This window comes from Pongo abelii, chromosome 15 (assembly GCF_028885655.2).
Source record: "Pongo abelii isolate AG06213 chromosome 15, NHGRI_mPonAbe1-v2.0_pri, whole genome shotgun sequence".
Classification (NCBI taxonomy): Eukaryota; Metazoa; Chordata; class Mammalia; order Primates; family Hominidae; genus Pongo; species Pongo abelii.
The window spans coordinates 42,525,186-42,597,274 of NC_072000.2; positions in this window are offsets into that span (position 1 = coordinate 42,525,186).

A 72,089-nucleotide genomic window follows, 5' to 3' on the forward strand; every position below is an offset into this window, starting at 1 on the left:
ACAGGCATGAACCAGGACACCCAGCCTATTTTAACCATTTTAAGTATACGTTTCAGTTGCATTAAGTACATTCACATTGTTGTGCAATCAATATCACCATCCAACCACAAAACAATTTTCATCTTGGCAATCTCAAACTCTGTACCCAATAAACAATATCTCCCCATTCCTCCCTCCCCTTAACTCCTGACACCCACCATTCTACTCTCTGTCTCTATGAATTTGACTACTCTAAGTACCTCATATGTGTGGAATCATATAGTATTTGTCCTTTTCTGTCTGACTTACTTTGTTTAGCATAATGTCCTCATGGTTTATTCATGTTATAGAATGTGTCAGAATTTTCATCCTTTTTAAGGCTGAATAATATTTCACTATATTTGTATACAACATTCCATTTATTCATTTATCCATCATGGACACTTAAGTTGCTTCCACTTTTTGGACTACTGTGAATAATGCTGCTAAAAACATGAGTTTACGTATATCTATTCAAAATCTGCTTTCACTTATTTGGGGTATATACCCAGAAGTGGAATTGCTAGATCATATGGTAATTCTATTTTTTATTTTTGAGGAACTGCCATATTGTTTTCCACAGCAGCTACACTACTTTACATGCCTACCAGCAGGCACAAGGTTTGCAATTTCTCTACACCCTCACCAATACTTGTTTTCTGTTTCTTTTTCTTTAATAATAGCTATCCTAATGGGTGTGAAGTGAAATTGCATTATGGCTTTGATTCATATTGCCCTAATGATTTCCTAGTGATGTTAAGTATCTTTTCATGTGCCCATTGGCCACTCATATATCTTCTTTGGAGAAATGTCCATTCAAGTCCATAAAGCAACCTTGTACTTTATTCTTTGTTAACTCTACAAATGATACCATATTAATGTTTTTAAAAATTGATGTTTTCAGCAATCACCACATCTATCTAGCAGCATAAAACAGTTCAAATTACAGATTTTTTTTAATTTTTCATTTTTTGTAGTACTAGTATGCAAGCTTCTTTACAAAGAAAAAAATACCAACCTAGCTACTTTGGGATCCCGTTCAGCTCTGTGCTTGTAGATCTACACAACCACACAGACAATTAAGTGTAGAAGGCACTCTATCAAGTCAGATGATACAGAGCTACACTGTCCAATATAATAGCTATAAACCTCATATAATTATTGAGCACTTAGAATATGGCTAATCCCAATTGAGATGTTTTATAAGTATAAAATTTACATCAGATTTCAAAGATTTAGTGATATGGTTTAGCTGTGTTTGCACCCAAATCTCATCTTGAAGTATAATCCGCATAATCCCCATGTGTTGTGGGAGGGACCAAGTGGGAGGTAATTGAATCATGGAGTCGGTTTCCTCCATGCTGTTCTCATGATAGCGAGTGAGTTCTCATGAGATCTAATAGTTGTATAAGCATCTCGTATTTCCCCTGCTGGCACTCATTCTCTCTCCTGCCACCCTATGAAGAAATGCCTTCCACCATGACTGTAAGTTTCCTGAGGCCTTCCCAGCCATGTGGGACTGTGAGCCAATTAAACCTCTTTTCTTTATAAATTACCCAATCTGGGGTATTTCTTCATAACAGCATGAAAATGAACTAATACACTTAGTATTTTATAAGTAATGTGAAATATCTCAATAGTTTTTAAATTGATATGTTAAAATAATATTTTAGATGTACTGAGTTCAATAAAACATGTAATTAGATTTAATCTCACCTGTTTCTTTTTACCACTTTAATGTGGCTATTGGAAAATTTTAAATGACATATGTGACTCTGATTTATGGCTCACATTCTGTTTCTACTAGACTGTAGATATAAATAATTGTGACTAAGTAGACCACTTCTATGATAGTGGATACACAAGTTAACTCAGAATTAGAAAATTTTCCATGTAATTCAAATTGTTTTTCAAAAACAAATTCTTTTCATTATTAGTATATTATATTGTCCAGAATTATCTAAGTGAATGCCATTATTCTATATTCAAATTTTTTAGTATAAACACTGCCTCTTGCATTTAAGTTTACCTTATGGGAATTTCTATGCCTGTTCAGAAATAAATTGTTGGAAACTCTTTTTAGTATAGTGGCAGAAGGGCAAAAAAGAGACAAACTCTCTCCATCAAGCCCCTTTTTTAAATATCATTTCAACTTTTATTTTAGATACAGGGAATACATGTGGAGGTTTGTTACATGGGTATATTGTGTGAGGTTTGGGATACCAATGATCCCACCACCCAGGTAGTAAGCATAGTACCCAACAGGTAACTTTTCAACCCTCGCCCTCCTCCCTTTCTCCCTTCTAGTAGTCCCCACAGTCCACTGTTCTCATCTTTATGTCCATGTGTACCCAATGCTTAGCTCCCACTTATAAGTAAAGACATGCAGTGTTTGATTTTTTGTTCCTGAATTAACTCACTTAGGACAATGGCCTCCAGTTGCATCCATGTTGCTGAAAATGGCATGATTTCTTTATTTTATGGTTGCATAGTATTCCAAGATGTATATGTACTACATTTTCTTTATCCAGTCTACCACAGATGGGCATCTGGGTTGATCCCATGTCTTCACTATTGGTAGTGCTGCAATGAACATACTAGTACGTGTCTTTTTGGTAGAAAAAATTTATTTTCCTTTGGGTACATATCCAATAATGGAATCACTAGGTCAAAAAGGAGTTCTAAGTTCTTTGCAAAATCTCCAAATTGTTTTCCATAGTGGCTGAAATAATTTGCATTCCCACCAACAGTATATAATCATTCCTCTTTCTCTGGTGCCTCACCAGCATCTTTCTTTTTAACTTTTTAATAATAGCCATTCTGACTAGTATGAGATGGCATCTCATTGTGGTTTTGATTTGTATTTCTCTGATTAGTGATGTGGGCATTTTTTCCTATATTTGTTGTCTGCTCATCAAGCCCTTTTATAATGTCATTAATCCATTCATAAGGGTAGAGTCCTCATTACCTAAACACTTCCCAAAAAGCCCCACCTCCTAACACTACTACACTGCAGATAAAGCTTCCAACACATGGGGTTTGGAGGACATATTCACATTATAGCAGTGAAGGACACAAAGGAGGGCTAAGATTATTAATTTATTTAATCATAATTTTTAAAAACTGAGGCAAATCAGTCATGGTGTTAAATTTACGTGACAAAAAATATTTTGTCAGTATTATTTGAAATATTTTCTAATTTTATTGACATAAAATCAAACTTATAGTGGTAAATTCTCTTTCCCTTCTAACTTGTAAGAGAAAGTTATTGTTAAGGAATAGAAATAATTACAAGCTACACTTTTTCAGTCAGACTGGTAATACATTTTCTTTCAGCCTATTATTTGAGAAATGTTATGAAATCTTCAAACCCAATATTAACTAGATTTGTCTTTAAGATATATTTTGCAAACAACAATCAACTTTTGATTCGGGGAAGTTTCTCTAAACTTTCTTCTTATTCAAGATATCTGCTTCTGTCACAGCCTTCTTTCTTTCACTGCTTTCTGCAATAATAAGATCATCCTATAAGCTCCGTGAGCTGAAAATAAATGTATTCCTGAGGTAATCCTCTCTGGTCCCAGGTTTCTAATTAAAACATGGTACTCTAGTGTGCCTCTATTTATAATCAGAGAACTAAGAATTTATTGACAAAGGCTCTCCAGTCCCTAATGCCCTCAGCCCTCCACACACAATTAAAATAAATAAATAAGATTTTTTTAAAGCAACAGGAGGCAGGGTGTTTTGAAAGTGTTTAAAATAACTGTAAATGTTCATGCATGCCAGTACCAACACACTTTACACCTCTTTGCTTTTTATTGCAACAGCACCTTTCACCAGGGTATCTGAAATTCTTTAGACATTTACACTTCACCTCACCAATGCACACCGATTTGCTAGATCTCGCATTTCCTACTCAGTTGCTGCTCAACCTGTCTCTCCATTTCTCTCCCTTCACCTTCCCCTCCTCTTACCTACTTTAAATTCAGCGTACCTGAGCCTGAGTCTTAGCATAACAGAGAAGCATCTCTCCTCAGTTGGAACATCCTGAATCCAAGACAATGTTTATAAGTTCAGAATTGATTGAATTGTGAATGTTTTACATTATCTGCATTTTAAAATCTATCCTATGTCAATTAAGTAAATAGATTATATAATCAGCTGCTGATTTAATTATTTTGTTAGTTGTTACATTGGCATCGTGAAGCTCTTTCAAATCCTTCTGCAGTGGTTCCACCAAATCCTAATATCAAGTACATACTGAATTTACAAAAAATTCTAAAAGAAAATTCATCAAAAAATCCTTGTGGTTCCATACATTAAAACAGAATAAACACATAGCCCTTTTTACACAAGGTTGCCTTCCTAACCAACACTTAGTGCAAGTAGGTGAACTACTTTAATTACCCAGAAAATTCCTTTCTAAAATGTGATTGCTATATTTGAAAGAAAAAAATAACAATTTACAGATCTTAGTACTCTAAATACAATGTTTTGTGAAAACAGATAATTTTTATGTTTGTGGATTAACCAGGCTGGTTTTTAAGTTGTACTCTACAGATCAAAAGCGATCAGTGAGAACCTCTCTTTCTACATGTAGTGCTGCCGCTGGGAAGAAATCAGTCATCATGAATATTCATTGGACACCACGAAGTGCTACACCAGACTGAGATGGAGAAGGAGAAAGAGAAATGGTCCATCAAATTAGAAGAAAAGCCCTTTTCATGATTTATGAAAAAAAGAACTATTAAACCTTATGCACTACAAGATTTATGTCTTTTATGTCAACCTATGAATAACTTTTCCTCTGTAATATTCCAATTTTATTTTCCCTTTAATAATACAACTTTTAAGTACTAAGGATGCATAAGATACTTTGTATTAATGATGCTTAGTCAGTCATGGATGCCTGACTTATTAAGGAATACTCAAAATATTCAAATATTTATGTTAGTAAATCTGCTTTAGACTACAAGGAAGAGTTGCTATCTGACTGCTTATGCAATGCTGCTCTGTCCACTACCTTCCTGTCTTTTTTTAAATTAGGTTCTATTGCCCAACTTGCCTGTTTTAAACATTTAGCCAATGTCCTGGAAGTGTTTTCATCATTATCAAGTAAAAATCTGAAAATGAGAATAGTATCAGTATTAGTATCTACAGCTCTCTATTTTTGTCTTTAACTTATCATGCACCTATTTTATGCTATTATATATATTCGGTGTCTTACATATAACCTTATTTAAAGAGCATAGCATCATTGTAAAGCAGATACATTAAGGTCTCTGTTTTACAGATGAAGAAATCGAGGTTCAGCAAGGACTTGCTCAAAGTCACACAACTGGCAAGTGACAGAGACTGGATATGAACTGAGTCAGACTCCAAATTTTGACTCAAAAAAGACACTACCTTTGTGCTCTATAAAGTGCATTCATTAGGGCCTTTATCATGCCAGTCTATCAGCAATTGTGTTCCCCCTGGCTTGGAACCTTTCCTCCACACTTCAATCAAATAGAAATCCCTCATTGCAGTTTAGAACTAAGTGGAGTTACTGGCCCAAAGCATTCAGGTTAGCTCTATGGATAGTTTCCAATTTGACCAAATCGTAACTGACCTGTTGAGAAATGCAGGTGATTCAGGAGATAATTTTTTTCATACTATACTGGGAGGTGAATGGTAAAAAATACCATAGGATGAGGGAAACAAGGGGAAAATGAACAAAAACGATATCCATTATAACTACATGAAAAGATAAACTGGCACACCAAACATCATTGTTATTATGAAGAACTATTTACCATCTGAATCTGACCACAGTTAGAAAACCTGCCACATCACAAGCGCCTTGGATAATAAAAACATCTATTTCAAATGTTTTCCTCAAAAGAATTTTGAAAGAATAAATAATATTTCAAAATAGAAAAAAAAATATAACTGCATAAACTGAACACAATGCTGAATACTATCCTCATCCAAACTGTCTTTCCTCTATCTTACTTATCACCTTCAATATACAATAAAAGTTCAGCCACAAAATCAGCTTAGAAAGGAGAATTACCTGGCCTAACTGCATAGATTGATTTAACAGCGAGATACTTTCCTGCAAAGACATTTATGTGTTATCTGGAAGAACTTTTAGCTCTTCATTTTACATTTTACCAGTGATTGATTTATTATAGGAAAAAGATTCAATTTTTCCTCTTATTCTCAGCAACGTGATTTTTTTAAGAAACAACAAGCCAAGCATGAGAGTTCATGTCTGTAATCCCAGCACTTTGGGAGGCTGAAGTGGGTGAACCACTTGAGCCCGGGAGTTAAAGATCAGCCTGGGCAACATGGTGAAACCCCATCTCTACAAAACACTTAGCTAGGGGTGATGGCACATGCCTGTCATCCCAGCTACTTGAGAGGCTGAAGTGAGAGGATCATTTGAGCCCAGAAGATCAAGGCTGCAGTAAGCCATGATTGTGCCACTGCACTCCAGCCTGGGAGACAGAGATAAGAGCCTGTCTAAAAAGAAAAAAGACAGGTTCAGTTCAAATAGGAAATCAGCATCTGTGGTTTCAGCTGGATTTCCCAAGTTACAGGGTTCACCTTCTGAATATGCTGCTATTCTTCCTCTTTTTGACCTGTTTCTGCACTTCTTAAGATCTCTAGCCCATAATCTTGCTCTAGAGACTACCATCTTTGAAACCTAACTCTCTCGTACTCTTACATACATTTTTGGTTTAGATGCTCATTGCCTAATTCTCAAACTAGAACTCTTGTTCTTCTAGAGCAAGAAATCTTTCCCTTCCTATTTACTTTTGTTTTTCCAAAGGCTAGCACAAAATTAGCACTTAAAAATAACTTTTGGCTAGCTGACTATTTCAAGAGTTTCAAATGACTTGGACGGAGACACAATTTTAAGTCATCAAAGGTCCATGACAAGATATAAACATTGGACTGTTTCAAGATGGAGGTCTGACTGGTGGTTTTTCTTCCCTTTTTTGGTACAATAGAATTTATATATTTAAACATTAGGTCAGTTACCTAAAATAAGTTAAACATTAGACCAGTAACCTAGAAAGAAAACTTGTTTTGAGGTTGCTAGTAATTTGGGTTCCAAGTTTAATGAGCCAATAAATCAAATGCTAAAGAACAAGATAATTGAATTTGAGAAGACAGTAGAAATAAGGATGTACCCCTTGGAGAAACAAGGAGTTCCCCTAGATAGAAGAAATGGACAAGGAGCAATAGAAATGAGGCAGTGAGTACAAGGCAACCTACAAAGTCTGCAGTACTCCTTAGGAAGTCGTTCAAGGAAGGTAAAGGGCCACAGCATCATAGAAGTTGAAAGAGTAACTGACAAAGGACCATTAAGCCCAGAAGCTGACTAGAAAGTGAGTTGCTCAGGCAGAATGCCCAGCCCTTACTCAGCAAGAATGTCCCATTTCGTGTGCCCAGCAATGACACCAATTGTTCTTACTGACCTACATGCTCAGAACTTCACTTCGTTACCATCCAGCACCTCAACCACTGATTGCCCTGTGTGGACTATTTTCCTTAAACCCCATCAGCTTGTGCTAATGTACTCCAAGAAAGGGAGGTGGGACTGTGGACATCTGGTGGGTAAGGAAAATTATCAGCATATCTGGCAGGTAGGGAGAATTATTGGTACATCTGTACTGTGTGGGATGAAATGAGCAAAGGGTGGTAAGTCTACTGGCATCAAAAACAGTTGAACCATCTATTCTCAAATGTGGAATCCTTGAGGCTTTCAATGTAACAATTTCTTTGCAACTTACTAGTGAAGCTACTCATCAAACATGGTAGTTTAAATATACCTGCTTTATTCTATTCCATCCTAAAATATCACCAGAATAATAACAGAACAGTAGAGGGGATAACAACAGATAAGAGATATTATAATTTTGGAAGACAGAAAGTAGATGGACCAGTGTTAACTAGCAAAGCAGAGGAAATGAAACCTAAGTGCATGGAACTGGGAAGCCAATAACAGGGAAGCTAGTTGGTGCTCCAGAATCCCAGGAAGCATGAGGAATTTGAGAAACTGCTTACTACAAAGGGTGAAGGGTGAAGAGTGGGACTAAAAACAAGAGTGTGGCTGAAAACCTATATAGAGGACAGTTATCTTCCCAGCCTTTCACCCACTCCATCCATCCAGAAAACTTCTCATACACTATTTCATCAGGAAAGGAGAGGTTTACTCTAGATAATTAAACCATCGATCTCCTTCTCCCTATCAACTTGTAAAATACTGGAAGTCAGAAAATTGGGGAATTCTTTTCTGGAAAACTTGATCAGCTCAAGGGAAAAGAACTAATATTGAGAGCTGGGTGTCTTCTCCCACATAAACTAGTAGATCTTTGCCCAATCAATAAGCCCAGCCAGATTTTAGTGTCTCAGTCAGATTCTTAGTGCCTCACTCTTTAAATACAAACAGTAAGCCAAGCATGTTAGCCTTTTGAGGAAAGCTTCAACATGAAAGACACCTAAACAAACAAACAAAAATTTTAACAAAAACAGAACTCAGCAAAGAAAAGCAATATGGAGAGAAGCAGCAGCCATTTGTAATAAATAACCTCACAGGAATTAAGAGAGCATTACAGTCATAAAACAAGGTCAGGATGCTATGTTTCAAAAAGAAAATTCAATGAACAATAAAGCACTCTTCAAATTTAAAAAATAAAATAAAATTTTACATTTTAACAAAAGAACTGAAAGATAAAATTTTTCATTTGAGTATTTCTTATAATGTTTGAAAAATAAAGACATGAACAATAGGAGTACCACTAGAAATTACAGACAGAGAGAACAGGGGAAAAAAAATCTATCAAAGAAATAAGATAATTCCCAGAATTGAAGAATATGGGTTTTCAATCTAAAAGTTTACACTGGGGGCCAAGCAGTGTCCCTTTGTAGTACCTTTCAGATTAAAAAATCATATACAAAAGTTCAGCATAATAATAGCATCAGACTTCTCAACAGCAATACTATACTAGAAGCTAGAAGACAATGGAGCAATGCCTTCAAATATGACAGGAAATTTAGAATTCTATGCCCAGACAAACTATCAAGTGTGACAATGAATAAGACATTTTCAAAAATGTAAGTTTTCAAAAAATAAATTACCTTCCACGCATCATTCTCAGAAAGCTATAGGAAATTGTAATCCACTAAAACAAAGTGTTTATTAAACTCTTGATATCCTTTTGACACATGAAATACCTAGAGTGATATCCCCTCTTTTATTGTTTCTTTTTTTTTTTTTTTTTGAGACAGAGTCTTGCTGTGTCACCCAGGCTGGAATGCAGTGGCACGATCTTGGCTCACTGCAAGCTCCACCTCCCAGGGTCACGCCATTCTCCTGCCTCAGCCTCCCGAGTAGCTGGGACTACAGGCACCCACCACCACGCCCAGGTAATTTTTTGTATTTTTAGTAGAGACGGGGTTTCACCATGTTAGCCAGGATGATCTCGATCTCCTGACCTCGTGATTCGCCCACCTCGGCCTCCCAAAGTGCTGGGATTACAGGCGTGAGCCACCGCGCCAGGCCCCTCTTTTATTCTTAATATTAACTTATGTTTTCTCTCTCCTTTGATTTTCTATTATATTAAAATTTTATAATTCTATATATTAAATTTATATTACCTGATATGTTTGTCTAGCATATTAATCTTTTCAAAGAATCCAATTCAACTTCATTAATTTTCTTTTTGTTATTATTTTCTTCTTTCTTCTTACTTTAGCCTTCACTTCCTCTTCTTTTTCTGGCTGCATAAGGTAGAAACTTGCACCATTTATTTTAAACCTTTCTTCTTTTTCTAATATGAGCATTTCAAGCTATAAATTTCCCTCTAGGTACTTTTTTAGCTGCTTCCCACAAGATTAGATATATTTTCATAATAATTTATTAAGAAATATTTTCTAACTCTCCTTATGACTTCTTCATAATAATTTATTGAAAAATATTTTCTAATTCTCCCCATTATTTCTTCTTTGACCTATGGGTTACTTAGTATTATTTAATTTCCAAATAATGGAGGATTCGTCAGATATATTACTGTCACTGATTTATAATTTAATTGGTTGTGGTCAGAGAATATACTCTATACAATTTCAATCTTTTGAAAATTTATTGAAATTAATTTTACAGTCTGGCATATGGTTTATCTTAGTGAATGCTCCATGTGCCTTTGAAAAAAATTGTATATTCTACCTTGTCAATTAGATCATGTTGATTGATAGTGTTTTCCAGATCTCTATTCTTATTTTTTTTTGTCTAGTTAGTCTATCAGTTATTGGAAGAGAATTGTTAAAAAAATATTCAGCTATGATTTTCCTATGTTTCTGCCTGTATTTAGTTGCTCCTCTATGTCTTCAAATAGTTGTTTTTCATATTTTGTTTAGAGTTTATTATTGTTAACTGCAGGATTAATCTGATACAAGCTGCTCCATCATTACTAGAGGCAGAAAACTAAGACTCCATTTTGGGAAAGTATTTGTATTCTAACGTTTGACTCAAATTTCTAAACATATTGTTTTATTTCCCAGGTCTGCTCCCCACCCTCAATCCTGCCATGATATCATGAAAGGTTCTGATACCAAAATATATCATTTCCCTTAGTAGACTTTAAAATTACTTTCTTTCCCTTTTGTTTCTGTGAACAAGCATTATATTGCCCTTTATTGAAATGCTTTTAAAGCTTTATTGAAAACAGATAAACATAAGACAAGAGGAAAATCTTCTCATTCCACTAGCCTGCCCAATTTCCACCTCTTCTCTCTAAAGGGGAAAAGGAACAATTATGAGAGGACATAGAAAATACAGGAGACCCTGTCTATCCGTGGAAAATATTTTCTAGAAATTCCAGAAAAGAGAAAATTCATAACCATGAGAGGGATTGGTCCTGACCAAACTACAAGGTAACAGAAGAGATTGATATTTGGCAATCAGAAGAACTGAAAAGGCTGTGCTGAGATTTAAAGGGGCAGTTTTGGAGAGAAATGAGAACTGCCTGTTGCTATTGAATACATGTACTCTTTCTGCACAGTACAAAAATCCAAAACCATGAATCTCAAAATCCCATATCATAAGTTATATCACCATTATAAAAAGCAATTTTGCCAAAGCATCTATTTTATGTGGCAGTATCCTAAAAGCTCATAAATATTTGAGCTGCAGACAGACATTTTTCTGAAAATTGAAACTAACTTCATAACTCTGCGTTACCTTTTGGAAGGTGTAGAAGTAAAACTTATCCAGCTTATAGGACAAAGCCATCTGTCCTATTCTTATCCCTGTGAAAAGCTTTTTTCTAGCTGAGCTTTTTTTCATGGGAGCACATGAGTCCTCTCAAGTTCTGGCACATTTAATTGCCCCACATCCACTCTGCAATAGTCCAGATAGAAGATCAAAGAAGAGATGAGAAGAATTAGTCTATCTTGAAAAAGAAATCACTCTAACTTCTTCAATTATCTTAATGAAAAAGAGAAAAATAAAGAGGACAAGAGAACGTGTGGTTCAGTAGAGACCACAAGTAAATTCTGAATCCCAAAGTTCCAATATTAACTCTGTTATTATCACAGTATGTGACCAAGCCATCAGTAATGTTTATATTGCTCATCTGTTAACTAAGGGCACGTACAGAGAAGGAATAAACATAGGCCATGAAAATGAATGCAAGTATTTTTTATCTTAAGTGCCTAACATGTCCTGATACAACCATTCCTTTCTTTCCATAGAACTACTGAAAACCTTGAAAAAGCTGGACTTTGATACTTTTCTCCAAATCTAAGACTGGCAGACAATCTCTTCAAGAAAACCTTCCTTAGCTACAACCACTGCTAACCTGTCATTCTCTGTTCCTTATTCTATATTGTTTTTCCTCATAGCACTTATCACTGTCTGAATATATATATATACGTGTGTGTCTATATATGAATATATATGCAGATATACATATATATTCCTCCATTTATTATTCAGACTATAATCTCCACTAGGAAAGAAAGGCACTTTGGTTCCCTGCTATGTCCCCAATATTTGGAAGCCATACCTAGCCTAGCCATAGTAGAGACTAAACAAATGTTGATTGAATAAATGAATAAATCTAATGCTGGCAGTCAAAAAGAATACATAATGAAGCAGACTGAACTAATTCAGTATTTCTCATACTGAGATCTTGAATTATCTGGAAGTCAGCTACAAGTACAATCACACTGGCCGGGCACGGTGGCTCATGTTTGTAATCCCAGCACTTTGGGAGGCTGAGGCAGGCAGATCATGAGGTCAGGAGTTTGAGACCAGCCTGGCCAACACAGTGAAACCCTGTCTGTACTAAAAATACAAAAATTAGCTGGGCGTGGTGGTGGGCACCTGTAGTCCCAGCTACTCGGGAGGCTGAAGCAAGAGAATCGCTTGAACCCAGAAGGCAGAAGTTTCAGTGAGCCGAGATCGTGCCACTGCACTCCAGCCTGGGTGACAGAGCTAGACTCCGTTTCAAAAAAAAAAGTACAATCACACTAATAGGCGAGGCTCTAAAGACATTTCATCCTAGGCTGTAAAAATTCCATAATAGTTCACTGCGTTCCTGGTACCTTATACTGCTGAATGACTTCTTTGGGCTACATTCAGTATTTTTGCAACTATTCCGATTCTCTATAGCCTACTCACATGGCTTAACAAAGGAATTTCACACTGGGTACTTAAAATAAAAGCAGAAGGATATCCATATATTGAATATGTGGATAAAGGAAGAAATAGAAATGCAATGAATCGACCCATCCTACAAATTCCACTCTGGGTCTCATAATAGGAGACCCTTATGACTGTAGACACATTTTCCTTCCTGGATTGTGGATTGGCTTCTTGGCTTTCCATCTTTTCCATTATCAGTTAGAGACGTAGGATATCATACTAACCATAGATATATTAGCAACAAAAGCAATCTCATGCTGTCAACAGAGTGCATGCCACACCACCCCCCCGCCCTGCTCCACATACACACACACACACACACACACACGCATACACTCTGCTCCTTTAGAACAAAACTAGCTTCTCACTGATCTCTCTACATCAGAGCCCATTTACTCCTAAGGCCCAACAAAGAGGATAGGGTTTTTACAGTACCAGCAAGAGGATGGTGGCCCTTGGCCTCCCGGTGCAGAGTGTCAGTCCCGCGCTGGGAGCGTGGAGAGGTGTGTGGGAAGCAAGCCATTCTTGAAGTGGGGCCAACAGAGAGAAGTCATCAGCTCCTTAGCCCTCACGCTTCCAAGGAACAGAGAACGATGGAGAAGCCTGCAGGCAGAAAAAAGAAGACACTGACCCAGAGGGAGAAAGCCGATGCGCAGAAGAGCGTGCTCAGAGAGGAGAAGGCCTCCGGGGACAGAAAGCCACCTGAGAGGCCCACTGTGCCCAGGAAGCCCTGCACAGAGCCCCACCTGAGTCCTGAAGAAGAGCATATCTTTGATGTCTTCCACGCTTCATTTAAAAATGCCTTTGAGGGGGTTCCCGTGTCCATTTCTTTTCAGAGGAAGAAACCCTAAGAGTGCAGTTAATGGAGGTGGATCTTTAAGCATAAGACAGACCACATTCACCATCAGAGGGTCCACACTGGAGAGAAGCCCTTCAAGTGTGAGCAGTGAGGGAAGGACTTTCGGCACAGCTCTGACGTCACCAAACACCAGAGGACTCGCCCTGTTGGCCTTCATCAGACGTGTTGCCTGGGGGGGTGTTCTGCTCTCGGGAGCGCACTGGAGGGGCCACCCCAGGTGCAGGTGGGCAGGTGAACCACCAGAGGGGAGCCGTGGCACCTATGGCCTCCTGACGGTCCTGCCACCACAGTCGCTGCATGGCCTTCGTGGTTTCTCAGTGGCCCTTGGTCCCGATGGGGGTACGTGGCACATCCGTGGTGCCGTGTACCTGCCTCTGTGATGACCACGTCTGGCACTGCGGGGCGTGTGCTGGGGAGGCCAGTCTCCCTGTGGGGCTCCCCCGATCTGCGGTCAGCTCACTGCTGTCAGCATGGGGGTGAGGGAGCGAGCGGGGGCGGCCTCGGCCTCACCTAGATAGACTGTCCCTGGATGCTGCCGGCAGACCACAGCCGGCGTTGCCCCCCACAGGGCAGAACATCCTGGTGGGCTCCCTGCCCCAGATCTCCTTATGCAGCCGTTCCCTGTGTGTCCTGAGGCTGGACGGCCTCAGCCAGCTGTCACCAGGAGAGGAAGGCTCACACTCCCAAAAATGGACATCTCAGGAGGTAAAATTGTTCATAAGCAGGCATCAAAGCACGTGTGATGTGTGATCCTGGATCAGAAGAGCTGTGAAGGACCTTGCTGAGTCATTTGGCAGACCTGGAGTGTAGACCAGGCACAGTCGGCGCCAGCTCAGCAGCGACAGGGCAGTCCTCACTGACGTCTTCCTACTACAGATGCACACTGAGGCTCTCAGCCACGGAATGTGACATCTGCAGTTCATGCCAACAGTGTGTGCATGTCACTGGAGAGTGACAGAGGAGACTGGTTAAATGTCAGTCACTGGGGAATCTAGAACACAGGGCTGATAGGATGGACCCCCAGATGCAGAATGATATCTCACCAGGTCATGCCCACAGAGACACCAGCAGCAGCGCACGGCTGGCCGGACCACCTCGGCCTCTCTAGCAGCGGGCAGGCTGATAGAACAGATCACCCCCAAAGGGGAAAGTTCCAGATGAAATATGCATAAGAAGCAACCTCAAAACTAACAAAAAAGATTTGCACATTCCTCAGTTCAGAGGAGGAGCAGAGATTAAGAAAAAGAGAATAAAAGTGCTCGAAAGAGAAGAAAAAGAATCTCCTTCTGTGTAGCAGTCTCCTGGCCCAGGGAGGGTGGTCTGCGGCAGGGTGGTCTGCGGCAGAGTGGTCTGCGGCAGAGTACATGCAGGGAAGCACCCTCTGACATGCCTAGAAATAGCTGCAGGACTTTCAGTTGGTTCCCATCAAAGGTCAAAACCATCACAGTGGGCAACTTTGCACCACTGACCAGTGCTCGCTGTCCTCAGGCCACTGCAGAGCCATCCTAGTGGGGCGGGGGCTCCTGACTCCAGTAAGGCCACCCTGGAGGGGAGTCCCAGGAATCAATCTGCTGTTCAGAACCTTCCTGGCATCTCAGAAGTGTACTAGGGGAGAGGTGAGGACCCTTTGGCCAAGTGTCAGCGTTCTCACTGCAGGAGAACATTAAAGCCACAACCCAGAAACTTCTCAGGAGCATGGCACACCCACACCAGCCCTAGGCTCTGCCTGGACAGCACCTCCTGGGCAACACCTCCTGAGCTGCCCTGACTAGCAGGCACCATCTTTCCAGCCTTGTTCGGCTGCCCTGACCAGTGGGCACCTCCCTCCCTGCCTCGCTTGGCCACCCTGACCAGAGGGCTGCCCTGACCAGCAGGCACCATCCTCCCAGCCCCGCTCAGCTGCCCTGACCAGCGGGCACCATCCTCCCAGCCTCACTCGGCCGCCCTGATCAGAGGGCTGCCCTGACCAGCAGGCAACATCCTCCCAGCCTTGCTCAGCCGCCCTGACCAGCGGGCACCATCCTCCCAGCTTCACTTGGTCGGCCAGGCTCTGCGGGCCTCAGAGTGCAGGGAATCTCTGAACGTTGTGACTTTGCTCTGCTGCAGGGACCTGCCATGGAGTGTCCCTTGTGCAAGCATTTTGTGAGCTATGCCAGCATCTGTCCCCACAGGCCCCAACCCTGAGCCATTTCCCAGGAGAGCAGGAAGTGAGCACAGGGAGGGGCACTCCCAGCCAGCCCTGGGACCAGAGGTCTGGGGATGCAGCCTGTCACCACGGCAGAGCCCTACTAGTCTGGGCCTCTGTTTCCTCTTCCACACAGGGAAGCAGGGAGGGGCCGATCAGCAACTTAGGCTTGCTGGCTCTGGCGGAGGCCACCTGCGTTTCTGGGGAGCCCATGGACCCTGGGGTGCATGTGGGCTTTATTCCCAGTGACGTCTCCTATTGGTCCCCATTCTGGGCACTGAGATGTGATTGTTTCTTTCCTGTGAATGAGCTGACATCAAAACATGCTGCAGAGGAAGATGGGCCTTGGGGGCAGCGTCCTGCACCTCTGCACCAGGAGGAAGGTTGTGTCCCCAGGGGAGACTCAGAGCTGAGGCGGTGATGGGCAGGGGTCCTGTGGAGCCAGGGCGGGGCAGGGTGTCTCCAAGGTCACTGGGGAACAGCTGAGGCCCAGGGAACACAGGGAGGATGGGGTACGCTCCAGGATCAGGCGGTCAGGTAGCTTCTTGCTTGCAAGCCTGGTGTTGGCACTCTCCTGGTTTCTTCCGCAAACCCAGCCAGCCACACGTTCAGGGAGCCTGGGCTGAGCAGGCGGCCCCCACCTTGACAGAATCCCGGGGATCCTGCGTGGAGGTGGGGGGGACTTCACAGCCGAGACTAGGCCTGATGCTGCTGTCCCACAGTCACCCCTGCAGGGGGCTCAGGGCAGGGCTCCAGCCTGAAGGGGGGTTCCTGGATACTGCTCTGAGCCGGGAGCCCCTGCCCCCACCTGCACCCCTGCACCTTCCACGCCTGTCTCACCCTGGGGCCCAGGTGCAGTTTTGTGGGGAGCACAGCGCCGTGCTCCCGTGACCACCGTTCAGCCGAGTGGATTCAGCTAGAGTTTTCAGTGTTTGCGCCTCTGTCCCTGTGTGCCTGTTTCCTGGTGAGGCTGGACTCCTGGCATGTCTGAACACTCACATTCCCCAGGCATGCATGTGCAACCACCGCCATCCGTGTACTGCGACGCTGACCCCTCCTGTAGCAGCCATGGTCTTGGCCTCTCACGTTGCTGGCAGATGTTGTCCCATTTCCCACTGTTACTTTCTGTCATCCAAAAGTTTAACTGTCCTGCCAGCCAAAGCTGTTGAGCTTTACTTTGACAGACCATCAGTCCTTGGTAAGTGTCCTGTGCATTTGGGATAAGCGTCCATTTGTTTTCAGCTGTGCTTCCCATGACTTGCTCTGCGTGTGTCCTCCTGGGTCCCAGTGGGCTGCTGCGTTGGTTCGCCTCCCTTCCCTGCTGCTTGCTGCCTTCTGTGTTCTCTGCAGTAAACATTGATTTCTGGAAAAAAAAAAAAAAAAAAAAAAAGAACATCTTAAGTCACATCAAATTAATTTTAATTTATTCTGGAGAGGGTATTTAATCTGCCAATTTGTTTGCTTTTACAGTAGTATGGAGTTAGAAGTTTATCTCTAGCTTTAAGCTGGAATATTTTAAGAAACATTGTCATAAAAGCCCTTTAGTCAATGCTGAGGACCTATGAGAAATCAATCCATTAAAAGAGGATCATACATTACTAAAGTTTGAGAAACACTGAGATAGACAAAAATAAAACAATTATTGAATAGCCCATTTTTCACTTCATGAAACATTGTTCCCTTTGTACCTGAAAGAAAATTGAAATACTGCTCCCCATTATCTACACCTCCCTCAGAGACCATCCTATAAGCCAAATAGCAAAACAGGCAGCAGACCCCTAGACAAAAGCACTGATTTTTAAGGCAGCAAAATGTTACTGAACTATCCACGTACTCCTAACCCCACCCCACCTCCACCCTTAGACACCATATTCCTACATGCAGGGAGTTTGAACTCCCAGAAAACATCCAGACATAAAAAATGACTCATTGCTCTAAAGTAGTTATATTTCCATTAAAAAAAAAAAAACTTCTGCAAGTGAATGAGGCAGGAAGTGTCCTGGTAACTGTGCAAAGGAAAGGCTGCAGTCTTTGCATAACCTGTTTCCTTGAAGTATCAGAGAAATACACACAGAGATAGGAAACAATCATAGTTATGTACAACAGAGCTGCCCTAGATAAGCAGCTGATAGACAGTGAGAACTGAGCTATGTACATCAACTTACCTTCATGCTATAAATATGAGGACAGGCTTTGACTGACACCTAGATCCAAGGATCAGTGGTAGAAACAGAAAGAAAAACAACATGCCATCTATTTTTTTAACTTCAAAAAAAAAGTTATCTTAAAGATGTTTTCGTCTGAAAACAATTTGCTACAGAAACCAAAATAACATTTTAGAAAACTTTTGACAATAAGATGCAGGACCTGAAAGTCACAAGGTCAGAATATGCTGAGATCAAGTGGAAAACAAATGACATTAAAGAAAAAAAAAATGAAAAAACTAAAATGAAAATGGACATATAAGATAAGAAAGCTAACAAGGCAATAAGGATTTACTGTACATCACAGTAGAATTTACACTGGAGAAAAATGCATTCATAATTTGAAATACAAAGTTGAAAAGTTATATCACAAGTCAAAGGACAGGAATAAATAGTTGGAAACAATGCAGGCACACTAGATATAGAGAAGGAAGAATAAAACTCCAAACTAAGAACTATAGATAGACTTGAAAAGGAAATCAAAACAGTTGGCATAGGTGCAATAAATCAAGGAAAAATCTATTTAGCTGAAATGTATACATATCTAAAGATCTGTTCATGCTCCAAATAAAGTTAATAAATAGACACATGTTGGCAAATTTTTAACTTATAATAAAGAAAACATCCAACAAGCATTTAGGCCAAGACACTAGTTAACTACAAATAAATATACCATAATATATACAAATAAATAAATATGCACTGTTAGGTAATAGAGAAGTTGCTACAGCATGTTAAGAGAGGAAAACCCATTTTCTACTACTCAGTCAAGTTGCCATTCATGTGTGTAGAAAATAGACATTCTCAGAAATGCCAGGTCTCATAAAATGTAACATTTAGGGATCTAAAATTACTTAAAGGCACAGTCCAGCCTGAAAAAAGGTGGATAAAAATTAAAAGCACAAGAATGTAAACAGGGAGTTAAAAGAAGTAGTACATGGTCTAATAAACTTCACATCTATAAAGGGAAATTAGTTCTTTCATGCAGCTTCTGATATGACAAGCTCCCAGTAGACGGACCCTTTATTCCCAAACATAGATTTCATCTCAGACCTTCATCGACATTATGCTCTCCTGATAATAATGGTCCATGGCCCCTTATCCACAATATCAAAATCCAAGAAACTTTGAGAATAGAGAACTTTGAGATCAGAGAACTGACATGAGGCTATTTATAGTTTTTTTAATCTTCTGAATGTTAATATTCATCATTTTGCTGCATAAATATTAGCAAATTGGATTGCAGCTTATTGCCACATACTCTTCTGTGGCTATCATATAACATGCAATATTTTCCTTTCTAAAATTAAAAAAAAAAAAAGACTCATAATTCTGGAGCACGTTCAAGGATTCCAAATAAGAGATCATGGAACTCCAGTAGACAAACTCACTCAAATGGTTCACTTTCTTATAGCAACCCTAGCCAGTTTATGCATCAATTATGTACACCACCTCTCACACCACTCTGGACACTCAAGACAACTGATTTCTTTCTATGGTGTGCAAGGGACTCTCAATTTTAGAGGACATTCAGGGAGGAGGACTCTTACCTGACTCTCACCTGAATTCCTATACTATCTGCCATGCTGAAAGCTGGAGGAACACTTCTTGGGCTCCTTGAAAAATGATGAAACATTCCATTCCCATGGCTCATCTCAAACTGTCTCCCTTCATGCACATGTATCCCATATTTAACCAATTACTATTCTATCCAACCCACTGGAAGCCTGTCCTTGACCTTGGGCCTTAGACATCTGTCCCTAGCAAAATGTCAGGTCTAATATAAGAGGTTGAATATTCCTGACACAGCTGTGGGACACTCCAAGTATCTGAACAATCAGAGTGACATTTGCTGGAGGATGACACCCAAATTTTGAACACTACGGTACATTAATGTTTTCCTAAGCTTTGCTTCAAGGATGGGAAGGATCAGATTATGCTTCCCTCTGTTTCTCCAGCTCAAATTTCAGGAATTTACAAATGTAAATTCCTATTTGCCCTCTTGGAGGGCATTCCCTATTTGCCCTCTTGGAGATCCTTCTAGTCTCTAACTCCAGATTTGTTGGCTCTGATTCACTTACTCTCTATCATGACTATTCACTTCAGATTCCCCTTTGGTTATTTATCCAATCTTTTTTCTGTATGCTTTGGATGTTTTAAAACTTCTCTTCACCCAGAATACAAAATTTTGTTTGCCTGTGCTCAGTGCTTTGCAGCCATAGGTGAGCCCTATTGTATTTGCTAGAATTAAAATATAATAAATTACGTAATCAAAAATAAAATCAAAATCAAAAATAAAATAAAATTACGATTAAATAAAGTAACTGTTTATCTATTTCAGCTAATAGAAGTCCAAAGATATCCCATCCAAGACTTAATGGCTTCCCTGTGGTGAAGAGGCAACCAAGCATCTTTGATCTTTATGTTCTACTATCGGAACATACGGCTTCCATGCTCAAGGTCATGTCACAGACAAAGATGGCTGCTAGAACAATAGATTTCATTTACATCTCCCAGGCAGCAGGAAGGAAAAGGAACAGAAAGGCAAAGAGGACACACTCCTCAGCTGAAGCAGCTTCTAAAGACGTTCCGAAAGTGTCACTCAAAGCTTAATGCTTAATGTCATTGTCCCAACTCAGGAATGTGTATTCACCTAGCCATAAGGAAGGCTAGCTTGAATTTGGCCAGCTGCCCAATATATACACACACACATACACAAACACGCAGGGTTTTGTTTGTTGAAAAAAGAAGAAATTAGGCTGGGCAACTAGCAATCCACCAGCAGTTTCTGCCATAGTCACCTACTATGATGCCTTAGTCCCAGCATTAGGAGACCAGATGTTAATCAGCAATAATAAAACATGCACTCTCAATTCATTGCTCATCCAGATTCATACAAAGTAGTGAGAATGTCAAGGTTACTGAAGTCGCAATTTTCTATTAATAAATAAAAGGCAAGAGATATGTTTCAATGGGTTGGAAAAAGCAGGCATGTGCTTTTTGAAATTTTAATGTGGAGTTTGTAGGTGAAAGCTCTATGGACAATGTCCAGGAAAGCTGAAAATGGTACTGGCCATAATCACTTCCTGTTTTACTCTCCATCTTCTCCATTATAGAAATTCTAGCCATGTCAGTGATACCACAGACTTATCCCTTCCTTTCAACTTGGCAGCACAGGCCAGGGTTACTGACATGTTTGCCTTTTCCAACACAGCTAGCATCCTTGTATTTTCTACAGTGGGGCTCTCTGCAATGTCAGATGAGTTTTCCAGTTATGGTACCTCTTAAAAGTTTTAAGACATTTATAAATAAATAAAAAACACTCAAGAAACCTCACAGAACATAATCTCAGAATCCTCAAAATATTTTGTGGCAACTAGAAAAGAGGAGGATGAGGTCTGGGAAATCTCTTCACCCAATGCATGTGATCAGGTTTTCTAATTATCCAGAAGAACCAATACATATAGGCAAGCAACTTAAAAACATGTTATTCTGAAATGCTATGTGTATTTTTTTAAGTTATTTATTCCATCATGTTTTATTCCAAAACCATAAATTAATTACATGCAGATTAAGAGGCAGACCTAAAATCCACTATTAAAAATATTTCATTTATGTTATAAAAATACTTTAATCTATTTTCTGTCTCTATAGATTTGCCTACTCTGGACATTTCATATAAATGGAATCATACACTAGATGGTCTTCTGTGACTGGATTCTTTATTTAGCATAACGTTTTCAAGAATTGTATGGTATGTCAATTATATCTCAAAATGTTACTTTTAAAAATCAATGTTAAAAAGTAAAATAATAATATAACATAAATTGATTTAAAAGAAACTCAAATATAGCAAATTTAAGATGACTAGGAGTAAAATTTGAATAAAACTTTAGGGAAGGCCAGGCACAGTGGCTCCCACCTGTAATCCCAGCACTTTGGGAGGCCAAGGCGGGCAGATCACTTGAGGTCAGGAGTTCGAGACCAGCCTGGCCAACATGGCGAAACCCCACTCTCTCTAATAAAAATACAAAAATTAGCCAGGCATGGTGGCACACGACTGTAATCCCAGCTACTTGGGAGTCTGAGGCAGGAGAATCACTTAAATCCAGGAGGCAGAGGTTACAGTGAGCGGAGATCATGCCACTGCACTCCAGCCTGGGTGACAGAGCAAGACTTTAGAAGAAAACTAACAAGAAATACAATAGAAATAATTATTAATTCAGATAATATAAACTTAATGCAAAAAGTATCAAATGTAATAAGAAAGATTTTATTAAAGGTACAACTGTCAGGTTGGTGCAAGAGAAATTGAGGTTTTGCTATTACTTTTAATGGTAAACGCCATGATTACTTTTGCACAAGCCCAGTGCAATAAAGAAATAAAAGACATAAATTGTTAACAAGCACTAGAACTCAAAATAAACACAATGGTGAGAGATAATTATACAACTCTCCCAACCTCTAACAGAACAAGTTAGAAAAAGATGTATTAAAATGCAATGAATAAGACTGATTTCATAGATAAATATCAAATTTTCAGTCCTTTTTAGAGCATATATTTGCTTTAAAAAGTGAAACAATTACAAAAATGATCATATTTTAAGTCAAAAAGACAAATTCAACAAATTCCAAAAAACAGAAACTGAACTAGTTAAGTTTTCTGAACATAAAACAATAAAGCTATAAATTAATAGTAAAGGTTTAAACAAAAATCATTTAGGAAAAAAATGTAACTTCTTCTGGATAAACATTGTAGTGAAAAGAAATCCAAACCACAATATCAGATTATTCAGAAAACAAAGACAGTGAGAACACTGTTTTATCAAACCTAAGGTATGTGACAAAACTTATACTAAGAAGCAAATGTAACCTTAAATGTTTTGACCTGATTATTAAAAAGGAAGGATAAAAATAAATAAATTGAGGGTACAAATGGAACTCAAAATAAATAAGAAAAACAGAGAAAATGAAATAATAAAATAAACATAGAAAATTAAAAGAGAGAGAAATAAACTGGAAAACAGAAAACAGTGTTGATACACAAATATAAGATCTTGTAGTTCAATATGGATAATAAAATATATTTATCCCTGGTAAATCCATTCAAGAAAAAAAATAAATAAAACAAGTTATGAGACTAGAGAGCCAACCAATACAGAAAAAAAAAACTTAAAAACCTAAGAGAATAGTATATAATACCATAAGATGTTTGAAATATATGATGAATTAATAAAAAAGAATAAGAATTTCTCAACATAATATCTACCAAAAAAATCAACAATATGCTTAATGGTGTGAAATGCTAGAAGCAGTCCCATTATAATAATGAATAAAATAAGAAAGTATGCTTTCTCCTTTACTATCAAACACTGTTCTAAAAATACTGGCCAGTGAAATAAAGCATGAAATAGAAATGAAGTAAAATTATTAAAAAGCAAGAAACTAAATTATCATTACTTGCAACTGATATTATCATATAGCTAGGGGGAAACACAAGAGAATCAACTATAAATTTTATAAAATTAATGGAAGAGTTCAATAATGGCCAAATAAGTATTAATGGCCAGATAAAATACATTTGCAAATATTAACAGCATTTTTACATAAACGGCTACAATTGATAATGAGAAAAAAGTTTCCACTAATAATAGCAAAAAAAAAACTTTAATACCTGGAAATGACAATAATAGAGTCAGCCACTACAGATAACATTTACCGAACTTCAAAACAGACAGAGAAGTAATGGCCAAAGAAACAGAATTTGGGAAGGTTTGTTTTTAGGATTTTTTTTTTCCAAAAATCATGGGCAGACATATATGCCAATGAAGAGGATCTCCTTGAAAATGAAATGTTAAGTACTTGAAAGAGAAAGGCGGCTGGGCGCGGTGGCTCACGCCTTCACGCCTGTAATCCCAGCACTTTGGGAAGCCGAGGCGGGCGGATCACAAGGTCAGGAGATCGAGACCATCCTGGCTAACACGGTGAAACCCCGTCTGTACTAAAAATACAAAAAAATTAGCCAGGCGTAGTGGCGGGCGCCTGTAGTCCCAGCTGCTCAGGAGGCTGAGGCAGGAGAATGGCACGAACCCGGGTGGCGGAGATTGCAGTGAGCCGAGATCGTGCCACTGCACTCCAGCCTGGGTGACAGAGCGAGACTCCATCTCAAAAAAAAAAAAAAAAAAGAGAGAGAGAAAGGCAAGTTGCTCAAATTCATCTAATTAAATAAGTTGAATTTATGAATACACCAGCTCAGTTCCCCATCCACATTATTTTATTAACAATTGTTCCCAGTGTGCTATGGTAAACTATGGTCATGGAATACCATTACTCTGTTGTCTGATTGGGGGCAAATCAGAATAAAAGAAAGAAATTTATTTGACCTAATCTCCATCAATAAAGTAATCAAGATAATTGGAACAAGTATCCAGATAATCATGATAATTTGTGTTTTTAAAGATAAAAGTAATCTATTGCACTGATTATGCAAATAATTACCTCAATTCTTCAATATATGCTGCTAGTTTAGATTTGGTAAAAAATAAAATTTATGTTATTATCATTTTATTTGCATAATTATGCAGGGAGGAGAATGGATGGAAAATTTTGTTTTGATATCTTTCCCTTTTCCACCTCTCTAGCATTGTTTCCACATAGTGTTTTCTCTTGAATATCAAAGACAGTCACGGTGGATTGTGATTTATCCAGTTAACCCCACCAGACAACATCAGCTATGCAAACGTGAATATGGATCACATCAAATCACTTCTGTCTTGGCCCGGTACATATGTGTGGAATCAAGATTTTGGGGAGATAGAAAAAATATTATCAGCTCCTTTTCTCTCTTTTGTTCTTCTGTTTACTCTTTTAAGTAGTAGCCTTTTTTATAATTTCTTGATGAGAAGGTCACCCTTCAAGATATCATGCTATAAAAAAATGCTATAAAAAATGCTATCATGCTATAAAAAAATGTCTAAAGGTGATATCTTTCTATAATGTATTAAATTAACTAGTATGAACTTTACGTTATTTTAGAAGATGATGCTAATTTAGGCACAGCTCAAATCCCACTTGGGAAAATATACGTTGATTCCTCCCATATGTACCATGAAACTATTCAAACATAGAAGATACCACAGGTCAAGTCCCCAGGAAGAATACTCTGAGGAGGAGGCTTGTGTGCAGGAGGTTTATTAAGATGTGCTCTCAGGATCAATGCTTGTAGGGGAATGAAGAAGGATTGAGCACAGGAGCAAAATGAATGAACATTGTATCAATATCAAGAAATGCCTCAGCTAATCCCATAAAATGCTACTTCAGTGTTGTCCTGTGTTGGAGAGAAACAGGGACTCAGCCAAGTGCTGTCAGCTGCCAACATTCCCGGCAATTGGGGAAATAAGTACTTTAGTCCTAAACTACTCATTTAGTCCTAAAGTACTGGACAGTATACTGCAGCATCTACTAATCTATTACATAAAGGTGTTAGGAAACAAAGATTTTTTTTTTAATCAAAAGCTTCTAACCAAGAGGCATGTCATAGACCTTACTGGGTTGGGAATCAAAGGAACTATATGCTATCTTGTCTCACCCACTAAAAAAAAAAAAAAATGTGACTTTTGGAAAGCACTTTTCCTCTCTGTCTTCATCTATAATACTTTTCCTCTCTGTCTTCATCTATAGTATCAGGTTTGACAAGAGAATCACCTATGGTCTCTTCTACTTTGACAATCCTAATTTTGGTGGCTTCATTTTTGACAAAATCAAGAGGAGGAAAAGATTCTAAATGTAGTCATGACTCTTAAAAAAAGTTTCATTTCACTAAGATTTAAAAGTCTTAGATCCTCTTATTTCCCAGTTAAATTAAATCCCAAAACTCCAAAGTTATTTTCAAGTCCCTTTGATAAGACTAGTACGTGAAACTTTTAACAAAATCTAAGAGTAATATTTAAGCCCCAGAAGAGGAAGAATAAAGATGATTGATCATAGGCTCTACTGCTTAGACTAGAACCCCAGGATGTTGAATTCAAACTAGGAATTCAAAAGAACTTCTTTAATCCTAACTAACTCCATCATCACCAGTTTTTCCAAAGAAACAGAATTGCTAGTGAACCCAAAATGAATTTCATTATCCCTGCAAAACCAAGTGTGCTACATTTCTTCTACTGGGAAGAAGCAGAATAGCCACACTGCCTCCTTTATTGTCTTCCTCTGTCCTTCTTTGAAAAGGCCAGTGGCACATCTGGGGTCTCCATTACTCAGAACAGCCAACTGACAGACATAAAAAGATCATCTACCCTTCCAAACGTATGAAAGTCAGTCATCTTTATCTGAGCACTTTAATATAATTGCCTGGGAGAGGTGCAAAAGAAAACTAAAATGACTACATTGGATTTACTGTCTCATTCTATTAGGACTTGTGTAGCATCTTTGTCCCTTATAGGAACAAAATGGAGAGAGCTAAAAATAGAGGACATTGATCTTTTCCTGGCACTAAGCTTCATGAAGAATAGCTTTTTGCAAAAGAGCAGCTTTATTTCATCTATTTGAGTATTCCACATCATGCGTGCGACATAGCATTTTCTTTAATATGTTCCATTTCTAGCTCTGCCTTTTATTTTGTCAACAGCAACTTTAATATTAATGATTCATGCCAAAAAGAGGAGACTGAAAATACATAGTTAGAAATAAAATGACTTCTCCTTTTGTCATAAGCAGGAAGCTAGCTTCAACTGATGTTAAACTGTCACTGAACATGAAAAGAAAAAAATGTAAGCCATTGATTTTAACAGAACTTGTGCATTGTTTATATTTGTGAAAGCCCATTTTTAGTTATTTGCAACAATTTTCTATTGTAACACACTGACATGTTTCCTGCTATTTTCGTCAGGCATATGTTTTCATTTTCTACTGGAATGTTTCCATGTACTTGTATATAATTATACCTCAATTTCTACATAACTCTTCTAGAATATATAATGATAGGACTGCACTTTTATAGCAGGAAGGGAATGCTAAGTTATTCAACAATAGCCATACTACTTGGTATATCCCAACAAGTTCCCAAACTAAGAAAAGCCATATAAATAGTTCTCAAAGATTGATAAACCAACAAAAAACAACAATAAATTATTTCTAATATCTAATTTCCACCAAACAGTGCAGCTAGTTTGTTTTTCTCTCAAGACATTAATCTGAGTCATGCCAAAAGCAAGGATACTGAAGGAGCCAGTTTCACGGACCGTAGATCAAAGGAGTCATTTGTGATATGCCACATACCACCTGGCTCCCCTACTCAACATCCCCAAGTGCTACCTTGAGGTCTGCATACTGCCATCACGTCCAAAGAAATGATTTTGGAACAAAATGGGCAGTGAACACGTTACACAGAAATGCAATATGTTGGTAGAAAAATATGGGAGGAGGGGAACTGGCTGCTAATTGATTGGCAGGGCAGAAATGAGGTTTTTGCATTTCAGCTGAGAGAGTTCTATCAAAGCACCCAGAGCTAGAGACTCCTTGGTGAGGAAGGTGGTTGAGGGATGCTACAGACTAGCCATAATGCCAGCTGGCTCAGCTATGCAAAGACTTGGAGTGCGTCAAACTCTGCAACCTTGTGTATTAGAGACGGGCTCAAAAAGTATGTTCTGTGGAAGCTAATAAACTTGGGAAATGCTACAAATTAGAAAAAAAAAAAAAGCCTGCAGCTGAACTGCACTTCCAGAGTCAACACTAAATGGAGAATGAGAATTAACATATGCCTACCATTGTGGGTTGAATTGTGCCCCCTGAAGACATATGTTGAAGTCTTAACCTGGTACCTGTGAATGAGAACTTATTTGGAAGTAGGACTTTGCAGATGTAATCAAGTTTAGATAAGGTTATACTGGATGGGAGTGGACCCTAGTCCAATGACTGTTGTCCTTATAAAAGGGGAGAAAAGATACACACATGGACAGAGGGAAGATAATATGAAGACACACAGATAGAATGCCAGGTGATCAGAGTAATGTGTTTACAAAGCCAAGGAACACCAAAATCACCATCAATCACCAGACGCTAGGAAGAGGCAAGGAAAGGCAAGGAAGAGGCAGGGGCTCCCTTGGAGTCCTCAGGGACAGAGAACATGGCCCTGCCAAAACTATGATTTTGGATTTCTGGCTTCCAAAACTGGAATAAAATAAATTTCTGTTGTTTTATGTCACAAAGTTTGTGGTAACTTGTTGTGGTAGCCCTAGTAAACAAATAAACCTGCCATGAGAATAGGAAAAGGGGAGGAGATGACACTGCATTGAGGGAATTAGAGAAAGCATCATGAAGCAAGCAACACTGAATCTGCACCTTAACAAGTGAATAAGGTTCAATAAGTTGAGATAATGGAGTAAGAGGGGAAGGACAACCCAGTAGACAAATACTGAACAAAGAAAGAGGAGCAGTGGGAAAAGACAAGGCACGTTTGGGAAACCCCAGGAAGTTCAATTTTAGCATGTCATAAGGTGTACATGGAACAGAGGGAGGTAAGACTAGGAAGTGAGATGAGACCATGTTGTGCAGAGCCAGCCTAAGGAGCTCAGATTTAACCCATAACTAATAAAAAACTATGGAACTTTTTTGGCAGAAATGTAATTTGATCAGAGCAAAGTTCAAGAATAGTAATTTAGCAGCATATGTAGAGTGACTTGATAAAAGGAGAGAAAATTTTGAGTAAAGGAGAGAAAAAAAGTGAATACCAGTTAGGGAATTACTGTAGTAGTCCAAGCAATAAAAATAACTAAATGCAATATAAAGTAGGCTAGAGGGAACAAGAAAGAAGCAAAAGAGACAGAAGTACAAACTTGGTAGAGATAGAATTGATAGTTCCTTGCATTCGATTTCATGTAGGGATATAAAGTGTTAAGTGAAAAATAAAAACTTTGGTGACTAAGATGAGAAGCAACATTACCAGAGATAGTTAAGTCAGAAGAGAGGTGGGCTGAGGGAAAAATGAGTTTGGGAAGGTGGTTTTATGCCAGGTTAAACTGAATTCTTTCCTGCTACACAAAGATGCTGCATTCTTGTTTGAGAATGCTCAGAGCAAGTTTATATCTCAGCCTGAGCTGTATAGCACTGACCTGAGGGTTGGGCGAAAGCAAGGGAGAAAATGGGAAAAGGAAAATGGACCAGAAAAATGTTTGACAACATCTCAGTAGGGCACAGGTATGGATCCCGAGATAGTTGGAAAGCAGCCATGATGAGAGATTGAACAAGTCCTGGTCTTAATTGTCCCACATGATGACTCCTCCAAAGCACTGAGCATAGCTCATTTGTTGCTGGGTCAATCTTGGAAAGGGTAGAGATGCAAAGAATGGAAAATAGACCAAAGACCTACAGGAGGTCCATAGGTTAGTGCTCTTTCTAGTTCAAAAGGGAAAATAAAACTTGCAAAAATCCCCAAATGCACATATTTTATTAAGTACTTGTTTACTGTATAAGAAGAAGCACTCTAAATGCAATAAATAGTTTTTAAAAGGGAATTTTAAAATGTCTAGGTCAAAGTTAATTAATATGTATTAAGGGCACTAAAGCATCTAGTTAAAGTTGTTAAAAGTATGCACTGGAAAACTATATTAACCACATCTGAAAATTCTCCTTTTTCAAAACAAAAAAAATAGAAAATTCTCATTTATTAAATTAATGTAGATGCAGAAGTTACTGGTCTTCAGAAGAATGTGTTGCAGATCATGTTACAGGAAAGGTGTGCCCCCCCCTCACCCCACCCCTCTGCTTCATTTAATAGCATCTACTGTTTGGCACTAGAATAAGCAGAAAAAAAAAAAAGGGTGGCCCCTACCTGTATGAAAATTATAGACAAAAAAATAAGGAAACCAACAAATAAATAGATGAAACAAACAAAAACAAGGATGCTATAATAGAAAATGGTAAGAGGGGATATCTACTTTAAGTAGAGTGGTCTCAAAAGCCCTCTCGGAGGAACCGATGTATAGGCAGAGATCTTAGAATGAGAAAGGGCCTGCCTGTAGTAGAACTGGGGTAGGGGCTGGCGGGAGGGAGTGCTTCTGCCAAACGAATGGCAAGAAGGCCTTATTTAGGTGAGCGCTCAGCACGTTCAAGGAACTGAAGAAAAAAACCATTCCAGCTGGGGCGACATGAGAGGCATGAGATGAAGCTGAAAAACACAGCAGGAGCAAGACTGAGCAGCGCCAGACAGCACATCATAGAATTTGGAACTGTTCCAAATAGCGTTTTTCCATCCTGCTCAGAAGCTGAAGAAGAAATTTAAACTGTGAACACGATCCAGCTTACTTGCTTAGAAGTATATCTTTTTGCCGTATAGAGCATCAATAGTACAAAGCTTAGCAAACTCTAGATACTTGGTAAATGGCAAGAACAGAAGATAGGAGACTCCATAATCCAGGGTGGGGAGAAGACATGGGAAGAAGTGGATGTAATCAAGAGATATTTGAAGTGCAGCTGAGAGGAATTAGGGATTGGTTGGAAGAGACAGGTGATGGAGAAGGAGAGATCAAGAATGCTTCTCCCTGTGGTTACCTGGACAACTGACTAAATGATGTGCCATTACCTGATGGAGAAGACAGGAGCAAGTTTAGGGAGGAAATCAAGAGTTCCTTTCTGAGCATGTCAAGTTTAAGCCTGCAAGACTGTCATTGAGACTCGCATATATGAGGGTAGAGGTTGGAAAAGAGATTCGGGCTGGGCATGTATATTTAAGAAGACAGGAGAACACTGAGAGGACATGTAGAGAGAAAAGAGAAATTCTTACACTTACAAGTGAGGTGAAGGAAGAGGAACCTGCCAAAAGTCATTATCATCATCAGCACACAGGTCAACACGTGCCCTTTTTGAGCAAGGTCTGTTCCCACCCCCCTAGAGTTAAGCATTGTCTTGACTGGTAGAATAATCATTTCCTTACTCTTCTTTATAGTTTTACCACCTGAAATTCTAACTTAAGGATACGTGCAGTTTGCCTGCTTCTGGCATCAAGGTCAGGCTATCCACATAACGTGCGTTGGAGAGCAAATGCTCTTTTTCTGTTCTCTGGAATAGTTTGTATAAGATTGGAATTGTTTCCTCCTTAAAATGTTTGACTGACATCTCAGGTAAAGTCTTATGGGACTGAAGATTTCATAGTCAGAGTGTTTTTAATTACCGATTCAGTTGCTTTAATAGTTACAGACATATTCAGGTTGATCTCAATTATTGATGCTGATATGGCTTGACTCTGTCCCCACGCAAATTTCATCTTGAATTGTACTCCCATAATTCCCATGTGTTGTGGGAGGCACCCGGCGGGAGATAATTGAATCATGGTGGCAGTTTCCCCCATACTGTTCTCGTGATAGTAAATAAATCTCACAAGACCTGATGGTTTATAAGGGGTTTCCACTTTTGCTTCTTCCTCATTCTCTCTTGCCACTGCCATGTAAGACGTGCCTTTCACCTTCTGCCATGATTGTGAGGCCTCCCCAGCCAAGAGGAACTGTGAGTCCATTAAACCTATTTTTCTTCCCAGTCTCGGGTATGTCTTTATCAGCAGCATAAAAATGGACTAATACAGATGCTAAGGCAAAAAAAATAGTCAAGTACTGACCAAAGTGAACACAACTTCTATAAACTTGACACTTTTTTTTTTTACATTTTGGAGGGAGTTGAGGGAAGGGTGAATTGGGTTAAGTTGCTATTATTATTAAATTTGCATTTTCAGAATACATATTGAATTATTCAAAAAAGGCACTGGATCGTTGACCAAAAAAAAAAGATTAAATTTTTACCACAGATAATGAACTGGACTGTTCAGTGTCTCCCTGGATTTGCTCGGCCACAATTTTTGTTCAGTGTTACCACTGACTCTGTTAAGATCATCTTGCATTGATTGCATTGTTGAAAGCTCCTAAGAGGAAGTTTTTCTTTTCAGTGAAAGAAGATTCATTGCTGCATTTGTTGTGAGGCTATCCTCTGTGGGACTCCGCCTGCTTGGCTGGCTTGGCTGCAGGGGTGGCTGCCCCAGGTCCTACCTATCACTTGCAGACACAACCTGAGAACACATCTCCTCTTGCCTACCGCCATCAGCTTCCCTGTTGCCTCTGAGGCATGAGACACTGGAGGATCCCCTCAGGATTCTCTCTCTCTCTTTTTCACACTCATACACACACACACACACACTCTCTCTCTCTCTCATATGGCCAGGCCCAGAAGTCTGCAGGCTCTGGGCCAACAAATAATGCCCTGGCTGGTGTTAATTTCAGGGGCTCATTCCCTTGGGTTATTGCTCATGCAGAAGATGCTGCCTCTGCTGGGTTAGTATTATTATTATTTTTTAATTGATACATAATGATTTACAAAGAAATGATAAATGTTCGAGGTGATGAATACGCTGATTTGACCATCACACATTGTAGAAAGATATCAAAAGCTCACACTCTAGCCCAGCTGTTTTGAATCTGGATTCCCAAGCCAGCTCTGGAGGGGCCTCAGAGCACTATCTAGAGGCGCAGGATAGATGGCACCCACAGGAAAAACTTTGACTATCAAACTAAGAATGCTGGCACATTTTTTTTCTCTCTCTGATCTGAGACTGAGTTGAGGTACAATAATTCATGCCATAACCTCTGCACAAATGTTTTGTAAAACCAGGTAGTCATCTGCACGTGTCACAAAGCTCCGGCCAGCATCAGTAGCATGCTGGTTGTATATTCTATCCCTCCTTGCCTGCCACCATCCTTTGTCCCCTGGCTCCTGAGCCTAGGATTGCACTTGACAATTAAGTATTAATATGTGAACAGTACTGCAGGCACTGCTTTCCAAGGAGCCCAGGCTAAGGCAAATAATCAAGTATTATTATATACTTTAGGTTGAGATTATTTTTCTCATTTTCGCCATGTGCTGCTATCTCACCTCATCTGTTCATCATTATAATTACTGTCCTTCAAACACGTTTAACTCCATTACTACTATCTTTTCTCACACTTGTCTGTCAAAACCCAACCATTTCCTTTGACTTTTTCTTCCTTCCCTACTTCCTCCCTTTCTTCTTTCCTCTTTCTTTTTTAAAAATCCTTTTAAATTGTGAAATGTAATACACATACATAAAACTGAATGGAGCATAAATGTATATTGTAGCAATAACAAACCACCCCAGTCAAGAAATAGAATATTGTCAGCACCCCAGAAGCCAAACATGCCCCATTCTGATAAAAGTTCCACTCCCATTCCCTCTAGAGTTAAGCATTATCCTACTTTTAGCTGTCAATAGGTACCAGTATATTATCAAATTAATAGATGGAATTAGAACTACCGTTCTTTGACATCTAGATGTAGAAGTTCTCTCTACCTTACACCTAACACCCGAGTAAGGCCCAAAGTTTTATTATGATTTATGTGCACAGTTTATGGCCAAAGGCTATACAAAATAATTCATCTCCTTAGTCCAAGAAACAGCAAAATCTTCAACCACCGTAATAACAAGTAAGAGAATGTCAAATTGATGAGCTCAGTTTCATCCTCAGAAACATACACCGTGATGAAGAGAAGAATTTGGATACAAAGGGTAACTCAGGCCAAAAGACAAACTGAAGATTGAGGGTTTTATTCCTGGACCTGCAATTAGCTACTACTCTTAGAAGTGCTTACTTTTTCTCTTTATCAGCAAAATAATATATCTACAACAACATCAACAAACCCAACTACCAAGGCAAACAGACAGGTATTGATTAGCTTTCCCAAGGACCAGGGGCTTCAACGAATCACACTTCTGGCAAACTGTTCTTTAAACACTTGATAGTTTTGCAACTAAACTGTGAAACTCAGACTGGCACTTTCTCTCTAGGCTTTGGTGATTTGCAGGTACGATGTGTAAAAATTTTCACCTGTCAAAGAGTAAGGGTTTTTTTTTTCCTTTCACAAAAATAGTGAGAAAAAAACACTCATATCAGCAATGAAACAAGTATTTTTAAATTATTTTTTGTATTAATTATCTTCATCAACTCCTCTTCATTCCCACCCTGTAACAGCCCTGTATATATCCTCCCACACCTTTATCATACAAACATATTGAAACATAGGTACACATTTACAGTTTCTTGGTTATTTGGTTATATACAAATAAAATCTTCATACGCATATTATTTTGAAGTTACTTTTACTAGCTTTACATGTATCATGAACATAACTTTGGATCAATAAACAAAGGATAGATTCATTCTAGTAGCTAAGTAATGTATTATATATACATGTAACATAGTGTATTTAATTATTTCCATATCGAAGTGCATTCATGTTGCTTTCAGGTTTTTGTTTCTACAAGTAATTCATCAATAAACTTCTTATGTACTGGAGCTTTTATTTTATAGGATAAATTTCCAAAAGTGGGAGTCCTGAGGAAAAGAGTACCCATTTAGCCTACTCTTCTTAAATGTCATGTAGTAACTTATAACCCTGCTAGAAAGAAAAGAGCACATATTTTTCTCTTTTTAAAATTTGACTTTATGTTCTGGGATACATGTACAGAATGTGCACATTTGTTACATAGGTATACATGTGTCATGGTGGTTTGCTGCACCTATAAACCTGTCATCTAGGTTTTAAGCCCTGCATGCATTAGGTGTTTGTCCTAATGTTCTCCTTCCCCTTGCCCCCACCCCCTGACAGGCCCTGGTGTGTGATGTTCCCCTCCCTGTGTCCATGTGTTCTCATTGTTCAACTTCCACTTATGAGTGAGAATATGTGGTATTTGGTTTTCTGTTCCTGTGTTAGTTTGCTAAGCATGATTGCTTCCAGATCCCTACAAAGGATATGACCTCATTCTTTTTCATGGCTGCATAGTATTCCGTGGTGTATATGTGTCACATTTTCTTCATTCAGTCTATCATTGATGGGCATTTGGGTTGCTTCCAAGTCTTTGCTCTTGTAAATAGTGCTGCAATAAATATGTGCAAGAGCACATATTCTTTCATTGGCCATTGTTACTCTAGTATTTGCCAACCTGAGAGATGGTAAGTGGTATCTCATGGTTGCTTTATTTTTTTTTTCAACTTTTATTTTAATTTCAGGGGGTACATGTGCAGGTTTCTTACCTGGGTATAGTGTGTGATGCTGAAGTTTGGGCTATAAATGATTCCATCACCTATGTACTGAGTATAGTACCCAATAGTTAGTTTTTCAACCCTTGGCTCCCCCTCTCTCCTCATTCTAATAGTCCAGTTTCTATTGTTCTCATCTTTATGTCCATGAGCACTCAATATTTAGCTCTCACTTATAAGTGAGGACATGAGGTTTTTTATTTTCTGTTCCTGTGTTAATAATTTGCTTAAGATAATGGCCTCCAGCTGCATCCATGTTACTGCAAAGGACATGATTTCATTCTTCTTATGACTGCATAGTATTCCATAGCATATATGTAACACATTTTCTTTATCCAATCCATTATTGATGGGCACCTAGGCTGAATCTGTGTCTTTGCTGTTGTGACTAGTGCTGCAATGAATACGCAAGTATATGTGTCATTTTGGTAGAAAAATGTGTGTTTTCAGGAACAGAAAGCCAAACACCACATGTTCTCACTCATAAGTGGGAGTTGAACAATGAGAACACATGGACACAGGGAGGGGAATATCACACACTGGGACCTGTCGGGGTTGGGGGGCTAGGGGAGGGATAGCATTAGGAGAAATACCTAATGCAGATGACGGGTTGATGGGTGCAGCAAACCACCATGGCACGTGTATACCTATGTAACAAACCTGCATGTTCTGCACATGTATCCCAGAACTTAGAGTATAATTTAAAAAAAAAAAAAGGCGGCCGGGCGTGGTGGCTCACACCTGTAATACCAGCACTTTGGGAGGCCGAGGCGGGTGGATCACGAGGTCAGGAGATTGAGACCATCCTGGCTAACACCGTGAAACCCCGTCTCCACTAAAAATACAAAAAATCAGCCGGGCGTGGTGGCGGGCGCCTGTAGTCCCAGCTACTTGGGAGGCTGAGGCAGGAGAATCACTTGAACCCGGGAGACGGAGCTTGCAGTGAGCTGAGATCATGCCACTGCACTCCAGCTTGAGTGACAGAGCAGGACTCTGACTCAAAAAAAAAAAAAAAAAAAAAAAGACAAAACAAAAAAAAAGAAAAATGTGTTGTTTTCTTTTGGATATATACCCAGTAATGGGATTGCTCAGTCAAATGGTAGTTCTCTTGTAAGTTCTTTGAGAAATCTCCAAACTGCTTTCCACAGTGGCCAAACTAATTTACATTCCCACCAATAGTGTATAAGTGTTGCCTTTTCTCCAGATCCTCACCAGCATCTTTCGTTTTTTACTTTTTATTAATAGTCATTCTGACTGCTGTGAGATGGTTCTCACTGTGGTTCTGATTTGCATTTCTCTGATAATTAATGATGACAAGCATTTTTTCATATGTTTCATATGTTGGCCACTTGTATGTCCTCTTTTGAGAAGTGTCTGTTGATGTCTTTTGCCCATTTTTAATGGGGTTATTTGCTTTTTGCTTGTTTATTTGTTTAAATTCCTTATAGATTCTGGATATTCGATCTTTGTTGGATGCATCATTTGCGAACATTTTCTTCTGTTGTCTGTTTACTCTGTTGACAGTTTATTTTGCTGTGCAGAAGTTCTTTAGTTTAATTCGGTCTCACTTATCAATTTTCATTTTTGTTGCAGTTGCTCAAGGATTTCATCACAAATTCTTTCCCAAGGCCAATGTCCAGAATGGTGTTTCCCAGGTTTTCTTCTAGAATTCTTAGAGTTTGAGGTCTTACATTTAAATATTTAATCCATGTCGAGTTAATTTCTGTATATGGTGAAAGGTAGAGGTCCAGTTTCATTCTTCTGCATATGGCTAGCCAGTTATCCCAGCACCGCTTATTGAATAGGGAGTCCTTTTTCCATTGTTTATTTTTGTTGAGTTTGTCAAAGATTACATGACTATAGCTGTACAGCTTTATCTCTGAATTCTCTATTCTGTTCCATTAGTCTATGCGTCTATTTTTGTACCAGTATCATGCAGTTTTGGTAGCTGTAGCCTTATAGCATAATTTGAAATCAGGTAATGTGATGCCTCCAGCCTTGTCCTTTTTGCTTAGGCTTGCTTTTGCTATTTGGACTCTTTCTTGGTTCCATATGAATTTTACAATAGTTTTTTCCTAGTTCTGTGAAAAATGACATTGGTAGTTTTATAGAAAGATCATTGAATCTGTAGATTGCTTTAGGCAGTATGGCATGTTAACAATATTGATTCTTCCAATCCATAAGCATAGAATGTTTTTTCTTTTGTTTGTGTTATCTGTGATGTCTTTTAGCAGTGCTTTGTAGTATTCCTTATAGAGATCTTTCACCTCCTTTATTAGACGTATTCCTAGGTATTTTTTGGGGTGTATGGCTGTCGTTAATAAGATTGCATTCTTGATTTGGTTCTCAGCTTGAACATTATTGATTTATAGAAATGCTACTAATTTTTGTACATTGACTTTGTATCCAGAAACTTTACTGAAGTTGTTTATTAGTTCCAGGAGCCTTTTGGTGGAGACTAGGGTTTTCTAGGTATAGTTTATGAAGAGAAATAATTTGACTTTTTCTTTTCCTACTTGGATGCCTTTTCTTTCTTTCTCTTATCTGATTGCTCCGGCTAGCACATCTAGTACTGTGTTGAATTGGAGTGATGAAAGTGGGCATCCTTGCCTTGTTCTAGTCCTCAGCAGGAATGCTTCCAGGTTTTGCCCATTCAGTATGATGTTGGCTGTGGATTTATCACAGGTGGTTCTTGTTATTTTGAGGTATGTTCCTTCACCGTCTAATTTCTTGAGGGTTTTTTTTTTCATGAAGAGATACTGGATTTTATCCAAAGCTTTTCCATGTCTATTCAGAGGGTCATACAGTTTTTGTTTTTAATTCCATTTATGTGTTGAATCACATTTATTGATTTGCATATGTTGAACCAACTTTGCATCCTAAGAAAGAAGCCAGCTTAATCATCCTGAATTAACTTTTTTGACATGCTGTTGAATTCAGTTTGCTAGTATTTTGTTGAAGATTTTTGCGTCCATGTTTATCAGGGATATTGGCCTTTAGTTTTCTTTCTTCATTGTGTCTTTGACAGGTTTGATATTAAGGTGATGATGCTGGCTCCACAGAATGAGTTAGGAAGGAGTCCCTCCTACTTGATTTTTTTGGTACATTTTCATTAGGATTAGTACTAGTTATTTGAACATGTGATAGAATTCAGCTATGAATCTATCTGGTCCAGGGCCTTTTTGATTTGGTAGTTTTTTAAATTACCAATTCAATTTCAGAATACAATATTGGTCTGTTCAGTATTTCAATTTCTTCTTGATTCAATCTTAGGAGATTGTGTGTTTCCACGAATTTATTTGTGTACTTCCTCTAGATTTCCTAGTTTGTGTAGTGTTGTTCATAATAGTCTCTGAGGATCTTTTGTATTTCCATGGGATCAGTTGTAATGTTACCTTTTTTGCTTCTGGTTGTGTTTATTTGAATCTTCTCTTTCTCTCTTTTTTTTTCTTTTTTGTTAATCCAGCTAGTGGTCTATCCTTTTGGTTTTATTGATTTTTTAATAGGTTTTGGGTTCTCAATTTCATTCAGTTCCTCTCTGATTTTAGTTATTTATTTTCTTCTGCTAGCTTTGAGGTTAGTTTGTTCTTGTTTTTCTAGTTCCTGTAGATGTGGTATTAGATCATTAATTTGAGGTCTTCCTAACTTCTTGAGTTAGGCATTCAGCACTATTAAAAAATTTTTTTTTAATTATTTGAAATAAATAAAAACAAAGACAAAACATATCTCTTCTGCCTATTTAAGTATTGTTGGGAAGTCCTATTAGCCTGATGGGGTTCATTTTGCATGTGATTTGATCTTTTTCTCAGCTGCCTTTGAGATTTTTTCATTAAAATTGACTTTGGACAGTTTGGTGACTTAAATGCCTTGGTGATGTTCGTTTTGGATAGTATCTTGCAGGTGTTTTCTGGATTTCTTGTATCTGTCTACCTCTCTAGCAAGATTCTAGAAGTTTAATTTTACTTATTCCCACAAATATTTTTCCAGGTTATTTACTTTTTCTTCTTCTCTCTCTCAGGAATGCCTATAATTTGTACGTTTGGTTGCTTCACCCAAACCCATATTTGTCAAAGAGTTTGTTCATTTTTTTAATTTTTTTTTTATTTCTGTCTTGCTGGGTTAGTTTGAAAGACTGGTCTTCAAGCTCTGAAATCCTTTCTTCTGCTTGGTCCAGTCTCTTGATAAAGGTTTCGATCATATTTTGAAATTTCTTAAGTGAGATTTTCAGTTCTAGAAGCTCTGATTGATTTATTTTTAAAATGTTTATCTTTTCCTTCATTTTCCGGATTGCATTAGAAGTTTATTTGTGTTGATTTTCAACCTTGTCTTGGATCTAACTGAGCTCCCCTACAATCCATGCTTTAAATTCTCTGTCATTTCTGAATTTCCTTTTTGATTAGGGAACATTGCTAACGAGCTAGTGCAATTGTGATGGTTAATACCAAGTGTCAACTTGATTGGATTGAAGGATGCAAAGTATTGTTCCTGGGTGTGTCTGCGAGTGTGTTGCCAAAGGAGATTAACATTTGAGTCAGTGGGCTGGGGAAGGCAGACTCACCCTCAATCTGGTAGGTACAATCTAATCAGCTTTCAGAGAATATAAAGCAGGCAGAAAAACGTGAAAAGGCAAGACTGGCCTAACCTCCAAGGTACATATTTCTCCCATGCTGGATGCTTTCTGCCCTCAAACATTGGACTCCAAGTTCTTCAGTTTTGAGACTCAGACTGGCTCTGCTTCCTTCTCAAGCTTGCAGACAGCCTATTGTGGGACCTTGTGATTGTCTAAGTTAAAACTTAATAAACTCCCCTTTATATATATAAATATATCTCATTAGTTCTGTCCCTCTAGTGAACTGTGACTAATACAGCAATTCTCTGGTGGTGTCACTATATTCAGATTTTTCATAGTGCCAGAATTCTTGTTCTAGTTTCTTCTTGTCTGGAAATGCTGGCACTTCTAATTTTTGTAATTATTTTCATGCGAGTAGGATTTTTTCTTTTTATTTATTTCCCATATTTTTTTCTCTTCCTTTCTCCTTTCCCCTGCTTCATGTGCAACTGGGGAGAGTGCTGGGTAGGGTCTTTTGGCTTTGCTTCTATAGCTCTATGCATTCTTTCAGTAGGTTTTATATTGGGCTGTGCAGTTCAACCTATATGCCAGTTGATGGTGCTTTTAGGTAAGAGCCAGCTGTGGAAAACATGACTGGGCTTATACTTGATCCTTGTTTACTGGCAGAAGCTCTCTGTTGCCTCAGGCAATGGGCTGGTTCATGGAATGCACAGTGGTCTGGGCTCCCTTCTTAGTCCTAGCATGGGTGGGGGCCACAAAGGACAAGGCCAGGCCAGGCAGGTCCACTTACAGGTCCCCTGGTGACAAACACAAATACCAGGCACCAAGGAAGAATCCAGGGGACAGCCACTAAGCACCCAAACATGTGCCTAGGCATGGAACTGGGAAACTTCCTCAGCCCCAAGTTCCCTGCACAGGAATAAGGGGAGGTGGCCTAAACTCCTAATCCAAGAGAGTGGATGCTCCAGATGCCTGGAGAGCTGCCTGAGTGTGGAAGAGAGAGGGCCCCTACTGCACCAAGATCTCTGCACAAGGACTGGTGATCCAGGCTGCTGGACCATGCAAGTAGGTGCTCTGAATGCCTGGGGATCTGCCTGAGTGTGTAGCTGAGAAAGCCCCTTTGTACCAGGGTCTCTGCACAGGGTGGGTGGGGCAGCTCAGGCAGTTGATCCAGGTGAGCAGGTTCTACAAATTCCTGAAGATCTACCTGGGCATGGTGCAGAGAGGGCCTCCACGGCACCACAACTGATATCCCAGGAAGAGGGGCCCAGCTCAGGCTATTGAACCAGATAAGTGGTTCCTCTCAATGCATGGAGATCTGTCTGCGCCAGGATCTCTGCACAGGAAGGGCAGGATGGGTCAGGCTGTCGGTCCAGGTGAATGGGTATTCCAAATGACTTCAGATATGCCTGGGTGTGAAGCAGAGAGTCCCACTGCACCCTCATCTATGTCCAGGAAGGGTGGGCATCTCAGGCTGCTGAACCACGCAAGTGTGTGGAGCAGAGAGGGCCCAGCTGCATTGCAATCTATGTCCATGAAGGGTGAGGTGGCTTAGGCTGCTGGTCCAGGCAAGTGGGTGCTCAAAATGCCTAATTTTCTGCCTAGAGGTGGAGCAGAGAGGTTCTTGCTACACCATGCGCTCAGGGGAGCAAGCAGGGGCACCCAGCAATGGCACATGCAAATCAGTTCCAGGTCAGCAAGCCAGCCCTGGCTACAAGTCTCACCACCCAGGAGAAAATGCAGCTGTAGCAGCTCTCCTCCCGCCCCAGGCTTACAATGGGGGAAAGCACAATTCCAGCATCTACTTCTGAGGCACTTCCACATTTCTGACTGTGGGAGCACCTACCCTACTCTAACGCAGGCTCTTTAATCTCTGGCCCAAGACTAAAATGCCTGCATGGTTGCATTGCCAGGTCACCTAAGAATAGTTGCCTTTGTATGCTCGTGGAGTAAAAATGGCTTCCTGCTCTCAGTCCCAGGTCTGGGAAAATGTCTGCAGCTTTTCCTGATATCTTTCCCTCACAACATCTTCAAGCCTCTCCTCAGGTTAGCTACAGGGCTTGCGAGAAACAAAGTGCTTCCCCTCAGCCTGGGTTGCTTATATCCCCAGTGGAAAGAAAGTCACAGAGGGAAGCTATCTCTATCTCTCATACTGGGGCTTCACTCACCTTTATCAGCTGGACGCCATCATGAGAGCTGCTTGTTCATGTTCTCCTATCTGAGATCTGGGATATCATTCATAATTCCAGTGTACTCCCATTTCCCTTCTTGAATTAAAGGTCATAGAGTCAATCTTTATTTACTATCTTGCTATCATGAAGTGGCTGAGGAATGCTAAGAGCCTCTAATCTGTTACCTTCTCATGGCTGCTTTAATTTGTATTTCCCTAACTTCTCATGAAGTTGAATGTCTTCTCTATGGTGTTTATTCTGTATTTGTGTTTTTCATTGGTTTGTTTAGCCTTTCAGTTTTTTAACTCGAGTTTATTTTTGCAATCAATTCATGGGAGAACTTTGAGGACTATAACCCTCTCATTTGGCATATTGCTAATATCCCTCAAAACTCTCCCACAAATTTCCATATGTGATGTCCATTTTCTTCTCAGTCCATGACTGTCTTTTACTTTTGATGTCTTTTACCATATAGGTTTTTTTTTTTCTTATTTTTGTGCAACTGTGGTGGAGACTACCAGTTGCCCGCTAAAACCCATTCAGCTTGCTCCTTTGGCATATGGCTGCACTGTACTTCCCTGCTCCCTTGCAGTTAGGTGTAGCCCTAGTACAAACTTTTATCAATGTAATATACACAGGATAAATGTATACCTCTTCCCACATTTAGGTCTTAAAAAGTACTCATGCCCCCTCCATGCTCCCTCTCCTTCTACCAGATAGAACTTGGACATGACAGCAAATTTTGACCACGGAGGGAACAATATCCTATGAGACAACAAAGCCACATGTAGCAGTCAGGGTCCAATCAGAAACTGGGTGGGAGTGGGGCTTAATATAGAGTATTGTTAAACTCTGATAAATGAGTGACTATAAGAGAAAACACCATATGGTACCTGGTACAGTTTGGCTGTGTCCTCACCCAAATATCGAATTGTAGCTCCCAGAATTCCCACATGTCCTAGGGGGGACGCAGTGGGAGATTACTGAATCACAGGGGTGGGTCTTTCCCATGCTGTTCTCATAAGAGTGAATAAGTCTCATGAGATCTGGTGGTTTTATAAAAGGGAGTTCCCCTGCACATGCTCTCTCTCTTGCCTGCTGCCATGTAAGACAGGCCATTGCTTCCCCTTTGCCTTCTGCCATGATTGTGAGGCTTTCCCAGCCACGTGGAACTGCAAGTTCATTAAACCTCTTTCCTTTATAAATTACCCAGTCTCGGGTATGTCTTTATTAGCAGCATTAGAATAGAATAATACAGTTCCATTGGGCTGAGGAAGAGCCCCTGAGGAAGTCCAAACCTAGAGGGCACCCCCTTTCCCAAGGCTGGGGTTCAGCCCACTAGATAGCAGAGAAGTTCACTTGTTTGCCCAGGCCAGAGCTAACTGCAATCACTGGACAAGCAGGAAGCAATCTTCTGGAGTAGAGGCTGGGCACAGGCAGTCAGCAACTGGGGATCTTGGCCTGGGCATGCAGAGGGAGTGAGGCTCTTGGGTACAGGTCTGCAAAGCAAACTACACTTGTAGGGGCAGGAGGCCTTCAGAAGCCATTTTTCAAGTGAGTTGGGCTGCAGAAAGGTCATCCCCAGGCCAGGCTTAGGCTGTAACATTGCTAAAGGATCATTCATTCTGAGTGCATGGTTAGGGCAGAACTCTAAAGAATGGCCTCACATTGACATTGCTGACCCACTGTGTAGCTGCCAGAAACAGCAGAAGCCCCTTTCACTAGCAATGTCCCTCCAGCACCCTCTAATGAGAAAGTGTAACATCTTACCCACTGTAAATGGAAGATGGCTGTAGGAATTCTGTCCACTGTTATCACAGAACATATGAAAGAGTGCAAGTGGAGCTTAAAGGCAATAAATTGTTAACTAGCACACTGAGACTTGTCAAGTTGAAAGAGCCAGAGTTCCTGAACAACCACAAGGTCCCCACCAGTGGTCAGCAACCACCTGGAATGCTCACCTCTGAAATGTTTCACGAGAGAAAAATAAGCTTTTGTGTCCTTTGAGCCACATGGAGAGAGGAGGTTATTTGCAATAACAATTTGGTTTTTTCCTAATTCAGTACTCTTTCCTTTTAGAGTTTCTTGGTTTCCTGCCTTGTTTAGGATCCTCTAGAGTTTATTTAAAAATACGCAGCAGGTGATTATCTGATTAGGAAAAAAACTTGTCAAAAGAGAATATGGTCACTTTGGTTATTGTTAGTTAACAGCTACTTCCTAATACAGACAAGTAAGGAAGAAAATAAAAAGACAAATGAACATTGTATAAGTAGAACGCCATAAACAAACCACTCTAGCTCCTTTGAGTAGCTTCTGTGAATACTTTCCAAAATGCAGACTTAAAGCAGCTGCAGAGAGGATGTTAATGTAAAGTAATCATAACAATTAGGTCTCCTAGTATATCGAGTGTCTTGACCACTCTATACAAACATTTGTTAATTAAGCAAGAGGCGTGAGCAGCTGGAAACATGGAAGGTATAGTTCAGTACAAAGTTCTACACTGTCTTATGCCAGAGAGAATTCCTCTCGACATTTGGATTGCCCTATCATGTGAAAAGTTAATTATAGCCTCTCCACATCGTCTCCATCATCCTCCTTTCCTCTAGTATCATTTCCTTCTTTGTGAGAAGTCAGTGTGGGCCTTATAGATAAAGTCAGTCAACATTTATGGCTGTGCTGTGTATGCACATTATATTGCCTGGCACTGTGGGAAAATACAAAGGAAAAACAAGCCCTCATCCAGATACATACGCATTTATGGCCTATCAGGGAATCTGAACCAACACATGAGCAATACAGAATAGGCAGGCCAAAAGAACATATCACTAATGAAAGCACCAGTTGTAACAGGTGCTCACCCGTAGTAAAAACAATGAAGAGATGCTGAATGAACACATTTTCATCCCCCCTTTCCTGTGAAATCAGCATATATGTATGTGTAAATACTGGCTAACTGATCAAGTCCACCAAAAGACAAGTCAGAATTTGGTGATTACCTGAAGGTGAGTGGAGATAAATATTTTTGATGCTGGTGCTTTTAGCATATAATGGATTTATTATATTTCAGCCACTTGTTCTAAACAATAGCATAAAATCTACTGGCAAATATCATCTTTCTCACTACTGTTTTGTTTTGTTCTGGGGCTCTGTTCTGGAAATCAAGGCTTACATTTTAGGGTAATAAAAAACAAAATCACCTACCCTGCTCAACATTTAAATAACACCTTTGTGCCTTTCTGCCTTCCTCCCTGTAGGAATTCCCTGCATCCCCGATGCCACCTGCCTAGTGAATTCCTGCTGTTCAGACTCAGTTCATACAAAACTCCTCTGTGGGGCCTTTTCTGAGTTCCTGTAGAGAGAATTTACTCAGCTAGCATGAGTGTTGTCATTGCATTTTGGAAACATTTACTACATGTTTTTATCTTCTGCTGATCTGTGGCAAGGATTTTTGTCTTCGATATTTATATTACTACGGCATGGCATTTGTAAGTGGCCAATATAAGTTTATTAAATGAATAAATTTTCACTTTTGCTATATAGTTTCCATAATCTAGTGTCAGAACTTCAAATTCTTAAAACATGTCACAAACAGACTAATAATATTCTAGTAAAATTGTGTGTTGGTTTGTATTTAGAGCAGTGTTAAAAGTCTTTCCACTGATTGTTCCACAGCCCATGGCAGCGTTGACCTGTGTCCTGGGAGTACACTGCCCTCTGCTGGCGTACTTTTCAACAAGCACATCAGTGCAAGGCGGGCCTTTGTTTAGATGGTGGTTCTAAACCCCCCACCATGCTGGGCAGCAGCTAACCACATGGCCATAGCTATTTATAGAAGGACAGTAGTGTAGAATATTAATTTTCATTTTATAGTCTGTGAAACATAGGCAGGGTACCAAATAGGAAATAAAGGCTGGCAAATTTCTTTATGTGTATTTGATATGGAGCCCTGAGTTGCTTAGAAAATCCATATCATTTTTATTGTTTCATAATTTGAAATGGCTTTATACTAGTCTTGCTAAGACCACATAATTGTATAAAACAAATATAAGACATTAGCACTACAGATCAATACACACACACACACACACACACACACACACACACACACACGGTGTGTTTCTAATTTTGTAAATACATGTTCTATATGCACATATCTGAAGGAAGAAAGGTCAGGAATAATGTCTCAGGATGCTAGTAAATGACAAGATTTTTAGCTGCTTTTAATTTAATTTTTGTTATCTTCTGTATTTTCTAATTTTTGTGAAATAATCATGAACCACTTGGAAATTAAAAAAATGAAGAGAGAAAAGTTTATAGATAACGTTGCCAGGGGAAACAGTAATAGATAAGGCCTAAAGGCAAAATTAAAACTATCCTGCTTAGTGCAAGTAAAAGAAGTACCTTCTGATGCTTAACATCACTAAGAAAAGTAAATCTATAGTTGTCGATTACAGGAAGAAATGTGCTTGTCCCCTCAGGGAGCCACTGTTTAGCCAGCCCCTCCAAGACAGGTCCTGTGAAGCTTGGTTCAGCCCCATTTACCTAGAAATTAATCATTAAGCCAGCCTGTTCTTCATTAAGAAGCCAATGAGGTCAGTCTGCCATAGTCCCAGAAATATGGCTTGTGAAAGACTGCTTGAGTTACTCCAAAAAGAAACCAAATCATAGGCACTTAGAATACCCTAAGAAAGCTCAAGAAAGGAGAGAAATGGCATGAACACTTGGCAAAGAAAGCTCAGCAATTTTCTTTTTAATTATTGAGATAAGAGAGTGAGTTTGGTTTCATTTAGCTGTTCAAATAGAAATCTATTTAAATATTTAAACAGAAAAGCCTCCTGATCTACCATCCTGCCCTCGTGTAACAGCTATGGCCTCTCCACAGAGATAAATTTTATAGTGGATTTGGTTTGGGAAACTTCTATTTTATGGGTTAGAAATTGATTTCAAGAGCCTTCAGCAGAGTAAAATACACACAATTGTGTATTTGCTTTGGGGGTAAGTCCACACTGCCTTGCAGTACAAACTAAATCTCCTGCTGGTAAACACTAGGATGTTTGGCGTTTGAATTGCTTCTCTTTTAGAGATGTGGTCCTGATAATCTCCTTCACAAACTATTAAGGGCCCAAACCCTCCACGAATGCCTGGCCCTTACTTCCTGGGCATCATCCTGTGCCATGTTTCTTCATTCTATTTGGGCAAATAAAATTCAACAACATCAAAGCAACAAATATTTGTTATATGCCTACTTGTTGTCCCCAGTGAAAATTTACCCTCCCAGGTGGCTCCTGATAATCAGACAAATCTTGCTGCTTTCTTCCATAACCAAGCCCATTCCAGAATTTAAAGATTTCTTTAAATTATACACCCTTCAAGAAGCAATTCCACAAGATGGGGAAAGGCAGCCTGTCACAGCAATTAACCCATCAGACATTTTATGCTTCCAGTGTTTTACTCTGCCTAGAATGTCCAGCCCATTTTTTCTTCCAGCAAAATCCTTTAACCTTAAAGGTCTAGCTTGATTGTCAACACTTCAGCCTCCCCTGAATCACCACCTCCCTGAAAATGTAAGTTTCAATCCTTTCCTGATCACCATTTCCAATTTCCTTGTTCCTACTTCAGGCAGAGCTCTAACATTGCATTGCAATTTTCTGTTTACCATGTCTGTTTTTCCTCTTTAAACTATGAGTTCCCAAGGAAACAGACTGTCTCACAAAATAATATTCCCAGTACCTACTGTTCGATAAATAGAGTGAATGAATGAATGAATGAATGTAACAACCCCTAGAGAATCCAATTTGTCTGTATACTTTTATATGTACAATAAAAAGATTAACAGATCCAAAAAGACAGCATGGGAGCTTTATCTCAACTCTTCACAATAAGTGATAAAATAGAATTGAACAAGTACTATTTTAATTAATACTTAACAGAATGGCATTTATTAATATTTCTGTAGAGAGTAGTGTGAAAGCAGCAATTTTCACTTTGAGATTTCTCATGGGGAAAAAAAAAATCAGCTTTTCAAGAAGAGAAGCAGATTTTCCTAGCAGCTCAAACTTCCTTTCACCAAATTCTGTTAAATCAAAACAGCTAGCCAAAAGCTGTTGCACATTTTGTCACCCCAAAGAATGTGATTTTTTTTTCTTGCTATGTTGGTGTGAGCTTTCCCACATTGCTTTATTTGGCTGTGTGTGTGCCATTGGTGGCTAAAAAAAGAAAATCTCAGATATCATTCCTTGATTCAACAATTATAAATTTTGTAAAAATTTGTAAAAATACAAATTGTAAACTTGTATGTTCCTAGTTAATTTAGCATTTTATTATTTTAAATCATATTTCTCTTCCTTGGGAAGCTTATGTGTCCTTAATTATGAATTGTACTTTTCCCCTAAACTATTCCCTGTTATTATTCCTGAACATTCCACACATAAATTCATTCTCTGACCTTTTAGATTAATCCCTGTGTTGTTTAAGATCAATTTTGTCTACTTCCTGGTAGCCAGCAAGCCTGTTGGAAAAATATATTCATTCTTTCAAGTCCACAGTAGCACAAAATGCATTCCACAAGCTAGTATAAAACCATTTACAAACCAGAGGCTCCCAGGCTGGTAATTCAGCAAAGGTCCAGGCTGTCACTAATCTATCACGTAAATTGTTCACCTGTGAAACCATAGGTTCAGTATATGGAAATACAAAGCTAAGTCATTGTCCTCATAATTCAGGTTTTTTCAACTCTACCCTCATTACCTGAATATTTCAGATGAATGTGGGGGTTAGGTCAGCCTGAACAGTACAAGTAGAAATGGTAGGTTAATATCTTTGCAATAGCTAATGTCCATCTTTCATAGGCAAATCAGTATACTCTGCCCAGATTGACACTTCTGTTTCCAACTTAAAGATTTGTTTAACTGATCCATCTCCAAAAGTCTATGACTAAATTCAACCCTTAGGCAGTTTGAACATTTACAGTTTTGTTGAACTTAGCAAAATGGTCATTTATGTTGTGCATACTCCAATTCTCAAGGCTGAGTTAATGTTAATATCACCTTGATGTGCTAAGATCTCCTAATGATGTGGTACCCAAAATCAATCTTCTTGTGTGCTGATTAGAGATTGATGTGAATTGAGTTATGACTTTATCCATGATAGACACAAGACAAAGCTTTGGTGGTTTCAAAGAGGAAAGGACCAGCCTTGACAACATGGTGAGTCCCTATCTCTACAAAAAATACAAAAATGTGCCAGGTGTGATGGTATGCACCTGTAGTCCCAGCTACTTGGGAGGCTGAGGTGGGAGAATCACCTGAGCCCAGGAAGTCAAGGCTCTGGTGAGCTGTGATCAAGCCACTGCACTCCAGCCTGGGCAACAGAGTAAGACCCCATCTCAAAAAAACAAAAAGGAAAAGATTTTAGAATATCAAATGTCTTTTATCTCCTAAGTTAGATGCATAGACTAGCTTTTACTCAGAAACAAGGATGAATACACTCCACCTGTGCATCTGTGGCAACCAGACCCTAGAGTTCCAAGGTAGAATTATTATATAAAGTTGAATTTCTTTTTTCCTAAGCTGCTTGGGGTTGTAAGTAGAACAAAAACCTATATTCTGAATTTAGAAACTGGAAAAGCAGGTGTGCTAAAATACAGAACATGATGGACAGCATAGCATTAATCTTGTTTTTGGACTTATTTCCCTCATGGAAAATTTCTTCACAAAGAGAGATTTACTGAGGGAGAGTCCAGTCCCCATTGTGCTATAAAAAATTCAGGAGCTTAGATAGAGAGAGGCCATGTAACAAAGTTAGGATATTTGGTTGTGATGCAGGGCAGGGGGTTTAGGAGATCTAAAAATCATATTAAAAATTTAAAACACTTTGATTTATCATAAATTTGATATATGATTTATCAAATTAACAAAACATTTACTTTTAATAATGCTTGAAGCTAATACTGCAGCTACTGTAGTTATGAATAATTTAAATTTGAATTTACATGTTTAATCATTTCTGTCTAAAAAAATAGCAAAATGCAATGTTAGGTTGACTGTTTTTCTGATTTCCATGTAAATTACCAGGGTTAGTAAATTTGCTTGTCACTTAACAGAGTCTAGAATTATTTAATTACCGAGTATTTCTTCCTACGTTTTTATATTTCTCTTATAAGGTCTTCTGGAAGAAAAACTTTGTAGTAATATAATACCTGGCTCCTTTGACATATTGGAGTAAAGATTACATTTTTAAATCTAATAAAAAGCAGATTATTTAAACAAAAATTAAACCTTGAATCCAACTATCTTATTTCAAATGTTTGTTTTCTTTACTTTTACTGTTAATAACATCGTCTTAGAAGCTTAATAAATTTTCCTTTGTGTTTTGCTCAGTGCATTTGACATATTTGTTTTAGGTAAGAGCTCATTCAATTTAGTTGAGATTCCTGTTCTCTAAAGGAAATGGGCCAGGGAAAGGTGAGAGGGGAGTAACAGAGCTGTCTGAGGAATTGTAGAACTTGAGATGATAAAACAACAGGTGGTCAATGATTTTTATAAACCTATACCTGAGTACAGACAAGAAAAGCTGTGCCCTAGAAGAAGACAAGCCCAGAGGTCATCAGCAAGTCGTGCTGTCTCAAGAGCTCTGTGTCAAGGGGGAAAATGTTCACAGATATCAAGAAGCTGACCCAAGCCAAAGACCACACTTAGACCAAACTTTTATGACACATGGGCTTCATCCTGTTACTATACTTTTCCCCTCACTTTTCCATGAGGTACCACCAACATGTTCTCTTGTTCACTTACGTATTCATTTAGCACATGCCTGTTGAGCATGAAGTGTGTGCAAAGCACTGGGCCATGCACTAACGCCATAGGCATGGCTAGCCCAATGCCTGCACCTTGAGCCCCTTATGGAAGTCAGCAACCTGCACATGCTCAGACCCCTACCCACACCAGGAAAAAGCACACTGACTGTCTCCAAGTGTCAACATCAAACGAAAAAATTCCACAGAAACCACTTAAAATCAGAAGACAAAGTTGAAGCCGTGTATGTTGAAGTTGTTATTAGACTTGCTGCCTGTTTCTCTTTAGACTAGCAATTTAACCTTCATTCTGGTAATCAACACTTTTTTTATGTATTTCAATATCATGGTGCCTGGACCAGGACTTATATTTTCATAGCTAATTACAAATATACACATATTTCCTTAAAGGTATACAAAATTATTATCTTGGCCTAGGTAAGTTTAAAACCCTTTGTAATTAAATTCCCCTATGGTTCACTGGAAGTGCTGTAGCCAGTGTCCCCAAGGTAGTGAAGAACCATGATGGGCAAGAGTAGATGCAGGAGATAACATGTGCAATGATGAAAACATCTTTGTTTCCTTACCCTGCACCAGGCTTCATGCCATGTGCTGGGGCTACAAAGATAGATTTGACCACAGGATGAAAATAATCACAAGTTAAATTCCTGCCTCAAGTTTCTCATGCTTTCTCAAAGCACACAGACACATAAACACTAGCCACGCAATCAAATGGACATACAAAGACACACATGAACTGGATACTGCAAAACGGAAGCATTACAAAATTGATATGAAAACAGGAGAGGAGTCAGAGAGAGTTTCACAAAGTAGGCGACAACTGACTCAGATCCCATCAGACAAGTGGGAGCTTTCTAGATAAAAAGGGTGGAAAGGCATTCAAAGCAGCGAAATAGCCTATTGCATTTGGAGAATTGGGGAGCAGTCTGATATGGCTACAATAAAGACGTGGCAAGGGATCAGGCTGAAAGGTAAGCAGAGATAAGATCCCAATGAGCTTTGAATTCACCACTAAGGATAAGCTTGAGTATGGGGTTGGAGAATTACATAATTAATTTGAGTATGAAGCTAGAGGTATAAATTGGGAGTCTTTGATTTATGGGTTGAATTTAAAAGTGCAATACATTATATAGAGCTTGTGAGTCAGAAGAGAGGCTGAGAATCTAACTCTTTTGAGCACCATCATTTAAGAAGCAGGAAGAGAAATAAGAGTCCGCAGAGGAGTTTTTAAATGAGCAGCCAGAAAATAAGAAGAAAATCATAAATGAGGAAGAAGCCACAAAAAGGGAGTTTTGAGAAGGAAGTCTCTAGCAGTGCAGTGAAGAGGTCAAGTAAGATGAAAAAATAAGATTCCAATAGACTCACCAAGCAGATGATCCCTGGTAGAATAGGAGAGAAGTCAGATTGCAGGAGGCTAAGATAGAAATAAGAGATGAAGGAGTGAAGACAATTCATCCATGCCTCATAAAGAAACACAAGGCTAGAGAGGACCCAGGAGCCATAAGGTTTTGTTTTGAAGATAAATGAAACTTAAGCATTACACCAGCGGAGAGGAAGAGGTTCAAAATATGAGACTTAAAGAAGGTCACTGCAGAGTTGAAGTGTCAAAGGCAGTAAGAGCAGACAGGACTGTAATGTCAGCAGAGGAACTAACCTTGGACTCTAAGAAAAAGAGAAGAAAAGAAAAACGGGTGCAGTTGAAGACTATTCTAAAAAAATCAATGTTAAGTGAACAGTTTATTCCTCCTAGATCTGGTGAAAAGAAAGGTCTAGGGTAAGAGACATGAGGAAAGTCATAAAAGTTGGAACAACTTGGCATAGGAGGTAGGAAAGGAAGTTCAACAAAGGCACTTTGGAGGATCACCGGGTGGTTTTGAGGGTCTACTTAGGATTAGAGATCCAACCTTTTTCTAATGACATTAATCCACAATGCTCTGGGTTTCCAAGAATAAAATGAGAGATGAATTGATCTGGGTTTGGGCATCGCATGGCAAATGGGCAAGAGAGTTGAAGCTGCTAGCAAGAGAAGCTTAAAAGATGCAGGTGGAAAAGGGAAGGAAATTAATCTAGCTGATGTATGTTACTTGGAAGGCAAAGGGAAATGTCAAGGAACTAGAAGTCCTCACAAATTCAAAGACCAAAGAGGATGAAACTTAGAAAGTGAGACAACTGTTAAGGACAAAAAGCAGTAGTTCAGAAATAGATGAGTTCCTAGTTCCTAGTGGTGACCAGATCCAAAGTGTGACCATGAAAGTGAGTTCGGGAGCAGAGTGAAGGTATAGATATTGGTATTGAGATAAATGAACTCCAAGCTACTGATTGTGCATACCAACTGTATGTTTCTCAGGGCTTTATTTATTAGGTGTCAAGCATAACACGTCTAACAACCCTATGAGATAGAAACTATGATTTTCATCATCCTCATTTTACAGATGAAGAAACTGAGACACAGAAAGATGAAGCAACTTGCCTAAAGTCACACAGCTATACTAGAAGGACTAGGGATTTAAGCCCAGGCAGTCTGGCTCCAGAATTCTTGCTCCCAACACTACACGACACAACTTTCCCTAGAATGGCACAGTAGCATCTTGGAGTTATAAGCAGCATGGCTCAAATCAGGAGATATTTTTGTAGGAAGGTGGAAGATGAATGATCACCCAAAATGTAACTAAATGCCCCCCCGATATCTGCAGCATTAGTACTGCATTTATTGAGCTTCCACTATGTGCCAGTTTGTGCTATTTTAAAACAATTGATCCTAGTATAGCAGCTATAGAGCTAGGATTTAATTTGTCTGTATTCCTTCCCTGGAATTTGCACAAAAGGTTTTTGTTATTTAAAAAAAATGATAGCCTGGTATTCAGCCTGCTGGGTAGTAGGATCTTAAGTTAAATGATTCTATAAAAATCCACTGTCTAGCAGCCAAATATACTCATCTGAGAAATAACTGATCAATTCACGGTAGACTCAAATGGTGCTGCATCCACCAGAATAACCAGCTGGTGGTGATAGTTTACTTTACAGCCCACCTACAACAAAACTGAGAAGTTACACCTGACACTAGTCAACCTGGCCATCCTAGAACTATCTATACTGCAATATCTTAGCACATCTTAAGCAAAATATTTAGAGATCACATTCATTTTTTAACTCAGATTTTAAACACTCTAGAACACTGCGGCTATGTGAAAGAGCTCCTCCTCGCTCAAATATTCAACTACATCAAGTTGCTTTTGTCCGTTTTCAACATTTTCTGAGAATTATACCAAGAGTTGTGGCTTAACGGTCAGCATTGCATAAATTTTCTAGCACCTGGGTTATCAGTGGAAGTAGGATGTCAATATAATGTCATAACATACTTTATTCAATATTTGTGGTAATAAACTTCAGAATGAACTATGACATACCATAACTTTTCTGTGTTAATAAAGGATGGAGTTGCCTGTGTTTAAATTTTATAGCCTCCCTTTAACAACAGTTACAATTTCACTGGTCTTCTTCCAAAAATATTTGTAGGAAGTATCTTATCCCGTCCCATCCTCCATCAAAAAATACTAAAGTCAAAATGTAGCCATAGTAAGCTAAAAATGTAAAGTTAAGAATCATTATTCTCTACGATGTGAATTATCAGGACTTGCTAATCAGCCATAGGAAATGCAAACACTGGCATTGAAATAGGAATTTTTGGAAGGCAGGATAGCCTAGAGGCTTCAGTTTGAATTTCTTCATTTGGCTGAGTATGTTTCCTTATCCATAAAATAATGACTTCTTCCCATGATTTTTGTGAGAATCACATTTATTCAAGCATTTGCCACACTGCTTAATTTACCACAAAACTAGATAATATCATTTATCTTTTCGTCCTTTTCATTTGACTTCTCAGCAGCTCTTGTCCCAGTGGCCCTCATTCCTTCTTGATACACCCTCTTCTCTTGGGTTTTCTCATATTTTCTTTGTCTTCTGATATCTTAAGGACTCCTTTGCTGGTTCTTCTTCATCTATGCAATCTCTAAATATCACATTCCTTTACAGTTCAACACTAAGTCCTCTTCTATTTTTCTCTCTCAGCTCTCTCACCAGGCAAACTCATCCTCTCACAGGCCTCAAAGAGTACCTACCTGCCAAATTAACAGCTCATTTCTCTCCTCTTAGTTTCAGACTCATGTATCCTTTGTAAATGTTTGATATCCCAACATGGAGCTCTTACAGACATCTCAAAGCCTCATGTTCAAAACCAAGTCAGGGCCGGGCGCGGTGGCTCAAGCCTGTAATCCCAGCGCTTTGGGAGGCTGGGGCGGGAGGATCACGAGGTCAGGAGATCGAGACCATCCTGGCTAACATGGTGAAACCCCGTCTCTACTAAAAATACAAAAAATTAGCCAGGCGTGGTGGCGGGCGCCTGTAGTCCCAGCTACTCGGGAGGCTGAGGCAGAAGAATGGCGTGAACCCGGGAGGCGGAGCTTGCAGTGAGCAGAAATCGCGCCACTGCACTCCAGCCTGGATGACAGAGTGAGACTCTGTCTCAAAACAAAACAAAACAAAACAAAAAACCCAAGTCAGAGCTGACCCCTGAAGGCCATGCCTGCTCAGACTTGCCCTTTCTCATGCTCCCTCTCCCTGGAAATGCTCCACGATCCACCCGGTAGCTCCAAGCCACAATCTGAGCATCATTTGATTCTGTTCTTTCTCCACTGTCCATACCTAATCCATGCCAAGCCCTGCCTGTGCCCTATAAGATCCTCATGTTCCCTTTCAATTCTAAAGTCTCGGCTTCTTAGAGCTGGCATTCAAAAGAATTAGCACATTTCAAAACCCTCTACTAAAGTGTATCTTAAAGATTATTTATAAGTGAAGGGTTTGATCACAACTATAAAAATATTAATAGTCTAAAGGCAAAGAATATTCCTTAGAACACTTAGTGTTACTAAGTTTTAAAAAAGAGATAAATGGTAAAATAAGTTTGGAAAATGCTAGATTAAACAGAATTAAGCAGGTTTTCACTGCTGTCATTGCTGTTTTTACTCCAGACCTCTCAGAGTTTTTGAACAATCGTCATGAATCCATAAGAGGAACATGACCTGTGTGTCATATATTCACCTCCCTCTGGTTTATTCTATCAAAAGGGGCCCAGAGCCAACTTCATTCTTATCTGGGCCATCCTCAATTTCCCTAAGGACTGCCATTCATTTTATATCTTGTTTTCATCTGGAACTCCTGAACTCCTGTTCCTTTTCACATGACATTCCTCTTCTTCTTGGCATCAGCTGTAGAGTAAATGTGAAGTTTACCACATACCCTTAACTGCCCTTTATTTCCCACAAGAGCACCAAACGAGTTTTCATAAAAATATCAGACTTTCCCAAGGGCTTGGAGAGGCAAGGAGCATTACGTCATAGCAATTCAAACACCTTAGAACCAAAGATTAGATATCTCCATTCTTAAAAATCCTCTCCTCCTCTCCACCAGAAACCTCTAATTGGCCACCATTGTCCATTTATTCCAGAGTACTGACAGATTGCCTAATCTCTCTCCTTCTTACTCCCTTCCCTCTCTTCTCTACTCTTCTTGGCTTTTCTCCTCTCTCAAACTATACAGTATTTACTTTCAATGCATATCAGATTGACTATTTATTTGATTCCTTCTTCTTTTTCAATCCAGCCAATCTACTCCCAACTGCTTACCAAGTCATTTTTCTAAACAAAGCACTTCCTTCAATAGAAAAACTGCAAGATATGGCTTCAGCTACCAACCTAAAATAATTCTGCATCTTATAGTCAGCAATTGAGTTCTTTTGAAGGGAAGTGTCTTTGCTTAGAAAACTTTGATTGTGACATCCCTTTATTTCAGAACATATTCTAGAATTTCTGTTTCATAGAATTCTTCTTGAATCACAAATTTAAAAAAAAGAAAGACAAGACAGAAACAAATTGACATCTCAGGGTAGGTGAATGTTGGGAAGTGGATGTAAAGAAAAATCAACCTGCTACTTATATAATTGTCATGCAACCCAGGACCTCATGCCATGCCCTTACCCATCCCTGTGGGTACATGAGTTGTCTCAACAATGATCAGACCAGCAGTTTGATAGCAAAAAATACCCTACTGATTCTCCTCTTTTCTCCCACCTCATCCTCATGCACACACATGCATACAAATGCATGCACCTTCCCAGGTTTTTCCCACAGGGCTCTCTGGAAGTCTGCTCAGCAGTGTCTTAAACTCCTGCATTAGAGCAGGTTGTTGCCTGAGGTCCCAGAATCACTCAGGTCTGGATGGACCACAGCCCAGTGTGCTCAATGCCACTGTGTTCCAGAATATGTTGCTGAGACATCACTCAAGCCACCACGAACTCCGCTGCACCTCTCCTATCCGTTGGAGTTGTTGCTGGCCATGTTGTTACCCTCCCCAAATCACCCACTTTGACTCTGATTGAGCATCAGTCAGCAGTACAGCTTCTGCCCCCTGTACTTCCTCCTCTCTGCCAGTGCTCAGCTTCTCCTCAAGGTTCTGATATATCTCCCTCTTCTCAACATTGCCTGCTCTTAAAAGAGCCCCTAAGCAGACCTGCTTTTTTCAGCTACTATGACCCTTTTGGGATTTTATGCTGAAAATTCTCTCTTCCCAGAGGCATGTGTGCCGCCAGGATGGCTAGTCCCATGGTCATTTTCTCAGGGCTGCTATAGAGCAGGGAAACAATTCACGGGCCAAATCTAGCCTGCCACTTGATTTTGTAAAGTTTTATTTAAAAACAGCCACGCCAATTCACCTACACATTGTCTAGGGTTGCTTTCTATTGCAATGGTGGAGGTGAATACGGTGACAGATAAAGACCTTGTAGCCCACAAAGCTTAACATATTTACTTTTTGGTCCTTTTCAGTAAGTATGTTGATCTCTGCTATAGATGAAACAACAGAACTGTATGATTCCTCAATTTAGCCAGCATAATTTGAGGAGGACCCCCTTGGTGCACACAGACCCAGTAATCTTATCTGGAAAACTAACAGGATAAATGAATCAAAGGATAAAACATTATTCTAACACATGCCCCAGACACTGTAGGCCATTCTGATCATGAAAACTAAATAAACAAATAAAACAAATTTTTGGGGGAGAGGGAGTCTCACTCTTGTTGCCCAGGCTGGAGGGCAATGGCGCCATCTCAGCTCACTGCAACCCCTGCCTCCCGGGTTCAAGCAATTCTCCTGCCTCAGCCTCCCGAGTAGCTGGGATCACAGGCACCCACCACCACGCCCAGCTAATTTTTGTATTTTTAGTAGAGACAGAGTTTCACCACGTTGGCCAGGCTGGTCTCTAACTCTTGACCTCAGGTGATCCACCCACCGCAGCCTCCCAAAGTGCTGGGATTACAGGTGTGAGCCACTGCAGCTGGCCAAAACAGGTAAAAATTTAAAACTGCATGGGAATAATAACCCCAAGATAAAGATCCTGACTATCTGTGGGTAAAGGGAAAAGAACATGTTCAGGGACGGGTAGAAAGGATTTCAACTGTATTTATAACAAAGGTTTCTTAGATTGAATGGTAAGTACAAATGGATTCACTTCTTTCCCTATGTTACATATCTTCCAGATCTATTCCCCCTTTCTCTGTCCTGCTCTGAGCCACAGGAGGCTGGCTATGTAGACCTCACCAAAGGGCTCTTTTGCCTCCTGTTTTCTGACTGGGTCCAGCAAATAGACAACTGCAGCAGGACAGGGAAGAAAGACAGGGTATTTATTCCCCCAACTTCCTGTACACTGAATGTGACCCTTGAATGAAAGCCACAGCTCTTAGCAGGAGACCGCCACACAGCCATCTCTGACTCTAGTAACTGCTTCCTCCCCAACTCCTTGAATTAGCCATCTATTGCTACATAACAAGCGACCCCCAAGAACTGCAGCTTAAAACAACAATCTTTTATTATCTCAAATTTCCTGGGTGCTTCTTCCTCAAGGTCTCTCGAAAAACTGTAATCAGGGTATTACCTGGAGCTATATTTTCACCTGGCTCAACTGAGGGAAGATCCACTTCCAACTCACTCATATGGTGTTGACAGGATTCATTTCCTCACAGATTGTTGGACTGAAGCATCCCTCAGTTTCTTCTCATGAAGGCCTTCCCATAAAGCAGCTCCAATCTTGGCAGCTGGGTTCCCTCAGAGCAAGCAAGACAACCAGACAGAAGCCATTGTTGTTTTGTAATCTAATCTCAGAAGTGACATCCTAATACTTTTAGCGTGTTCTGTTTATTAGAAGCATATGACTATGTTCAGCCTACACTCAAGAGGGAGGAAGTACCCAAGGGCATGAACACCACACTCACTGGGTGGTGGGAATCCTAGAGATGGTTTAACACACTCTTTCAGGCCTAGAGCAATAACCAGCTGTTACTAGTCCTAGGGTTACTGAAACATTTCAGATTTCCCTAAACTCTGGTAGACAGTCCCTCATTAAGCTCCCTGCAAATTACCTCAGCTTTCCAGGACCCTGATTTGAAAGTGTAATTGAAGTACACTCACAACAGGAAAGTGGCTGCAAACTAAGCTCGGAAATGAGGACATCAAAGACTACTGTACAGAGAGTTTGAAGGCCACAAGGGTAATATTTAACTCAGGGCTGATACTTCATTTTTCCAAACAGCTCAGTGTAAAAAATAACAGTAAAAATAGCCTGAGAAAGGTTTTAAACAAGCAGAAAGTAGAGATGCCCAAACAAAAGGAGGAAGAGAGAATGAAGTTCAAGTAAAACTTTTCCATTGTAAGTAATTCCAATCCTTCCTTGGTCCTAATGTGAGAAATAGAATTCATTCTGATAGAACAGGGAAAGATAAGAAAAAAAAATGGGGAACTAGAAATAAAGATAAGCTAAAAGCAATAATGAAAATTAATTGTAACATCTGGGAAAATTTAGTTGACCTTTCTGGGAGCAGAGACAAAAATTTCACTAAGACTAATTACCTTATTTTCAACTTTGACTTTATATTAAGTATGAGTCTAGAAGGTAAAACAAATATTTACCTTTAATGAAATGATTTTCAAGTAATAATACATTTATGTCTCTCAGACAGGTTGAAAACTTTTTCCGCCTCTAACATTTTTGCCAGTACATAAGATTTTTATCAATCACTGCCATACTTATTAACCTGAACTTCAGTACTAATGTTAAAATAATTTACATTTTTATTAAAATTCCTGGTTTCTTAGAAAATTATTTTTATCTCAATAGTATCTACCATGCCCTGAAAAAGAAATAGTAGGCAAGACTTTACATGTTAGCTCAATAGCTATAGATATTAATAGGATCCCTTGTAGTTCAGAAGGGAAAACAGAACAGAGCTAGGGTTCCCACCCTTCCCTTCAACTCTTCTCCGTCTAAGTATAATTCACCAAGCCAGAGTGGAGGCAACTCATTTCTGGGATATCCATCCATTAGATAAGAGATGCAGACATAATAGCCAAGGAATAAGTCTAAAATGCATGGAAGTTTTTATCCTTAGTTATTGAATGAGTTATGCATTTTCTAATTTTCTGCTGAGCCTAGAGAAAAAAATGACCAATCACTTTGGAAAAATATTGATGTTTATGAAGTATAGCCTCTGAATATCTAATATGGAAAGGAAAGACTATATTTAAACCAAGGAAAAAATTTTACATGAGTACAATTTTATTACTAGGGACTAACTTTCATACATAATAATTGCTTACACATAAAAATTCATCTGTGACATTAAATACCAACGATATAATTCAATTAACTTTATTTTTCCCTTATAATTATCTGAAAAATTTATTCTTTTACAGTGAAAAAATTCTTCCCGCTCTTCTGAGCAACCATCTCAAAATATAGTTAAGTACTGGCCATTTAAATAAAATAAAATTCCCTAAGTAAGCTCATCATTGGTAGTGATGACTCACTACTCTGTTTATAAGGAGGTTATAGTTGAGTAAACACTGTCAACACAAATAAATCACCTCAGACCATTATGTTGAGAAGATCATGGTTGTATTAACTGGTTTTCATGTGTGCCTCATTACTTCTTTTTCTGGATTATTTATTGAGAGGGAGCATTATCTATTTAATTTTTTTAATGTCATGAAATTAAAAGATGTGTAATGGGCACAAAAACTCTCCTGTGAATATTAATGTTAACTTTAACTTGATTGAAAAACTGCAGTGTAATTTTACCTGAAAAGAAACTTTGCCTTGAGTATAATACCTTCAAATTATGTAGAGCTTTTGTCCCTTAGAGTTCACAGCTCCTCAATACCTAGAGAGAGATAACTGAGCTACAGAATAATATGCTGATATATTTGAAAGAAAATGCTGGTACATTTTATTTAATCAAAAGATTTTTAAAATGACATTATCAGCTCTTTCAGACAAAAAAATGACTTCTTTGAAATTGGACATCAAACAAAAATTATACAGTGAAATTCCATTGTAACTAGATAATTTTTTTAAATATCCACTCCTTCACCGAACACATATTGGCTCACCAAATATTTACTGAGCCCAACTATCATGTGCTAGGCACTGTGCCAGGTACTGGGAATACATAGAGAACATAGTCTCTAGCCTCATGATACTTAGAGTCTATAGAGAAAAAGGTAAACAGATTACTAAAATATTGAGAAATAAGGATTCTAATAAAGGTGTACATTCCACGATAGTCTCTCATTACTGTTGTAATGGAGCTGTAGTCTTTTTTTTTTTTTTTTTTCTTTGAGAGTCTCCCTCTGTTGCCTAGGCTGGAATGCAGTGGCAAGATCTTGGCTCACTGCAACTTCCACCTCCTGGGTTCAAGCAATTCTCTTTCTCAGCCTCCTGAGTAGCTGGGATTACAGGTTCCCACCACCACGCCCAGCTAATTTTTGTATCTTTAGTAGAGACAGGGTTTCACCATCTTGGCCAGGCTGGGTCTTGAACTACTGACCTCATGATCCACCTGCCTCAGCCTCTGTAGTCTCTTTTAACAAGAGCTAAGACATTTCTTTAAAACTCTTTTGGTAATGATCTTACCTTGGAGGTGAGGAAAGAAAAGGTATCCGTCTATGTTTGGGGGATTTTCTTATATACCATTGATACCCTTGTTTGAAAGAAACAATATGTTGATGTCCTAAAAATCTGATGAGAGAACACTGAACTGATGAGCAAAACTTGACAAAAATAAAGTTTTGATAACCAAACTCTACCTCCTCAAGCAATTAGAAAGAAATGAATCAGTAGGAGATAAGCCCACTCCATTCTACACTGCAGCTCAGTGTTAACAACAGCCTTGAGGTTAGAGGACCAGTGAGTTCATGAGTGTGTGCATGGAGGAGGGGAATGCGGAGCTCTGGGAAGTCTGAGTCTCAGTCACAGAGACATTAAATCTCTCCCATTCAGAACACCTCTAATCTTTTCTCCTCTAACATCCCCTACATTGGAATTTTCAAGGTGAGGGACAGAGATTACACAGCCAAGTCAGCCTCCTCTCAGCTGCTTTCATTCTGTGAGAGAAAAGGCCCCAGCTGACCCTGAAAGTTTATGGTCCTCATCAGGATGGGCAAACAAGAGGTGGATTTGTCCACACCACCAAGTCAATCAGTTGTTTCATGCCTTTGTCAAGGAGCTGGTGGAAAGACTGCTCAAATTGGTCAAAACACATAAATATTTAGGTTGGTGCAGAAGTAATTGTGGTTTTTGCCATTACTTTTAATAAATTACTAATAAATTAAGTAACCCCTTAGAAAAAACTTGACCAAAAGTCATTCTACAATAGGCACTTACCACATTGCAAATGTGTTCCTGTTACAGGGTAGGGACTGTTATAAACTGAAGGTTTGTGCCCCTTCCCAAAAAAAAATTCATATATTGAAATCCTAACCCCCAAAGTGATGGTATAAGGAGGTGGGGTCTTTGGGGGATAAATAGGTCATGTAGGTGGAGCTCTCCTGAATGGGATTAGCCTTATAAAAGGAACCCTATAGAGCTCTCCATGCTTTTTCTGCTACATGAGAATACAACAAAAAGATGGCAGTCTGCAACCTGGAAGAGGGCCTTCACCAGAAGGGGACCGTCTTGGCACCCTGACCTCAGACTTCCAGCCTTCAGAACTGTGAAAAATAAATTTCTTGTTGTTTATAGGCCACCCATTCTATGGTACTTTGTTATAGAAGCTCAAACTAACACAGGGGCCAAGTCTTTTCATCATTATGTCCCCAGTGTCTGGTACCAGTTTGTTTTCCACTACGTGAGATGCTTCAGAACTTGATCATGTTGAAATGACTGAATGAGTGAATGGTTCCCTAAGGGATTTATACTAAAGTCAAATATTGGCTTCTGGTTTCCTTATTTTATTTTTAAGCATAGGTATATAAGACAAGTGAAATAAAAACCAACTTCACTCTTTCAGCAGAAATGGGACAGGTTAGAATCCCTTCTGACCCAACTAGCCATGCTATCCTGAAATGACCTCAGGTTTCCTGTACACTTCTCTAAGTGGTGAAACATGTTCAGCATCTACCAGGTCCCAGATCCCATGAATGACATTAATTGTTTCCATAAGGTTTATTCAAAAAGGGGAGTGGAAATTGGGATTCTTCTCTTTACTACTGGCATGTTATAATGAACATGAATTATATGAATAAGCGGCAAGGTATGGCTCTCGGCATACTCTAATGGTCTACTACAAAATCAACAGGAATATGGCCAGAATGTGACAACGTGGAAAATAATAAACTTCTAATTGACTCAGTTTTTTCACCTTTGTCCTGAGAACCATGATGAGCCATGAAATCCCAGAGTGCCCACGCATCACTGCAAATGCTACTGGACCAGGGCACCTTATTCTTTTTTTTATTTCCTCCCCTGTCTTCTAACCCCAACTCCATCCTAGGACCTAAGACAGTTTCCAGAGCACAGTAAATTTCAAATATTGTTCAGATGACTGGCATTTCTTCATAGCTAATATGTTATGGGGGAAATAATATCCTTAGAAATCCTCGTACATTGAAAATCTCAACAGGCCAAGAAGTGATAATTCAGATGAAGTCTACACTGAAAAACCACAATAGAGAGAACCAAACATCTCATTATCTGAAAGTAACTGCTTGAGTCTGCTATAAATGTATTTTTGTAGGGTTTCCTTAAAACTTTACTGCATGATATTTTAAAATTGAAAATAAAACTATTTTAAATCATTGAAATTCCACTGCCCACTTGCTCAAAGAAGATATTTATATAGTTATTTGTTTCTCCAATAGGAATAACTGGCTCACTGCATGCAATATTCAATTCTTTTGATGATATTTCAGTTTCCAAGTATATCTAAAAAGTAGAATGATCTGGCATTTTATTGAATTCTTTGATTCTATATAGGCTCATATGAGTATCAACTTTTTTTTTCTATACTATAGACATCATTCATATTCACCAGGATAAGAAATTGGGTTAACCCTAATTCACTTTTTCTTCAAAAGTGATGTCTTTTAAATATCGGGACAAGAAATCTATATTTGAGTTTCTTATTCAGCATGGCTTATAGTTTCTATTCAGAATTCTACTTACAAATAAATCAATTCTAATTTTCTCAAAACCAAAATTACTCCAGAAAAAATTCAGCAATAGCAAACATTGATCCAGCATGAAAACTGAAATAATTTAAAATTTATTACTTGATCTGCTCTCTGATACATTCAATATTAGAAATAAAAGAATTCTTAATACCCTTCCCCAAATTCTATGCCAGTAAAATTGAGTTGCTTCATCATTTTTTATATCAAAGATTCCTTTTTTAAAAACAGTTATACAAGTCAGGAATTGCTTCTCAAAAACCACATTATGTTTTATAATGATTTAATAACTATGTAATCAAAACTCTCCCAACTTTTAGTCAATATTATTTATTTGGTGAAACTCAATGAATTTTTTATGTTAAGTTAAACATAGCTTAAGCTTCTTTTATAGATGTTACTTCGAATCCATCTGTTATCATTAGATTGGGAGGGAGGAGATAGACTTTAAAATAGTTTAACTTTAGCATAATGATAAATTCTAAATTTTATTAAATCCTAATAACTTGCAGATATGTTATCTAATGTGTATGTTTATGTATATATTAAATGTCTCTGACATACATAGGATGCATACATATCTCTGACATACATACATATTTTAACTCCATTTTATTGATGGAGAAAGTGAAAGACTAATGGAGTTGTAAAAATTAGTTTGAAATAAGAGGAATCGGATCTGGGTTTCTCCCTCCTACTCAAGTGTATCTCTTCTGGTTATTAACTTTTGGAAATATAGATTTTTAAATGAATTATATTAATACATTTTTAAAACCAAAATTTGTCTGTTATTATAGCAACTTGAAGTACAAAGATGTTAGTAATTTTCATTTGTTCACATTGTTCAATCGCTGTAAAGATGAAGTTTAGAACACTGTATTCAATTCATTTGAAAGCACACACTGACGACACTGACCAATATGGAGAAAGAAGAAACTGCAGTTGTAGTGATGACTGCAAACGATGAGTGCAGATGCAGAAATACTGAATATGGGACCTAAAGGGAGCTATTCAGGTAGAGATGTTCATCAGGCAGCTCTATTTATGGACTCTTACTGTGCATCAGTTTATTACAAAGGCACTTGAGACACAAAAACAAATCCCAGTAAGGAAACAAAGGACGGAATAGGTGTCAGTGTCTGTCAGAGTCTGGTTAGGGCATAGAGGTCACACTAATCACTTTTAATAGAAAAAAATTTAGTGTAGATAGTTACATTGAGTAGATGAAAAGGCAAAGAGAGAACTCTAAGGTATCACAGAGATATCACCTGCAGGAAGCCTCTTCTACCCCTACAATTGGGAAAACAAAGTGAAAGGTTGGGATTATTAAAATTTAGAAGGTTTAGAGGAGGTGACTCATACACCTGAGACCCAGACATCTAAGAAGGGGCACTGCTCACCTAATGTGTCTGATTCTGCCAGTGTTAGAGAACCTAAACTGCAAAGTGCATTTGATTGCTGCTATTGGATTCAACTGCCACTGCCAGGGTGAAGTGAGGCAAGGCAGACCCTGACAAAATTAGGAAGTACACATAAACTCAACAGAAAAGAGGAAGTGCATTTTCCCTCCACCAGCTGTGCAGTCTCCCTGTAACCCCTGCTGAGAGAGCCTAAGATGAGAGAAATGGCCAGGCAGAGATCTGATTTACAGAGTGCCAGCCCCAGCACCACAGAGCAAGCTACACAAGGATATGGGTTTGGAGCTGAGAGACATCATAGCTCAATAAATGAAGCAGAATGATTTGTTCCAATTGAGGGGAAGGGATTCAAAAAGGTTTTGATAAATAAAGTTGAATTGAGTCATAGAAGCTACAATTTATTGAATAATTAGAATGTGTCAAGCATGGTATTAAGCACTTCAAGTTCATTATTTCATTTAATTTAATCCTCACAACAACCATTTGAAGTAGATATTATTATCCCAGGTTTATAGATAAGAAAATTGAGGTTCAAGGAGGTTATGTGACTTGACCAAAGCTATACAGTTAGTAATTTGGGATCCAGGACTCAACCACAGGTCCATCTGCCTCCAAAATGTAAGCTCTCAAACATTATAACATACACTCTCTTGAAAGACTGGTAGGTGTTTAATAAATAGAAATGAGCAAAGGACATTCCAAGCAGAGAGAAAGCACAACCAAAGGCATAGAGGTAAGAAATAGCCTGGCAGAAGTAGGAAACCAAAAGAAATTCCACAGTTTAAATCTAACGTAAAAAGGAATACAGAGGCCAGGTGCAGTGGCTCACGCCTGAAATTCCAGCACTTTGGGAGGCCGAGGCAGGCAGATCACCTGAGGTCAGGAGTTCGACTCTACTAAAAAGAAATACAAAAAAATTAGCCAGGTGTGGTGGCGTGCGCCTGTATCCCAGCTACTCAAGAGGCTGAGGCAGGAGAATCGCTTGAACCCGGGAAGTGGAGGTTGTAGTGAGCCAAGATTGCACTCTAGCTTGGGCAACAGAGCGAGAATACGTCTCAAATTAAAAAAAAAAAAAAAAAAAAAAGAATACTGAGTAAATGGTTCATTGGATAGTTCATCAGAAGCCAGTGCAAGGAAGACTCAATAGAGCATGTTTTCATGGATCCATGTTTTCATGGATCAGCTTTATCCTGAGGGCAGTGGAGAGCCATCGAAAGGTTAAACAGCAGAATAGCCTAATACATTTTGTACTTTTTTAAAGTGTTCTTGCAAATATGTGGAAGGCTTATTGAACAGATGTCAGAATGGAAACAAGAGAGCTAGTTAGGAGACTTTTCCCAGAACCAGAGAACATATGAGAATGGCATGAATGAAAGCAGTAGTGATGGTGGTGGACAGAAGAGAATCAAGAGGAGAGATGCTAAGAAGGCAGAAGGTAGGAACTGATGACACACTGTAAGGGATTTAAAAGACAAGAGAGAGAAAGCAATGCAGGACAACTCCTGATCTTCTAACTGGGGGACCAGGTGAATGACGGTGCCTTTGATCAAGTCAGGAAAAGGTTGGAAATAAGACATTTGGGAGAAGGAGATATTAAGTTTTATACATGTGGAGTTTAAGATAGAAAATACAGGTTAAGATATGCAATCAGCAGTATGATATAGATTGCTGGTGTTCAGAAAGGAAGTATGGGCTGGAGATCAAGGTCCTCATTTTTAGTGATTAATGTCTTTATCTGCCTTTTCTGGAAAATGCACAAAACCAAGGGGCTAAACATTAGGAAAATCTCTTTTAACCTTGAAAGTATTAAAACTTGGATTTGCAGCAAGCTAAAAAATCCAGGAAGATTAGAAGAGAGTTTTTCAAATCTATTACGTATAATTGGTACAAAAATTTCAACTAATTGAGAGAAAAAATAGAAAGACACAAACGTCAACCAGAAATATAGCATTCTCAGCATGCTCCTTGAATTTCACTTTTAAATAAATTTAGAATTGTTCTTATTGCATAAAAAGTCTCATCAATTATTTTAACAGATATCCCAAACCTACTCCTAATGTACTAGATTGCTAGATATTTCTATTTATATATATTAGAATGTGGGAGTATTTGTAATAAACCAGGTAACTCAAGCAAACTGTACCAGAATACATTATATTTTTTTAAGACAAGGTATAGCTCTGTTGCCCAGGCTGGAGTGCAGTGGTGCAATCATAGTTCACTATAGTCTCAACCTCTCAGGCTCAAGCAATCCTCCCACCTCAGCCCCAACAAGTAGCAGGGACTGCAGGTGCACCACCAAGCCAGGCTAATTTCTTTCTTTTTTTTTTTTAGAGACAGGATCTTGCTATATTGCACAGCCTAATCTCAAACTCCTGGGCTCAAGTAAACTTCCTCCCTTGGCCTCCCAAATTGCTGGGATTACTGGCATGAGCCACCACACCTGGCTCATTATCTTTTTTTAATAATACTTAGCCCTGATTCTTCATAAATTGCTATGTAGGATTATAATTATTGATAAAAATAAGAACAATCTTTTCAAGTAATAATTAACATAAATACTTATCCACTCAAAAAGACAATTTTTATAGCTATAGTAATATTCAATCCCATTTCTCACTCTTAACAGAATCCCTAATTTCCAATCATGTACTTAGGGATTGGTTTAAGCATGTCAGCAAAATTACAAGCTCTGCCACAGTTATTGATTCAGGGATGGTGAAGGAACCCAAGCCTAAACAAGTCAGTGCAGTATATAACACTCTCTTGGCATGCTATCTAAGTCAATCCAAGGAGAGTGATTCTCAGGACTTTTGTTTGATGGTTAGAAGAGAAAAAACAATATCATAGGAGGCAAATAAAGAGATAGGAAAAACTGGTACTTGGTGATATCACTGGGTATTCAGACCACCCCTAGATTAAACCAACATTAGATAAAACCACACCTCCAAATTCCAGCCTACCTCTTGTTCAAGTCAGTTTGAGTTGGGTTCTCTGAAACATCACCAACTGTTTCATTTTCTGCAATGAATAGAATGGATATTACTTATCAGGGTTTTTTTCTTCTATTAAGAAAGGTAATTAACAAACCTCCACTATGTAACTTCTTGAAATCCATCTGAAATGATCACAAAAAAAAAATTCAAGTAGTTAACATCCTAAAATTAAGAATTTTTTTTAGGCCCGGCATGGTGGCTCACGCTTGTAATCCCAGCACTTTGGAAGGCTGAAGTGGGCGGATCACGAGGTCAGGAATTTGAGACCAACCTGACCAACATAGCGAAACCCCGTCTCTACTAAAAATACAAAAATTAGCTGGGCGTGGTGGCAGGCACCTGTAATCCCAGCTACTTGGGAGGCTGAGGCAGGAGAATCGCTTGAACCCAGGAGGCAGAGGTTGCAGTGAGCCAAGATCACGCCACTATACTCCAGCCTGGAAAACAGAGCTAGACTCTACCTCAAAAAAAAAAATTATTTTCATTAAAATTGCCTATGTTTATCAATAACGTAATACAGATTAGAATATTCCACAGGAAAAAAAATTAACAGTGGTTAAACATTTTTATTTATACAGAGATTTTATTTCAAGGTTATCGTATTAAATGTTACTTACAAGTAATATCCATTGTTATTGAAAGATAAAATTAAGGTCCTATACTTTCAAACCTTGAAAATTTTATTACAAGACCTCCAGTTCCAATCACTCACATTAATAGACTTATACAACCTTATTATGTTACCTACCTCATATGCTGTTTGACTTTGGACAACATAGCATCCAATTCTCTGATACTAAACTCAGCACAACATCCTATCTTGCTCTGAGGTGGGCAGAGGATTGTTTTTGCTAGCAACACCCAATAATAATAAAGGGAGACCTTACACTTCAAACACCATATTTCTTCTCTCTGTGGCTTCTCTCATGATACTGCCTCTTCTTCTGTCCATTGCACTCCAACCCAATCAATTTAAATAGGCAAATAAGCTTACCAACCTATTTGAAATTTCCAGATGGGAAACAGGAGCAAATGCATGTAGCTGAGGTAATTCACAAATACTGCCTCCCCTGACTTAGCATACTATAGATTTAAAATATTAATCAGTCCCTTCAGAGACTCATTTTTAAAATTTGATTAAGAAAACACTATGTAACAGAAAACAACTAACAAAATGGCTATAGCAAATCCTTTCCTATAATTACTTTACATGTGAATGGATTGAACTCCCCAATCAAAAAAAAAAAAATAGAATGGTTGAATAGGTTAAAAAAAACAAGACCCAGTTATATGCTGTCTACAAGAAACTCACTTTATATTTAAGGACATACATACGCTGAAAGTAAAGCGATGAAAAAAGATATTTCATGCAATGGTTACTAAAAGAGAGCGGGGTGGCTATACTTATAACACATAAAATACACTTTAAGTCAAAAACTGTCACAAAAGACAAAGAAGAGCATTGTATAAAGATAAAAAGGTCAATCCACCAGGAAGGTATAATAATTACAAATATATGCACTCAACATCATAGTACCTAAATATGTAAGGCAAACATTGACAAAACTGGAGGGAAAAATAGACAGCAATATGATAATAATAGAATACTTGAATACCTCACTTTCAATAATGAACAGAACATCCAAATAGAAGATCAACAAGGAAACAAGAGAGCTTGAATTACATTATAGGCCAAATGTACCTAAGAGATGTATACAGAATATTCTACCCAATGGCAGCAGAATACACATTCTTCTCACGTGGATCTTTCTCCAGAATAGATCTATTGTGATGTAAGTCACAAAAAAAGTACTTGATGCAGCAAAAGCAATACTAAGTGGGAAATTTAGCACAATAAACACCTACATTTAAAAAAGAAAGATCTCAAATAAACAACCTAACTTAACACTGCAAGGAATTTTAAAAAGAGCAAATTAAGTCCAAGTTAGGAGATTAAGAAAATTTTTTAAACTAGAACAGAAAACATAAGAAATTAAAAATAGACAAAATAAGAAACGGAGTTTTGTTAAAGATAATCAAAATTGATAAACTCTTAGCTAGACTAACTTAAAAAAGGAGAGAAGATCCAAATAGATAAAACCAGAAATGAAAGAGGCTTTCCAAGTGATGCTACAAAATAAAAAGGATTATATGAGAATACTGTGAATAATTATACACCAAAGAAATTGATAATCTAGAAAAATGGATAAATTCCTAGAAACACAAGCTGTCAAGACTAAATCATGAAGAATTGGAAAGCCTGAACAGATCTATAACTAATATGGAGATTGAATCAGTAATCAAAAACCTCCCAACAAAGAAAACCTCGAGACCAGATGGCTTCACTGGTGAATTCTAACAAACATTTAAAGAAGAATTAACATCAATCCTTCTGACCATTAAGGAAGGGGGAACATTTCTAAACTCATTTTATGAGGCCACCATTACCCTGATACCAAAGAACAGCAGACACTATGAGAAAAGAAAACTGTAAGCCAATATCCTTGATGAATATAGATGTAAAAATCCTAAACAAAATACTAGCAAACTGAATCCAACAGCACATTAAAAGGATCATACACCATGACCAAGTGGAATTTATCCCTGGGATGAAAGGATTGTTCAACATATGAAAATCACTTAGGGTGATACACTGCATTAACAGAAGAAAGAATAAAAATCACATGATCATCTCAATCAATGTAGAAAAAACATTTGATGAAATTCAACACCCTTTCATGATAGAAACTCTTAACAAATTAGGAATATAAGAAAAGTACCTCAACATAATAAAGATGTTACATAAAAATCCCACAGTTAACATCATACTCAATGGTAAAAAACTAAAAGCTTTTTCTCTAAGCTCAGGAAAAATGCCCATTCTCACCACTTTTATTCAACATGGTACTAACAGTTCTCACTAGAGCAGGTAGGCATGAGAAAAAAATAAAAGGCATCCAAATTAGAAAGGAAGAAGTAAAATTGTCCCTGTTTACAGATGATATGATCTTATATATAAAAAATTCTAGACTCAATTTAAAAACTGTTAGAATAAAAAATTCAGTAAAGTTGCAGGATAGAAATACAACATAAAAAATCAGTTGCATTTCTATACACTAAAAACAAACTATCCTAAAACAGAAATTGAGGAAACAATCATATTTAAAATAGCAACAAAAAAATAAAATGCTTAAGAATAAATTTAACTAAGGGGAGGAATGACTTATATAATGAAAACTAAAAAACACTGATAAAAGAAATTAAACATGACATAAACAAATGGAAAGACATTTGATGTTAATAGATTTAAAGACTTCATATTGTTAAAATGCTTGTACTATTTAAAGTGATCTACAGATTCAATGCAATCCCTATCAAAATCCCTTGGCATTTGGTAGAGAAACAGAAAAAGCAATTCTAAAATTTATATTGGAACCGCAAAAGACCACAAATAGTCAAATTAATCTTGAGAAAAAAGAACAAAGTTGGAGGCATCATACTTCCTGATTTCA